This window comes from Rissa tridactyla, chromosome 11 (assembly GCF_028500815.1).
Source record: "Rissa tridactyla isolate bRisTri1 chromosome 11, bRisTri1.patW.cur.20221130, whole genome shotgun sequence".
In the NCBI taxonomy this organism is placed as follows: Eukaryota; Metazoa; Chordata; class Aves; order Charadriiformes; family Laridae; genus Rissa; species Rissa tridactyla.
In genome coordinates, this window is record NC_071476.1 from 6783961 (window position 1) to 6839532 (window position 55572).

Below are 55572 nucleotides of genomic sequence, written 5' to 3' on the forward strand. Positions count from 1 at the left end.
CCCTGTCTGCATCCCAGCTGTAGCCGCCTTCACATCCCCACGCGAGGAACAGGGAGGTGAATCCTACTCCCTTTGAAGAGCTCCTCGCCCCTGATGGGTGCCCAGGGCTGGGCAGGATTTCACCCCTAAGGCCTCCAGCCACCTATCGCCAAGAAGTGGTATCAAATATGAAACCCCTGAGGAGGACAAGGGCACACCTTGGGCAGGAGAGCTGCTGAAGGCAGCTTATTCGCAGGGGAACTCCAGGCAATTAGATGGCGTCCCACACTGAGACATCGTAAGAATGATCCTACCATCATCGTAAAGATGAGGTACCACATGATATAACACGATGAGAGGTTTTTATCATGTCTTTTTACTGGGGTTATTATTCACAAAAATCTTTGTTTTAGTCTTCTGCTTAGAAAAAACAAGAGTTCATTGAAGGGTTTAATGAACCTTTAAAGACATCACTGCAAGGACTGCCAAATTAACCTGCCAAAACAGCGTTATTGAGCTCCTGGAAATTCACGACAAGGAAATGCGTGTTTAATGTACCTCATTTAACTCCAATTATTCAGAGGAATCAGCAGGTGTATTTCTCTGGAGCACACGAGATGCTAATGGAGACAGCGTGCAGTCATTCAGCCTATGCCTTTCTAGAACTGAAGAAAAACAGTCAGAAAGAAAAATACTCTTTCCCCTCTCCCCAGAGCCCTCCAGAGGCAAAGAGGGGTTTTCAGTCTCTCTTTAACAATCCAGCATTTTTATTCTTTTCTGCTGCTTTGACCAGCATTTATCCCCCGCTTGCTGTGTGCTGCAGCACAGCTCAGGTGCCCCATTCCAGCAACCCCCCCCCCCCCCCCGCTTTATGCACCAATGCCTAAATACAGAGGTACTTATTTATGGACTACTCTTGCAGCGTCAAAGTGAATACTAATAAATAAGTGAGTTCCTGGAGCACAGCTCAAATATCTGCCCTAAACAGCTGATTATTGCTCTTGTGGCCTCCTGTAGCAGAGCAGTGCAGACTGGTTTGATTGAACAAATGTCCACAGAAACCAAAACGGGGGCAATGTCACTGGTGAGACAGGACAGATCTGTGTTTGAAGCATGGGCAGGACACTTGGCTGACTCTCCCAACATGCCAGCGGCATCCCTGAGCCCATCTGCCCTGTGCTCCACTCCCATTTTGTGCTCTTCAAACCCAGGCTACGACCCTGAAAACTCTTTCTGCTTGTTCACCAGGGGAAGGGCTTTAACACCTCAGTTGAAACATCACCAAACACTTAAACTTCTGGACGTGCCCCAGATTGTTGCAGTTCCCATGGTCCCAGCACAGCACCTCCCCGGTTTCCCCACACTCACACAGCAGACAGAGGTCCAGGCTGAATTCCGGGGGTTTTTTTGCATGAAGAAACTGAAAGCCACAACTTCCACTTCCTAAGAGATTGCCAGGGCTACCAAACTATTGGCGGTTATTTGTGAAGGTGTTGTTTTACCCTGCAGATAAAGGCGCACAGACAAATAACTGAAGCTCCGCTGATGCTGAGAGCAGAATGCTATCGCACGCTGCCTGGGTCCTGAGCTCAGGCAGGGTGGAAAAGGAACAAATCTGGTCTTTGCTTCCAAAACTGCTCCATCTGATGGCGAATTGATGTAAAACATATCCATAACCATAGAAGTGAGAGCCCAGGTCCGGCCAAGAAGCTGGCCCTTCACTCCCAGCTTCCACCTCGAGCACCAGCTCCTTTGGTAGCGTCGCAGCAGGGTGCAAATGCTCACACCCAGCACCAGTAACGCCTTCAACAACAGTGGGGATTCACCTAAATAAGTCCCCCTACGTTTAGCTCCCGGCATCTCTATGCCAACACTGCTTCTCTGTAGTGGAACATTTCTAACACTGTGGACTGCACATCCCTGCCATATTCTTCTCTGTAAAGACATGATCTTGGACAGAAATGGAGCAGAGAAATTGCCTCCGTCTCTCGCAGTAAAAATTGAATAGCTACAAGCGGCCTATCGATATATTTTCACTGGAACATAGAAAATTGCTCTGATTTTAGGAGGCTGTGGAATGCCTCCAGCAGACTGCAAAACCACCGCGATGCTCTTATCACAGCAGCTTGAGCACTTAGGAGAGGGACTGCATGAAACTGCCCATCGCAGCTGCATCTGGAAGGGGCCTTCCAGACCACTGACTCCAGTCCGACGTCCCCAGGGCAGCATCCCAGAACCTGGACAAGACATTTCAAGTGGGACAATCTCTGTTGCCTCCTCCCCAAGCCTGGCAGCGCTCCCACATGCAGTCTGTCACAGGATGATAGAATGATTTGGGTTGGAAGGGACCTTAAAGACCATCCAGTGCCACCCCCTGCCCTGGGCAGGGACACCTCCCACCACACCAGGTTGCTCCAAGCCCTGTCCAGCCTGGCCTTGAACCCCTCCAGGGATGGGGCAGCCACAGCTTCTCTGGGCAACCTGGGCCAGGGGCTCACTGTCCTCCCAACAGAAATGCTGTTGGTGAGCCTGCAAAAACCAGTATCACCCCAGGCTTTGCCAGAGGGACATCATCTGCAGAAATGCTTCTGGACACATAACAGCAAGAGAAGGGCGATAGGAGAGTAAGAAACAGATTGGCGTCACTTGGTTTCGCGTTCCCTATGGCAAGTGGCACTGAGGGGCTCTCCCAGCTGGCCAGGGCTCACCCTCCCACTTGCTGCTGGTGCCAGGCGTGTGGCAGCGAAGGTCAGGACTGCAAACAGAGCCTCGCTATTGGGCTGGGTAAATCCTAATATAAGATGAGAGAGGTAGCTGGGAGAGATAAAAAGGGGATTGTTCTGCTGTTTCCCATAATGTGACTCTAGATTGTGCTAACGAGAGACAAGGACACCTCCTGTAAGTAGAGCAGTTTGAAGCAATAGTGCTATTTCCCTTGTTTCATTAGACCTTCCTGTTTGACACTGAAGAGGACAATCCTTCCTGATGTCCTGGATCTCCATTCTTCACTATCCGGGTCCCTTTTTTCCCCCACTTATCCTCATTCCCACGCAGGTATTTGCAGAGCAGTGGAACCAGCAGCTGATGGGCACAAGCTCCCCGGCCCCTCTGCCCTCCATTTCCCTCAGTGCCGTGGGTTTCTGGAAAACAATGTTGGATTGCTCCCGCTTACTAAATCAGTCCCGGTTTTTACAGCACCATTTAAACTACTTCCTCAGGAAATTTCACAGGCGCACTGGCAAGCATTGATTTCAAGCAGAAAATATCCCGGCAGGAAACTTAAAAAGGAAAGATGGGCTGTAATTATATCTCTTCTGGGCTGGCAAGACGGACGAAGACAAGATATAAACTAACACATGCACCGAAGCTATAATGCACAGTGATGCTGTAATTAATACAATCCAAGCTTTCAGAGCACTTTTCTTGCAATCGGAGTTTTGAAGGGGAAGCGCCCAGCCTTCCGTTTGGTCGCACAACACCATCACAGCGGCGGCATAGCACAGGCCACCCCATCTCATCCCTCCGCCCCCCAGTTAAACAAGCGCAAGCAATTAAATACCTGTGACAGCTTCTGGTTCGCAGAAAGGGCCTGAGATGCAAGTCCAGGTTTTCAGTCAATTTCTAGAAATAATAAATGCTTTAATAGAAGAAAAACAACTGTGGATAAAGGCGCTGAGAGGGTCTGAAACTACTCCATGCTGCCACAACAACAGACATTAATTTTATTATTTCTTTGACACTGCCTTTTCTCAGCCAGTTTAGGATCTGCACACGCGCTCCCCCCTTTACCTAAATGAAGGTAGATCTGTGGTGTCTTTTTGCTGCAAAGCACCCGTGATTTACAAAGCGTGGACGGGTTTTAGGGTGATAATTATTTTCAAGTGAAATTCCCAGGTGGAGAAATGAGGGTTGGAGGGGGAGGACTAGATTCACAACAGCAGCATCCTACCTGTTTGGGACTGTGCTTTCTGCCTGTAGTACTGCTAAGAGGCTGCAGTCCTCTGGCTGCAGAGCAGACATAACACAGGTGGAAAGTCTCTTGGTGTTGGCTTCCTCCCTGCTTCCCCTTTGAAAGGAGAACACGGCGAATAAAAAGGGATATCCCACTCCTCCAGTGTCCCAAAGCCACCCCTTCATGTTGGGCAGCAATGGGGAAAGTCGGGATTAGGACAGTGTCACATAAAGATTTAGCGAGGGATTAACCCTTTTAGCCGAGGTCAGTGGGAATGTGGTTGCCACCACCGCAGACCATGCCAAATCGGCTGCAAGTCGGCACCAGGAGCCACTCAACAAGAGCTGTTTTCACTTTTAATGACCCAGGCTGTCCTCGGACTTGCACTGCAGGAGACAGTCACCCTGCAGAGCGCTCCCGGGCCCTGACGCAGCCTGTCCCTCTCTGAAATAACAAAACCAATACTTTCACCCAAAGGAAGAACACAATGAGGATCTGGGTTTTGCTAGGTTTCAACCATACTATCGAAAAAAAATCAAAATAATAAATCACTACCCAGTTTTTGCATCTGCAGATTTGTCAAGCAGAAACTTCAGTTTTACTATTCTAAACGTGATTTTGCAGAAGCATTAAAATATAAGTAGCTTTTTGTCTCCCACTTCTATAATTCAAAGCCCATTTTGGCTTTGCCACACACACTCAGGTACAAATGTCCCATTTATTTAGGAAAAGGGGAAAACACGCTTGCTATTTTACATCTCTCCTCAGAGCAGATTTACCTGTTGTGCTTTGACGGGGAAAAAAATATAATAATAATAAAAAAAATCTTCATTATTGGTACAAGCAGGAGATTCAGGCATAACTTTATAACCGCGTTTTATAGATCTGATCTGTGGGCGGGGAGATGCTCCTTTCTCGCTCTGCCGCTGCCACGTAACTTGTTCCACTTTCCTCACCTCAGAGCTAAAGAAGAAACGAAGCTTTTCTTTCAAGGCTCAGTTTTGCGTTATTACCAGCATGGCTATTTATAATCCCTGGAACAATAGCTGACCTTGGCCCAGCGCGAGCACTTGGATACCCTGTGCCTGCATTGTCCCGCAGCATTCCCACCCCGCTGCCTCCCCTCCCCAAGGCTGCCGAGCCCTTGGACGCAGGGTGGGGACATGGCAGGAATCATAAACAAAGCGAGGCGAGCCACCACGCTCAAGGCTTGACCAACAACGCGGCTGAAGCCGGGGAGAGGTGATTTCTCCCTCCCTCCCCCCCAGCAAGAGCAGGGGAAAACTTCCCCGCTGACCTCTGTAATGAGCTAGAAGCAATCGCTGATAGCACAGCAAACTTCAAAGTATAAAGCAGCCTCTTTTCCCTGGTGGTTTTCTTCCTGGAAAATCAGCCAGGTGTCCTGGTTTTCCTCCTGGGTTATTTTTGCAGTACAGAAAATGCGACTAGAGAGGGGCAGGGTATGCACTGCCGCCTTGACCCTGCGGAGTGCCGTCTGCCAGCGTGGTCCGTGGGTAGCCCAGCTATGGGTCAGTGGGGGGAATCCTGCTCTGCTGCAAGGGAGGGGGATGCTGCCAGCTCCCACCGCCTTCCTACAGCCAACAGAGCCTGGATCCCCTTGCGCAGTGCTTATCTGCCGGCCCTGGCAGGGCTCCTGGGCTGCTTGCTGGGCAAATCCCCCCGTGCCTCTGCAAAAGCAGAGCAATAAAGCCAAGGCCACTGGCCAGCGTGTGGCCAAGGGGCCAGGCAAGGAAGGGCTAGTGAAGGAGGGGCAGGGAGCAAAGAGGAGTGTCAGAAATCAGCCCCAGAGCAGGGGCTTCCCCTGCTTGCTGTGGGGTCAGATGGACAGACCTGTTGGTTTCCAACAGGCAGCAGGTCCAGGGGTGCAGGGAGCTGCCGGTCAGACCGGCCAGAGGTCCAAGTGCTGCTGCCTTGGGCTTGCTTTTGAGCAGAGATCCCCACCAGAGGGACCTCTTGCTCAGAGCTGGGGAAACCAGGCTCCAGCCAGGCTCCAGACATCCTTCTGGGCTGGCTCCTGCCCCGGTGCCCAGGCTCCTGCCCCGCGGAGAGGCATGGGCTGGCCGGATCAGCTCTCGGGCTGTGGTGCCTGTCTGCTTCTCCCTGGGTCAACACCTGGGTCCTGCTCTTTCGGAGAAGCAGCCTGGAGTTGCTGGGGAAGGGGTGGGAGGCTTATGCGGGCAGGACCCCATCTCCCGCAGGCACCAGGGAGAGAAGGGAGGGCAGCTCCCCGCTTGGCTGTGCCCCCTCAGTACGAGCCCATCCCGGGTACCATGAAATTTGGCTGTTGGCTGAAGTCAAACCCCTGCGCAGTGACAGCCAGGAGCAGCAGCCCTTGCTTTGAGCCCAGGCTCCAGTGAATATGTTGGGATACGGCTGCCGAGCTCCCAGGAGAGCAAAGCCCTGTTCTCGTTCTGAAGGAAACGGCACATCCTCCTCGTTCCGGCAGCAGCTGCCGCCGGTGCATGTGAGGAAGGAGGTGCACGAATGATGAGCTGCTTTTGGCCTCAGTTCTCAGCAGAGCTGCCGAGGAGCCACCGTGACCCCACCGCCGGGGTGTTGGCATGTCAACAGCTTCTACCTTTCTCCATCCATCCCAAATCAAACCTTGTCAAACAAACGCACACATGCACAGTCCTTGTGCCACACCATCAGACAGCCCGAGATCCGATAACCGTTCACCGGGAATCATGTTCCTTTTCCACCTCATTTAGACCAGATACTTGAGTTTGCAGCTTAAATGCAAGGAGGGAGGGAACTTTTCACTCCTCACACTAACGTTTGTGTGGGAATTTAATTTAATTTAATTCCTTCTGATTTCAGGATTTCCCAACCGGAGTGAAATTAAATCAGCACTTTTGCATAAAAGTGTTTGAATAACTGGATTTCTTGTCTCCCATTAAAAACCACTTCACCGCGGGATCTCCCCATCCACACCTGGAGGAGAGGCTGAGCACCCATCTGTGCCCACAGCCACGGAACCACGCACAATTAACCCTTCCGTGGGTAGATAGGAGGCTGCATGGACCAAGGGGACTTTTATCAGAACGGCTATTTCAGGCTGAACGATTTCCTCCTCCCTCTCCTAATAGGATCCTCAGCTGGCGCCGGGCCCGGGGGCAGGAGGAACCTGCCAAGGAAGCGGTTCTGAGCCCCGTCCGCTCTGCTGGGAGATTTTTATTTCTCTCTAGCATGACTCTGAGTATAAATAAGCTCTGACAACAATTGGATTAGAGGTTAGTTTGCCTCCCCAGATCCCCAGGAGAGCAGCAAAAACAACAAGGGGAGGATATGGAGTGCCTGAGAGGCAGTTTGTGCCAGCACGTACCTGTATGTAGCAAACCCCGACCAGCCTCACAAACAACCCAGCGGGTCACGTAACGGGGTGAGGACGGGTGGCCCAGCAGCGCCCACAGCAGCCATTGCCTCCCGTTAACACTGCATTGCTTTTTCACCTTAGCCTGCATTAGCATGAGCAACCTCAGAGCAGAAAGGCTGGGATGGGGTTTAATTGCTGATGCTGTTTGGAGAAGAGGTTCAGGGGCAAGTTAAACACACACACAAACATTTATGAGCAGAAGCTTGCGGTTAACCCTCCTTTCCAGATGGCTTCCTTGGAAATGCACCGGAATCACTGCTCTATTGCAGCGTGTATGATGCTATCAGGCAGCACCAGAACTGAATAACACCTTAAAACTCTTTCCCTGGAGCCAGTTATGCACAGAGGTTTCCTTCCAGCCCCGCTTCCCCATCATCACCCAGTGCCTCCATCCAGGCTGGAGCTCTGACCCACAGCCCCAGTTTTTACAGGATTCAGTTTAAAATGCTCCTCCCTCCCTCATGTCATTGCAAAAGCCACGTCGAGCAGCCAGCGGAGCGTGGCTGCGTGCTGGGCTCTGCCCGAAGGCGGCGATGCTGCCGGCACTCTGCCCGCGGGCTGCCGGGAGCTCCTGGGCTGCAGCTCAGGGGTACCCCGTTATCTGACATCTAGTCACCTGGCTCCGCACTCATCCAGAGGGACTACCCCTATGAAGTATAATAATACAATAATATATAATATATATAGGAAAAAATATTATAATTAGGTATAACTCAGTGTAACTACCCATATAATAAATATATAATTGCTATTGCAGCATCAGATGTTTTATTGGCATCCCAGGGAGCATCCTTTTCCCTCCTCCCACTGAGACCGGCCACAGGCTGCTCCTTCCTCTTTCCAAAAACCCCTTTTTTTCTGGGAGGGGAGTAAAAAAGACCCAAATATCTCAGGTCTTCCTTCAAGAGCAATGGTGGAAGCAGGGGATCCAGGGAACTTTCCCACCTCTGGGAAAACCTCAGAGAATTAATCCTATCCCTGCAGGATGGGGACGCTGCTCTCCAGCCTCTCCTAAGGCGCTCCAGGTGGAAACACCCATCATGGTTAGACAACAGCTCACTTGAGCCCTGGATGCAATATTCATTTATAGTTTGATAATAAGAATGTGGGCACAACCATTCACTTTTAAAAATATTTTTGGGCTTTATGGTTTATTTCATATCAAAGAAACTAAACCCTCGGGAATTAACCCACATGAAGAGTAAGAACTTCCCTGTTGCATAGGCACTGGAGGCAGATGGACTCAGCTCTTGACTTCGGTTGGTTCTGGAGGGCTTTTTGAACCACGAAGTCGTAGTTAGAGCCCACACCTGATTGCACCACACTTCAAACGTGCTCTGAATGCACCATGAATCATCTGTCAATTTATTTAATTTTTTAAATATATAAATAGTTGTGCTGCGGAGCAATTTTCAATTATAAAAATGGTAGTCCTAAATGGTGCCTCAAAAAAGTGGTAGACACCCACATACACGACTCCACCTGGTTACTAATAAACTTTGTGCTGAGAACTGAAACGCTTAATAATTATATGGTAAAATTCCAACCTCAGAATTGTCCCACAGCCTTTGCAAACAGCTTGTGCTTCCTTGCGTGAGTGGCGAGGCCCAAAGCGAGCCGCTTTTCCACGAGCGAGAAACAATGGCTGCAAGCTAAGTCTCACAAGTGCTCTGAATTATGTGCAGATTAATTCTCGTATTGATGTTAAGGGGGTTTCCTTTCTTGATATGATCATTTCCTTTAACTGCTGAACTTGGAAGGGAGCCGGCCCCTGTGCCATTGTGCAGGGCCGCGCCGCGCTGGCCGTGGGGCGGGTGTTTTTGGGAGGGCTGCATGTCCCTATCCCAGCTGTCCGGCTCCAAAGGAGCTGCCGTGTCCCGGGGTTTCATCGTGTGGCACGGGGAGTCATTCTGCAAACATCAGCAGCGAGCTGCCCCAGCCACGCTCTGCTGCCGGGCAGAGGAGGGAAGCCCCCGAGATCTCCCTTGGTTTTGCTGCTCACGCAAAGAGGGGTCACCTGTGACAGCCCCATGCCAATTCCCTGCCCTTCCGTTAGGAAACTCACATTTTGTGCTCTTTAGTCTTAGTTTTCTCCTTTCAGGCAAAGGGCAGCTCCTCCCCAGCTTTGCCTGGTGTCCTTGAAACACCCCATCCTTTCCTGACCCATCACTTGTTGCCTGTTCCAGCCTTTTGCCTTTCCGCCCCGGCACCCTCCGGGTCCCTCTCCAGCCCCACAGCTTTCACCCAGCAACACACATGTGCAGATGCTGTTTTGATGGGTGGTTAAGCAACATCTCCCTGCAGCAATCTCCAGGCAGCACCGCACCAACATCTGCTTTGAACCCCATTTTCCCAGTGTCCCAGACATGATTTCAGCTCAAAGCAGCGCTTCATCATGAACAGAAGCAACGATGCTCTAAGAATTACGTGCCTGGCTCATCACGCTGCTGCTGATTAACACTCCGCAGTCTTGGAAGAAACAATTCAACGAAAACCGACGAGCTACAAAGGGAAAAATATTCCCTATGGCCAAGTTGAACTCCCACTGAAATCCCTGTAAGTGTTTCCACTGGCTCCAGGGGGAACCGGGCCAGTCTCTATCCAGGAGACAACCTATAAATGGATGAGATTTCTGTGTGAGTCATCTCTACATACAGCCAAATTTAGCTCCTTTCTCCAGCGCGTCTTTTGTCTTGTCAGTGCTGTTTATGTGAGGAACTCTGTCCTTCTGTCACCTCAATACTTCAATGGGCAGACACCTGGCATCACCCACAGGGTGGTTACCGCAGGCTGCAGAGCACAAAGCATCACCTCCCGACTTTCTGCGTGAATGTGAATTCATTTGTTCCTTCACGTCAGCATTTGCTTATGAAAATCACCTTCCACACTACAAATCTTTTCCCCTCCATTTTGAATTAACACATCCCCATGAACAAGAAGCAGGGCTTCAGGAGACCACATCAATTTGTAAAGGCATTTTGTTAGATGGCACTAAAATAAAATACTGGCCCAGACTCACTTCCCAAGGAAAGCACCCAGGAGGAATGGGTGATGGAGCACTTGAGGATGACAAGTTTGTCAGGAGACTGGTAACTGTCTAACCAGCAACAAAAGAGCATGGAGTCTGGAAAAAGATGTCTGAGAATCATACTGGAAAATGGCTTTCAAAGCCTTTACACAGCACTCAGCCTTGACCTGACATCTGAACAGGCAGTGATGGAGAAGGAGCTACACCACCACCTTTGTAGATCCAGACATCAGAAAGTCATTAGCCAGGAAATTCTGTAGCTGGACATCTTCAAAATGTTTAAAAGAAATAAGCAGCCTTATCTGTTACAAGAGTTTAAGGAAACTGAGGCCAAGACAGTGCTTCAACACCCAGAAAAACAAGCAGATCCAAATCTACCTTTGTCTGCTTCACCAAATTACCACTCAAGTAAATTTAAAGGGATTTAGGAGCACCTGATGTGCTTTAAGAGGGGATTGCTGAAGACACTGGCAGAGACAAGAAATGCTGTAATGAGAGGGAAGCCCTTAAGAGGCGACGAAGACTCTGTCACACCACATGTTTGAGACAGAGGAACAAACAAAAGCTGTAATTACTAGAAGGAAGCATTTCCAGAGCCAACAATTATCTAATTAGAATAAAGGCGGCTATTACAGGACAGACCTTAGGACAAGCAGCAAGTCTGTGTCCCCAGGCTGGCCTTCTATAAATGCTTTCTGCCAGAAATCGGGCTTTCTGGCAAGATGCAGCCAGTCCCCACTTTGAGGGATTCTTCTGGGCAGACAGTTTGTGTTTGTTATTGTCATTCAGTGCCCTGAAAATAACATCATCTCATTTGCCTATCTGTGGACAACCCACCTCCACCTCAAGCACATCACACCAAAGCCAAGGTTTCTACCAAACACATCCCTCCCCTCTCCAGGGCTCCAAAAGGACTCATGGCCTCAAAGACTCACAGATCTGATGAAATCAAAATCCCGGGGACAGGACAAGAGGTAATGGGCACAAACTTGAGCATAGGAAGTTCCACCTAAACACGAGGAGGAACTTCTTTCCTTTGAGGGTGGCAGAGCCCTGGCACAGGCTGCCCAGAGAGGTGGGGGAGTCTCCGTCTCTGGAGACATTCCAAACCCACCTGGACGCGTTCCTGTGCCACCTGCTCTGGGTGACCCTGCTCTGGCAGGGAGTTGGACTGGGTGATCTCCAGAGGTCCCTTCCAACCCTGTGATTCTGTGAAAAACAGGATGCCACCAGGTGATGACCAGTGATACCTCTTCATCTGCTCAGTGGGTGTTTTTCCTTTAGGAGACTAGAGTTGGGTTCTGTTGGCTGCCTGCCATGCTTGAAACCCATACACTGTCCATTTGGACCTGTTCAGTCTTCATGGACTTTGTTACACTCCCATGTTAGTTGGCATGGTTGGCCAAGCGCAATCCTAGAAGGTGTTTAACTCTCAAATTTTCATAGCTACAGCCAGAGGCTCAGTGTTAGTGTCAGAGATGGTCATAAAGTCATTACCTCACGCTATGGAAACTGGGTGCATAATGGCTCACTGTCATCTTCCCCCCGCATCCCAGTGCTTTCACTCTACATTTCATTTCTTGGTATTATAAATTAAATTGTCCTCACTCTGAAAGATGAGAGAGCAGATTTTATGTTCTCTGCAGTTAGAAGGAAAACATATTAAAACATTAATGTAATATTACCTCTAAAAGCGTGGTTGAGTGACAGCTGAGTTTTTCCTAAGTGTAATTTTCAACTTTTCAAAAATCCATTTGATTAAATTCATTTATAGTGACAAAATTAGAATCCAGATAACTAGGGAAATTTCCTTTCATTTACAATTTTTTCCGCTTTTTTAATTGCTTGGCTCAGAAGCAAACAGAGCTTTTCTTATCAGTCTTCCATGCTTATTGTTGATTTTCTTCTATAAACTAAACTCCAGACGTCTTCCCTGTAAAGCCATGCCAGGATTTACAGTGGCACCAAGCTAAAGCAATAATTCCAGCAGAAACTAAGCAGATTTCATTACTGTCAGCATGTTTTTCACATCAGAGGAAAAGGTTGGACAATTCAAGTGTCACATAAAAGGTGGGATCATTTTACTAGGAGAGAGGGCTGGAGGATCTCAGTCCCCTTGGTTTTAGCAGCTATAATTCCTCCTACAAGGCAGAGGACTGAGCTGCCGAAATCTACAGTCAAAATACTGGAATAAAAGCTTTCTCTTGATTTCGGCAGAATTTGGACCAGCACAGGTATGCAGAAGTGAGCTCGTTTTGTATCTCCTTCAGCTTTTACAGAAGGTTTTGGCATCTTTTAGCTGGAGCAGACTATTGCCACATAAGGTAGGTCTGCTGAGGAAGGAGCAAATGGTCCTTCAAAAGAGAAACCCATCCTGGAGACCAACATCTAAATTTCTCATTAGTTCTCTAGCCGCCTTGTGCAGCCCTCAGGAATTCATCCAAGAGCTCAGGGGCATCGGGCATTTATCTTTAAATCAAACCATATCCTATCAGCAGCCCATTCATTTTATTTTTTAAGTTATTTTTTAAGCAAGTCTCCTTTCTCTCTCTGGCCTCATTTTCACCTCTTGTTTGAATGTTTGGGGACAACAAAACCGGGTCCAGCTGACCAACAGTTTCTCAGAATAGCAGATGGCAAGAGTCCTTCTTTCTTTAACCTTGAAATATGTTATTTGGAGGAACTGCAGGAAAAACAAACAAAAAACAAAACCCAAGACAATATAGGAGAAACCCAGCACACAGAGGGGAATAGAGAAATGTCTTTTTACCCTCACACAAGAATAGAGGCACTTTCAATCTGAAACCGCTAATGTGGACAGGCAAATTCAAGAAAACTCCTTAGAGCTAAGAGCCCATTATTAAAAGATAGAAGGGTTTCTTTCCCCAGGTAAGACCCAGAAGAAAGGCAGGCAGGCTCTCAAAAAAACCTTGAGGGGCTTCACACCTTTGGGCTGTTTTCTGGCAAGAACAGCCAGAGAGAGGTGCCTACAGACCTACATTTGCCCACACTGTAACTGAATTTGTTCCCCACAGTTTACGTATATGGTGCTGCTGAACCAGTGGCAGAAGAAGGACTTAGGAGATTTTTTTTTTTCCATTTACTAGTCCACACACGTGTTCTTCCATTTTTCAGTGGAGTAACAGGAAGTCTACCAAGTCCTGACACTGTTACGTAAGTGAAAGTCATCTTAATTACATGGTAACAGACACATATTTACGTTGATGTTTACAGCTGATGAAGAAATGAAACTTGAGATTAATAGTTGATTTTTGAAGGAATTCATGACTATTCCATCAGTACTGACTCTGGAGGAGGTTCAGTCCCAGAGAGACTAAGGCTCCAGTGTGCCATAACATCACACCAGTGATTGATTGCTAGAGACATTAAATTAGGAGCCAGCTGGTGCGTGCATGGCCCATGCCTGGCTCTTGGTCTACATTAGCATTCCACGTTACACAACTGATGGTGGAATAACGAAACCACATGGAGAGCCACAGCCATTGAAAACCATGGGACCCAGCCAAAGTCCTGGGCTTTTTGGTTACAATAGAAAGAAAAATATTTTCTGAGTAAAATCAGAGACAAATGCTTTCTTCAGGACCTTAGCGTCACACTTAGAATTTAACATGTTTGCTACAACTAAGGGAAAAAATTAAAAAAAGGTACATGGTAGAGCTACATTCAAGAATCCTAATGGTGGTACTACATTGCTTTTGGTTTTGAACATGAATGTTCCTCATTGCAACATAAAGTATTTCTCCATCAATTTTATTTTTTTCTAATTCAGAATTAGCTGGAAAAATTTCAAGTTAATATGCAAACTATCAGCCACATCTTTTTTCCGCTAAAACCACATTCAAAAGCTTTTGTCTGACATCACACCAACAACCTCACTGTTCACCATGCATTTCTGTTTGACATCCAGATGCACTAGACTCCAGTCCCTCCAGCTTCCAACAGCTAGCAAAAAACTGAGGGGCCTTTGCAAGAAGAGGGGAGTCCAGGACCCTTCCCAGGAGGTTGGGGAGACCTGCCCCGGTGTGGAGATCCACGGGGAGCAGAGGGAACAGGAGTGGAAAGAAAGATGGTGCTGACAGACCCATGCTCACAAGGTGCAGTGCTCCATTCAGGATGTTCCCCAAAGTGCACGGGAAAGGGAACTTCCAGCCATTGCCTGACCTTCAGGCCAGCCCTGCGGCCACCATCTCTGCAAAGCCAGGTGAGGTGCCCTGGATGTCACATCACAGCCTAAACCTGGGCCAGGCTGGTCTCTTCCCTTCTGAAAGGTGATCCTGTTCAGATCCCCAACACCTCTGCAGAAAGGACGAGGTGGCCTGGGACTGACAGGTGTTGGGTCGAGGTTCAGTGAAAATCAATCCCGATTCCGCAGGGCAGAGCGAAGGCACTTCTACTTAGTGTGAAACGTTGGTTATTGAGGAAAAGGATCAAGGTACAGTAGCACATTTAAAACTACTTTGCAGATGGTGAGTAGGCTGCAAAGGAAAACCCAGGACACACAATATTATAGACGAAATGAAAGCTTGAAACAGCAATAAATTTAAGGAAATGATTTCTGAAATCCCTAGACTGTCTGTGTACAGTCTGACTGTATTAAAATGACTGTGCTCTTTCCACAGCTAAAATACTTGACGTGCCTGAAGAAACCTTATGTAAACAGGCAAATATACTTGCTTACATTTTATCTAGCAAAACTGCCCTTTGTCGTGGCCCTGTGCTGCGAGCGTTGGCACAGCAAGTCGTTTTCTTTTTCAAAATGGAACGGAAAAGAGGAACGGGTAGTGGAAGAGACCCTCCCAGGAAAACCACACAAAAACCTGCAAAACACCCTGACAAGCAATGCTCTGCAACACCTACCTTCCCTGCTCTGCTTCTGTAGGAGAAACTTTGATGCCTGGAAAGAACAGCCAGTGCAAAGCAAAGGGCATTTCCAAAGAACAGTTCTAGTTTCTTTATCTAGGATTAAAATTTGCAGGTTTGTGTGAAACACCTTCATGGCCTCTCTTTCCAAGTGGTTCAAATGGATTTTCTTTTTCCATTAGCTGCTTACCGTTTGCAGGAGATGGTTGCTTTGGAGAAACCAGCGGTATGCCAGAAGCCTATCCAAAAGGCTACAGCTTGGACATGAATGCAAGAAGGGAATAGCTTTCAGTATTAAAAAAAGACATTTTCCATTAATATTTGGATGTCAAGTGAGTAATTTCAGCATGTGGAAGCTACTGCTGGGAAGGGATGTTCATGTATTAGTTAATGAGCAAAGATTGTCTAGCCCATGCAGCCTCTCTGGAATGGACTGGGTGCTGGAGACAGGACAAGTGGTGCTTGATTCAAAAATAATATGGCCTGAGCCCAGCCTCTGCTAATGAGTCATTTTGAACTGGGAACATTTCTTCAGTACAGCTGCCTTCAGATCTTAGCATTGACACGCATGGTTGAAGCCTTCAGAGACACAGGAGAGTCAGACAGAGTTTCCAACACCCCCTTCAAGAACAGGGTGTTCAAGTGCTCGAAGCATCAGGCTCCACGTACGGAACCTTCTTACTCAAGTGGCACAAGTGTTGGAAATGACCAGATCTTCTCAGTGCTTTCTCCTCAAAAAAAACCCCCCCACATCCGCAGACATTTCCCACACAGAAGTTGGAAGAAAAAAAAATGACTGTGAATATCCATTGTATAAGATACATATGAAAAATATGAGAGGAGGGACAACAAGTTGTGCCAAGAAGAAAAAAAAAAATTAAAGGTAGGCATTTCTGAGGTGAACACAAGGGGAAAGGAATGAATCTTACCAAAAAGGTGGCATGAGGGAACAGATGCATTGGTAGATGCTTCTTTGAAGGCAACGCTGCTCTGGCAACCCAGCAGGGAGGTTGCTCTTCTGAAGACTGTTTGCCAAGCCAGCTTAATGCAATGTTTAACATTCTTATAGCCCAGTTAGGCAAGATCAACAATGAGGAGACAGATGAAATGGAGGGAAGGCAGAAGGGCCAACATTTGTAAGTCACAGGTGAGGAAGCCAAAGCTGAACAACACAGACTCAGCAGCAACAGGAGGAAGAAAGCTGCATAGATGCTCCACGGGATCCCAAGGTTTGAATGTTTGGGCTGAAAGCCACTGGTGCCCACATTCTGTGTGCTGGTGGCTGCTGTGGGTAGCAGAACCACTTGAGGAAGCCACAGGATCCCAGAGCAGCCACCTCGGGACAGCAAGTCTGTCTGTAGGATATCTGGGAAGAGATGAATCCCACAGACACCTTTACTAGAGCCAGTTCTTTGCACCAGTGACAGAAAGAAGGCTGAGGACCTGCTCCCAAGCAGCAAGAGACCCCTGGAGACCAGAATGACCCATTTTAAGAAAGTTTTGCAGGTATAGAATAGTTCACAGCTGCCCTATGCAGACCAAGGCCTGCTCTACCGAGTGTGACTTAATCAAATAGTTCTACCTCTGTTCCCATGATTTAATGAATGTAGGAGTAGGAGGGAAAAACCCAAGTACCTCCTACATTCAGCCAAACCTTCCATTTGCTTCTGACATTCCTTCTTTCCCTTCTCCCCTTGGCCTCCCAGGGCCAATAACGTTTCCATGCCATAAGCTGGAAACAATTAATGCAGAGACAACAGAAAAACATCCTTTACAGATTAGTTCACATAAGTAATTGCATTAGCCTTCTCTGCAAAACTGTGTTGAAGCCAAAAGGCTCCTGGCTTCAGTGGCTGCAGGTGGTTCCAATTATAGTCACCCTCTTACAAGTAAAAACACAGGCTTGCTGCAAGTGACAGCGATTCTGTTCCTCCAGTAATGGTGTGACACAGGTACGGTATTTGACTGCCAGAGACATGGCTATCTAGTCCCCAGAACCAGAAGAACGTGGATGGAGTTTATAGTAAATATAATTATATTTACTACCTTACAGCAGTGGTATGTTTTCTACATAAGGCTCATAAAATGCAAAGCATCTGCATGTGCAAAATGTAGAGTGATGGAGAAAAAAAAAATACCCATTAAAATCCAACAGATGAAATGCAGAACAAATTCCAGAGTCTTTGCCAGTATTAAGCTAGCAGCAATTACAGCCACCGGAGACCAAAACTTTACAGACGTCTGCATCCCATCAGCACATAGTTGTGAAAGGACAGGTAATGGTTCACAAACAGGCCTCCTGCTGTGGTTTGAAAGGCCACACTAACCTGGACATACACTTTCTATCTGGATGGAGCTGCTGCTGCTGCTATAGATGTCGCAGTGGTGTTACAGTACGGCATTATATCTTTAAGTACATTAAGTACTTATCTATTTATTTAGGCAGTTTACTTAAATGGAGAGGCAAGTTTGCATGGCTGACAACACCAGCCACAGAACTTGCAGCTGAGCTTCAGCGTTGCCCCAAGCAAGATGCCAAGGTCTACGGCCGAGCTTGATGAAGGCAAGATGGGCTAGGGAGGGACCAAACCAGAAGCTGTCTCACACCTGCTCTAGGCAGGCAGGGCCAGTGCCATCAGGTGCACTGCTCACTAGCTCACATTTGCAAATTCTTCTTTGAATTCTGGCCCTGGTTAAAAATAACAAGAGAAACAGAAGGTAAGGACATCTTTCCACAAAGGAGTGGGCTGGAAGTGGGTAACTCAAGGGTACATCTATGAATAGATCCCTGGCGGGGGGGAGCTCTTTTGGAACAGCAGCACTAATACATGTCTTTGCTTTTGGGCCAATGTGTGGCACACACAAGTCACCAAAAGGCATTACTGTTGGGGCTAAGTCAGCCCAGTGAGTCACATATGGCACAAGCCATACAGTTAACAAGCCCAGAAATACCAGGACATGGGTGCTCAGGCACACTGAGTTGCACGCGAGTAGGTTCGACTGCAGCCTCCAGCTGCAGCAGAGCCTTGTTCCTCTGACAGGTCCAGTTCTAAGAGTCTGTCTAACGGGAACTTTGATTAATTGACAGGATAAACTATTTCACAGGGCTGTCCCACCTCCTGCAGGACAGCCTCTCTCAGCTAAGCCCCCAGCATGGAGCAGAAAAGACATTTTTTGCAGAGCAGTCTGAACTCCAGGAGTTAGTAGATCTTCCTCTTTTCCATCCCTCTCTAAACAGCTGCCATGCCTAGTGAACAGCTGATACAGTCCCAGAAGTCAGGGAAGAAAACAGTTTTGAGGTAAGAGTCATTGCTTTGGGGTTGAATTATTAGAAGCAGGGTGTAAACAGTCATGGTACATTTTAATGTATGTAGGGATTTAATCAAGCTTAATTTCCTCTTCCACTATTGCAACTGGGAAGCGTCTGTGGAACTGTAAGATGTCAAATGTTTAAACCTGACAAGTTAATTCCTGCATTGTGGAGCCAAGAACAGATGCGAACCCATTAACCTCCACCTGTTGTAAATCTCCAGCAAGTTCTGTGTGCTCAAGGGATACCTCATGACCATCGAGCATTGCATGGCTGGTCAGGGGAGATCCTCTCCTCTGGTCCCCAAGAGCCCCTTTGGGCTTTATAAGGAGCCAGCCATCTCTGATACTGCCTGACGTTCAGTTCATGGCACTACTTGCATCCATACAAGGAGCTGGGAGACCTCCAGAATCTCTTGGAGGGGAGGAGGGGGAAAGCACCAAGCTGCACCTGAGGTATGGGTGAGCTCCTTTCTAGCCTAAATCCAGCCTAAAATACCAACCTTAGTTTCTTAAGCCCGTGTGAGCTATGCTGTGATGGTCTCCATCTCTGTTACTGAAAAGCCCACCCAGGAGATAATGAAAAAGCTTTCTTATTATCATTATGCTAAGTTTTGGGTTCAGTGAATCAACATTTCCCAGCAAAGAAGAATTTTACTGGAAAACTCCTAAACCAGATCTAATTTGCTCCTGAATGTAATAAAAATTCCAGACCAGATCTTCAAGTGCTGCAGCGCCAGCACCCGAGGCAGGGTGGAGTGATGCCACCTCACCAGGGACCTGGCACACAGTGCTTTGGCCAGCTACTTTCCTCTCGCTCTTTATGGATGTTCCAGTTTGCCTTTACCTTAAACAACCCAATCTGCAGTGGACAACTGTAATATTAGACCTGTAGCTTGCTCCTTTTTTCACATCTTGTTATTCAAGCTATCATGGTGGTCTGTTGCTCTGAACTGTCTGTAATCTTGTTTAGCAGTGGATGGTGCAGGGCAACGCATTCATGACTCAATGTTCGTCTTGGTCTGGAGTGAGCCAGCTTTGCCTTTCAGGACAGAGTCATCTACTCCCATATGGTGTTCTCCCCCAAACCCTGCAAAAGGGCTCTCAGCATTGCTCTGTTCCTGTTATTCCCTGTTAATCGCATGGAGGTTGGGAGAAAAATATCAAAGTGGCACCTTAGTACTTATCTATGTTAAGATAAATCAAATGAAAAAAAAAAATAAATGAACTGGGTAGGAGTCAAGCAACGCCCATCCAAGCTGATGGGCAGAGACTTAGAAGCAAGCTACAGCCCAAAGATATACAGTACCACAGAAGAGTAAAGTTCCTTCAAAACCACCCTCTTATTTAGAGCTTAGTGGAAGGCAGCCAGAATTTTCTCATCAATTATGCAGAAAATGAGTTTAATTGCTGGCCTTTCAAAACTAGGCTTGTAAATGGACCTCCTTGTCACAGCAGTGGCATCTGACCGCAAGCTCAATTGCTTTGTCTTGCATCTGCATGTTTAAGATGTTGCTGTGGTCAGAGGAAGACGTTGACCGTGGAGACATCTGAATCTAAACAAGAGTCACAGGACAGCAAACAGCGAAGAGCTGAGGCTGTTCCAATGGTTCTGATGCACAAAGGCAGGGAAACACAGACCTTAGGTCATCTCCTTGTCTATGCATGCAAGATCCACATCAAGGCTTTGACCAACCATTGGCTAAAGCCATCACTAAGAATTTTGAAAAGCCATACCTCTGGATGGAAGGTATGTGTGAAAGAGCAAGCAGTTGAGTACCCCGGCCTCACACTATTAGATCTGTATCTTAGAGTGCATCAAAGAGCTCAGAGACTCACCCAGTGGCAGTGAAATGCCTTAACAGCATTTTCAAGCCTCACTTAGTGACACTTGGGCCTCTTAAGCATTAACTAAGAGCAAGACAAAACATTTCTCTCTGCTAAGATGTGCCCCTCCTGGCTGCCTACGCATCTGCAGAGGCTCAAAGGCACATTTCTTTCCCCACTAAGGGTCTGGCTTAAATTAGACTCAGAAACTTGTTCCAGATACCAGAACATGGAGAACTCGTGACTCATGCTCCGTCATGCCCATTGTGACCCAGGGGAGCCTGGTGCCTCCTATCAAGCAGGGAAAGGAAACCCCAGTGATGCTTTAAAGGGTACGGCAGGGAGCTGCCAAGGAGTCTGCACATCACATATCTCTTCAGCCAGGACTTGCAAGCAGAAGTCAAGCCTCTGACGCAGGTGACTTAAGGTTTAGGATAGAGATTCACTGTCCACAACAGGACAAACACACACTTCTGAGCAATTCCCAAGGGAAAAGTTGCTCAAGCAAAGCAGACTGTACCTTGGCAAACCTGTGCACTGAGGGAGATTCCACCTTAAAGGGAGCTGGAGGATTGATTATGTGGTGACAAACAACTAGTGAGATACCCTGTTCAAAACTCTTGTGGTCAAGAACATTTACGCAGATACTATCCAAAGGTCCCCACCTTTCTTTTCAGCTGCTATGGCATCTTTCCAACTGCTGAAAAATTTAACTTGGTTTTCCATATAGCATCTGCAGTGATAGCATAAAAAAAAAAAAGGAAAATTAATTACAAAGAGATGTTTTCTCTTATGCATGGAAAAATACAGGCAGGATTAATGCCAATACCAGCTGCCTGTGAAGGAAGGAGAGCGAACCCTTTCTTTTGCCCCACGTGCATCCTTCCAGGGTGCCTGAGGAAAGGAGAAAGACAACTGAGAAACAGTTGAGAAAGACCCAACCTAAAAGCCAAAAGTTTAGCAGCAACCTCAGCAGAACGGAAAGCAGGATTTTTAGGGATAAAACTTTTGCAGTTCTCATGTAATGAATTTCTGGATAGTGAGCTTCCTAAGGAAGCTGTCAGGGACCTCTGAGCACCATGGATGTCTCTGACCGTCCAGCCAGCAAGGCTCCCCTTCATCCCACACCAGGCTGAAACCCTCCTTCATCACAGTCTCATAATAAAATCAGGTGCTCACAGGGCTGCCCACCTGGGTGCTTTATCCCCACCACCACCCTCCTCCCCCAGAATTAAACCAGATAGAGTCATTCAAGTAGAAAAGCTATGAATAAATTTGCTGCTGAACTCCACATTTTATCTGGTAAAAAAGCCTTCCTGAGATCCTGCTGCTACTAGTTGCTAAAATTTACAGGAATCCTTAAAACTTCATTTCCTAATATGATCTTTTTACCTCTTGAAATGCATGCTGCTCACCAAAAACCAGCTGGATGGTGAAATGCAATTCAGCCTATGCACGCCTACAGCCGAGCTCACCGTACACCATTGACTCATTTCAAAGAAAATAAACTCATCTAAAAGAAGCGGATAAGGATTTGCTACCACTGGCCAGAAGTTAAAAAACAACAAAGAAAATTCTCAGCATCAGAAAACCCTTCTCTTTCCGTTAAGGTACCATAGTGAACAGAGTTTATTGGAAGAGGAGCTCAAAAATATCTGTATATGAAGATAATTGTGAGGATGGTAGAGGCTGAGTTATTTTGATAATTCATCCTTCAAAAGACTCAAGGTTTTAGATCTGTACTCCATTTTGAAGATGCTTGAACTGAAGAATACAATTTCAGAATTAATATGCACATTGAGGATATTTGCTTCATTTCATCTCTATTTCAATACCATTGACTATGAAATGAATCAGTTTTTTTAAAGCCTAGTAATGCCTTTTGCCTGAAAATGAATTTAGTGAATTCATACATAGCAGAAGTTGTTTAAAACAGCTAATTCCACAAAGATTTAGTGTTACATTTTTTCCATGTTTTAGTGCTCCAAAATATTGCCTCAATACCAAGTAATGAATGAGCAGAAACAAGAAAACCCTAGAAAAGAACTTGAGGGGAAAAAAAAGCCCAAAACGCGAAGTACAAGATGAAACAGGACTCCTTTCCCTCAGGTGGCCACTGCTCCCACCAGCCTCATCCCCAGCTCATTGCTCTCCATTCGAGTTCTGTATTTTTATTTTTCCCTTGAAATGACATTAACCAACAGTTAAGTGCCAGTGCCCTGAGATGGATAACTACCATGTCCCTTTACTGAAAGCTTCCCAATGGCCCTTCCCGCTGTGAGACAGCCGTAATGTAAAGGCTGTCCCATTGCGTGGGGCTGCCACGTCACACCACACAGCCGCCTGTGCCGAGGTATAATCCAATTTTCTTTTTTACAGCCACCTTCTATATTACCGCACAGACATAATGCTTACAGAAAATGGCCTGTCTGGGAGGGACCAAGACTTCTGAACTTCTCTCAGGATATGGAACAGTGGAAGCCTGTTGCTATTTAGACTTTTTTTTTTTTAAATAAATAAAAATACTGGTCTTAGCTACAGTTTACTTTTCCCACTTAGAAACGTGGAAAAGTTTGTTCAGCTTAAAATTTCCTGTTTGGCATTAGCAGCTGCTGGCTATGATATTTATAAATATTTCAGCAGACGTTTCTCGGGGAATCTGGTTACAATTAAGCAGCCAGCGACGCAGCGCTGCAGTCCCTCGCTCCCAGGCAGAATTGGTGCCGCCCGAGGTTACCCGCGGGAGAAGAGGGGCTGCTGCTCAGCCAGCGTCAGCAGCCAGCGGTGTCACTTTAGGGGGGGTCTGTTTTTAAACAGGAAAGTGAAATCACTTGCTCGTGGTATCCAAATATAGCAGCTCGGGAGGCACATTTGGTCAGCGGGCCTGGGACCACCTACTCCGAGCATTACTCGTGGCGCTTCCCTTGTTCCCCAAAGCCCCCGAGCATCCCCGGGTCGTGCAGTGCAGAAACGCGCTCCTTCAAGCTAAGCATCCCTCCCTGCCCATCAGCCCCACACATCCCAGCATTTCGTGCTCTCCTTGGGTACGCCCAGCCTCAGTTTCCCCCAATTCTTGTTAACATGACCTAAAGCTAAGCAAGTTGGAGTGAAGGGCAGAAGGAAGAGCCTAGATGAAGACAACCCAGGCAGGTCTGCCCATGGTTTTCTAAATCATTTACTTCCACTGAACCAAAGGCAGGTTATTTCTCCCCAGGCAGCCACTACATCACTTCAGGGCTTCCTGGGGCAAATTTCTTCCCATCCTGTTTAAATAGCCTCTGATATGATCTGGATTGTTCTGATCCTTAAAAAGAAAAAATGCTCCAAGCATCTCAGCATCTCCTTGGGCTTAGCAAGACTTTTGTACAGTTGATGCAAAGCATGCTGTGTGGACATGCTTTTGACCCTTGGTGCCATCACCCATTGATGGGCAGAGGAGGAATAGGAGAACGTGGCTTCCCAATGAGCCAGCTCACTCTGAGGAGCCAGGAAACCCAATAAACAGTGAGGCAATGGTATTGCCTCAGAAACCACTAACCTGAAACAGCAGCTGCCCTTTTTACTGTAAAGGTACTTAGCAGGGGAGGGATTACTCAGAGGAATGGCAGGTGGAGAGGACACGTGTGCCAGTGAGTTGCCTTCCCCCAGGCTATCTGGGTTTTACCTCCTCAACACTACATCTTGCTCTCTCCCTGTGTAAAGCCAGGGCAGCCCCGGAGACTCTACACTGTGCCCCAGTGACACCAGCCACGCCGTGGGACCTCACGGCAAGCACAGCTCCCGCACCCAAGCCTGAGCATGGGATGAGCATCGTTCTTCTGCACACCCCATGGAAAGCATCTCCCAGATCTGCATCAGGAGCTTTGTGGGCACAGCAGAGGACCACCTCTGAGCCTGCACAGCCCAACCAGCCCTACTGTGGCTCATGCTTCAGTGCTGATCCAGCTCACAGTGCCCCATCTTTTGGGACGTCAACTCAGAGGCCTCCGCAGCTTCACAGGCATTTCAGACAAGCTTGGAGCACAGGTCATTTTATTATTCTTTCCCTACATTTCAGGGTAACGCAGCAAGAATGTAAGGTAGAAGCAGCCCAAAAGAAGAAAGCCCATAAACAATTCTGCAGTCAAAAGCTTTTGACTGCAGAAGTGACTTTAAGTTCCTCATTTGCTGATTTTACGTAAAAAGAGGCAAAATATGCTGATCAAATAAAAGGCATAATTGCACAGCCTCACCCCCAGTTTCCGGCCGAATGCGATAGCACCGTGAACTTCTTAAAGAGCAGCATTTCCTGAACCTCAAGTGCTCGCAGATGGTGTTGTCCTGGAGCACTTTCTGCTGATGTTCTGTGCTTCCCTTTGCCTCGCGTGACTACTCTGCAGCTTTGGTTTGTTTATTCCACTTTTTCCTGCTCTGCAGTTATGAGCTAAGGAAGGGAACCAGCCACTTTTGCTAGTTTAATCACTTGCTGGTGCCAGTGCACGTCCGCGGGGGTGATTAACGGGGTGTGTCGCTACCATTCATGTGAGCGAAGATTGCAAAATTGGGTCCCTTTAGCTTGAGTGAGGGGATGGATGTCCCATTGTCAGGGACAAGTCTGTAAATATTTCTATCTGAGCACTTTGGGGTCTACATGATAGGAAGGGTGAGGGGACCTGTTCTCTGTCAAGCAACAGGACCAGACAGAGACAGACTTGGTAGGGCGCCCTGTCCGGCCAGACCCACAGGCTGAACTCTGAGATGCCCACCATAAGCCAGTTCCAAGCTGGAAGCCACATCACCACATGAGTCTGTCTGGTGTCCAAAGCCAGGAACACCACTGACAGCATCACTCGGAGAACACACACCATGCTGGCTATGGGGATGCCTACAGCTTACATCAAATGGATGTGTCTTCAGACTAGTGTTATAAAATCAGCCTTAACTATCAAGCCATGACTGCTGTCACTGGCATCATGACACTTCACCTTTCTTCAGAGCCACCCTCTGGCTCTTCATGGGGCTTGGTAACTCCACAAGTGCTGCATGTACAAAGATAGTGTTGTAATACTTGGGGGTTATATGGAATTGCCACCTAACGGCCACTGAAAAAGGTCACTTATCCCAGCTGCGTACTTTGAAACAAAAGCAGAGAGCTAGAAGACCTACACAGAAGCGCCGGTGGAAATCCTGAAATCTATGAATTCATCATCCCGCCTCCACAAAACCACAAATTCAACAAATGCCCTCAGAAGGCCTCCAGGTTTTACACAACTGTTTTCCAGACAGGAGACGTCTGTTCTTCCTCCAGAAGTAACAGTTAAAATATAGCCGGTTTTGCATAATAGGGCTTGACACACAAGCTGCACGTGGAAAAAAAAAAAAAAAAAAAAAAAAAAAGATGTGACTTCAGAAGTCAGATGAAGTCCCATGGGAAAGACTGACCAAACAGGCAAAGAAGAGACAGGTTGCAAGTGAAAAGGCTAAGGGGCAGCCGAGCTCTCTGAAAAGCTGCAGAAAAGTCAAGGCTAAGCCTACCAGGAAAGAGACATGCCCAACTCATGACAATTCTGTAAAGAATTTTTCAGCATACCACAAATGGCAGCATCCAACAAATCCTCCCTGTCACCTTCCTTTCCAGGAGGTGATAACCGATCCTCAGGAAGGTTATTCTACCTTAGCAGGGGGATGCCTTCCTACGCCATTGTGTGCTGCGTGGCTCACCGCTCACTTGATACCCCTCCGCTCTTGCGCCAAATGACTTCTAGGAAAAGCGCTGAGCTTTTGCAAAGTTTTTACTCGTAAAAATGTTACAAAACAGTAAGGCATCATTTGTTGTTGGAAAGAAAACTGCCCTAAATATTCTTCTTTGGGGAATTCGCAGATTTCTGAAAAACTTCTCAAATGTCTCACCAAAAAGAACTCTGAAGAAAGGAATGCAAGAGTTGCCTGAGCCGCAGCTGGATGCTTCTAGTGCCGATTGCTCCTTCGAGCCCGTCTTTCACCAGAGCTGTGTTACCCTTAGTTTTCCTTTTTGCTCCTCCTGAGACAAGATCTAACAGGTGCAATGATTTTCCAATAAATCACACATAGAAGCAAGAATTTATGTACAGCGGAAAAGCAGGGAGTACAATTTCTTCCAGTGATGGCATGTGGGTGGCTTCACCCCTGCCTTCAGCTTTGGCTTTCAGGGGTCATCCTTTTGCAGCGCATCTGGCTGTGCTGCCTTGGCTTCGTCCAAGCCTCTGCCTGGCCTTTGACACCCGCAAAGGCTTTTGCCTGTCCTCCTTTCACATAACGAGGCGCAGGGAGCTGCCATCACAGCCCTCCCAGCCTGATTCCCCCCCACCCAAACCCCAGCACATGAGGCAGGTCAACTCCAAACCTCCTTCATAAGCCAAGCAAACAGTGCTCCGACATTTCCATGATGCTGGAAGAGCACGTGTTTTCCACTACGGCGCTGCATGCGAGATCTCTCCTGGGACAAAGCACAGCGCTGCGTTTTCTCTTGCTTTAACTATATTTGCAGAAGGCCATGGGAAAGCAAAAGAATTTTCTAGAAGAAAAGCGTCTCTGGCTCTTGTCTCAAATGTAAATGAGCAAAACCACCACATGAAGCTTCCTGAAACGCAGCATTTCACATTCAACATTTGCTTTCCTGGCCCTTCAGAGGTGCTGCTTTCTTTTCATTCCTCCAACCCAGGAGAGCGCTGGTGCTGAGCCGGCACAGGAGCCACCCACCCGCGATCGCTAGGCATCAGCGGGATTTCGGGCCTTAGCAGAGCACACACTTAAAAGCTGTATTTTTCCTAAATGGATTTCTGCATACATTTAATTATTTTGTTGAACTGGAGCCACTGCGAGTGAAGGAATCATTATTCTAAAAAAGTAAACAAGGGCGGCTGCGCATTCCGGCAAATTTTCAATAGAAAACCACTCTTGACTCCAGAGGAGGAAAAAAAGCAAGATTCTCCTCCAAAAGCCTCATATTTGGTCTCAGTTTGGCTCTTTTTGCCCTAGCCCTGCAGGGAGTTCCTGCAGGGGACAGCCCTGATTCGAGCTTGCGGTGGCGCGTCCCCACACGCTCTGGGTTTCAGGTGGAAAATACCCTGACAACACGAGAAACCAAAACCCACTGGCGCGCTTCGGTTTTGTGCCAAACACCCCTGTGGTGTTTGCCGCGAGAAGGCCAATCCTAAACGCTGTTTGTCACACGGCTGCCCCAGGGACTCTGCAGCCGCCGCAGCCCGGACCCTCACCCAGCAGCACCTTAACCGGGCTTTGTTTCTTCCCCCCTGCAAAATATTGCTGCCTGGAGACTCCTGGAGCTGTGGGGTGGGACGGGGTGGCTCCCCAGCTCCTCCATCCCACCACAGCCCCCAGTTGGGACATCCCCCAGGTTCCCACACCCAGCCAGGCTGGCAGGAGCTCTCTGCCCCTCGGCCAGCACTTCCCTGGGAGGCTTATGTTTCGCTTCAGCACCAGCAACTTCCTTCTTCCTTTCACTTCCACCTTTTGCCACATCAAAAAAAAATAGTTAAAAAAAAAGTCTTTAGAAAATGACAGATAAGTTTTATATTCCCATCATCTCAGCACTCCTCATTTCCCCATCTTTCAGCTGCTTTCCTCTCGCTTCCTCCCTTTGCTCCCCTCGAAGGCTGAAGCAATGACGTCTTGCTCCCCTTGGTGGGGTGACTGCCAGCACCCACTGCTCCACAGGGATAAACATCCATGGGGCAAAACACCCCCAAAGAGTCCCTGAATGAAAGCAAGAGGTGCAGTCCTTGCTGATCAACTAAAGCAACCCAACCACTGCTGTTGATATAAGCCATCTGGGTAACCCTCCCGGAGCACAGTGGGGCAAGAAACCAACTTGGAGCAGGGAATGGGAGGGAATTAAGTCATCTCAAGAGTTTCCACCAACATGAACTGTCATCCAGAGACACCAAAGCCCTGGGGGGATTCCAAGCACAGAGCCCATGGGAAGGCACCCTGGAATGGCTTCCCAGGATGTGGGATCCCGGGGAAATTATAGAGGCAACACAATGGGGACACCAGCCCTGCATCCATGGCGCTGCGGGGAGCTGCTGCTGGCACCCACAGCAGCTATGGGGACAGAACAGGCAGCAGGAGGAGCAAGGGAGGGAGCACTGCCAGAGGGCCAGGGAGGATTAGCAATGGGAGAGAGCAAAAAGGGAACTGTATTGAAAGGATAATGCACCTCCACCTGCTGTAAGCTCTGCTGGGAGTTGTAAACCTGGTGTCCCCCTCAAAGCAAGGCTAGCAACATCAGGCCATACACAAAACACAAAGGAGATCATCACTGCATCACCACCAGCCCCAACGCCTGCCCATAAACCAGGCAGGGGAAAGCCAGGGCTGTATTCCCAAGAGATGAAAACTGCTCCCTCAGCAGATGAGACTTCTTGCAGTTTCTAAGAACATCTAAGTAAATTTTCTCCTACTCCCGTCTACTCAAGTGGGTTCATTTTGCAAAGAAACTCTTAATTAGTCACTAGGCCAGACACCAAGAAGGTACAAGCAAGGGGCACTCACCTAGAGGAGGATCAGATCTGCTTTCCACCTTCCCAAGTTGTGAAGAACTCCATATCACTAAGTCACGAAGCATCACAGAGGACAAAAAAGCAAAGCAACGCAAAACAAAACAAAAAAAGGCAAGAGTCTGCCCTCACAATTACACATGCTACTACTGAGCAAGATGCAAAGTTTTCCCCCTCTCTCAGGCTTTTGTAGGAGTTAGTAATTAATTATTCTCATTGCAAAAAGCTGAGCCTCCCCCAGGAGCCAGTCCCCTGATAGGACTCCTCTTCCTTGGCCTCCTGGGAATAGGTGGCTTAAAGGGTTCTCCATCACCACTCCAGCCTTAAATAACAGGACTGCATCATGCCAGAAAAATAAAAAGATGAGATGGGAAGTTGGGGAAGGGAAATAAAAGAAGAGCTTGATTATTTTTCCCCACATTTGAGTTACGCAGATGGCTCACAGCATATGGGATTTCACTTTGGGCTTTTAATAAAAGAAAAACTACCATCCTGGTTCTCAGCCAGAGAGACCAAAACAATCTGGATTTTTTGTATTCTGCACTTGATACCCCTTTTGGTTTTTTTTTTTGCTTCATAATCCTGGGTTTTACCAAGGTAATAACTGCCGGGGAGTGAATATAAAGCCCTGATGGGGTGAATCGGTGCTGTTAGCATCGTGCCGTGGAGCGCTGAGCTCCAGCTGTTGGTGAAGGTGGCTGAGCATCAGCGGGAGGATGCACACGGCTGCCCTGGGCTCCTTGAAATGTGTGACAGCGACTGCTCATGAAAATACCACCGAAAAATGGTGACAGGCCAGGATCAGAGAGGAGAAATGCTTTGCCATTCCTCGCTAGTAACCATTAGACCTGTAAATACTGATCCAACCAAATCTGACCCCCCTCTCCTCACTAGTCATCAGATGGTCAAACTGGGCCATCAGGCAATTCAAACCAAACAAAAAAAACCAAACAAGCAGCATCAATCCCTTGTCATATTTATATTTTTGATTTTATTTTTAATTTTTTTATTAAAAAAACAACCATTATTAAAAACGAATCATTTACTGGAAGGCTTAAGCCAGGGAGAACTCTCATTTCGATCTCGTGAACAAAACGCAGCACAGTTAAAACCCATAGGCATAAACAAAACCCAATAAAAAAAAAGAAAAAGAGAACAGCTCAAACCATAGCTTATAATTATGCAGTTTCCTCAATGTCAATAGAGAGGCTTTTGTTAAAAGCCTTCAATTCAGAATTTCATGGAAGACTTTTAAAACACAGGGGAAGAAGGAAACATGTGCTTGTTTAAAAGAAAAAACAACAAAATAAACAAAAAAAAGCCCCCCAAAACAGGAAAAAAATTGCTTGGGTAATGGTTAATTAATTCAACAAATTTACTTCCTCCAAAGGAATCGCTGTTTGCCCAGCCATAAAGTTGGCGCCCAGTGACGTATTTGCTCAGAAAGCTGAACATACGCGATACCCGCCAAGTCATTCTGGCCAAAATTTCCCAATTCTGGCACTGCTTTGGAGGGGGGTTTCAGTGAGATCATACCTGGCTTCCCGCGTGGGGAGCCTGGAGTTTGCAGTGCCAGTAGGTACCACTGGGAGCCTGGAAAAGGGGCTTTAATTCAGCCCCTTTGGGTCTCCCCCAGTGAGACAGCACCAAGGTGAGCCCTGAGCTTCTCTCTGAGCTCCTGAACCAGGGTGCAATTAAGCACCTGCCCTTGTATGAACGTATCAAGCCCAAAACTGGGTGTGTTAAAAATTGCAAATTAGTGACTACTTTGTAAAAAAAAAAAAAAAAAAAAAAAACCCAACCAAAAAAACCCAAAAAAGCAAACCCCAAACCTGTCCTCAGTGTGGGAACTTTAAGGTCGAAACCAAATAAAAATGGTCTTAAAATATATACATATATATATGGCTTTTCATTTTTCCTATCCATTTCATTGGAAGCAAAAATAAATTTAAGGGTGATATTTGGTTTTTAAAAACGATTCTGTCCTTCTCTTTAGCTGTCAGCCGGAGCGGATGGGATGGAGGCGCTGCCTGCGGTTGCTCACAACGCGGCTCAGAATCCACCCGAGTTCTCCTTCATCCTCGCGAGTAACCGGGAGTAGACGGGTGCTGCAAGGAGAAGACAGAGTTGGGTGGGACAAATACACAGCATCTCCGTGTCCCCTCCCCTCCCGGTTGGGCTACATCTTTGCTTGGAGCAAGAAAACAGAATAAACTTCTCTTTAAGGGACAGGGACGCGCAACGGAAGTTAGAAACAAGCTAGAGAAGATGTTTTACCTAGTCGAGGATTCCTCTGAGAAACCTGCACGGGAGGAAAATACAAGGTTTGCATAAATACAACAAATCTCTGACAGCTATAAGAACAGTTTGCATGTCAATATATTTACCCCTAGTCTGCAAAAACTATGGATGAATGACTCTTCATTATTGGAAGATGACATATGTAGTACCGTGCCAAGGTTACATTCACAGTAGGCTTCATGTTGCAAAATGTATTATTTCTTATATAATTAAATCATGTAAGAAGAGAGGATTGGTCATTCCGTGAAACACATGCACTCACTCTCTTTGGAAGTCAAAATCTGAATGCAACATTATCTTCCAATCGTTGTTACCAAGATGTAATTTCAGTAGTTCTACAGTGAGAGATTTTTTTGTCTTTTACCTTGGATAATGCAGATGCCTGTTTGAAGATTTCTAATGCGGGATCCGCAGGCTCGTCACCTCTCTCTTGCGGCCTTGAAGCTACGGGTGGGACACAGATAGTATTGAAATACTCTTCAAAGCACACAGACTGCTTCCTTCTGATATTTTGGAGGGTGTGTTGAAAATCCCAGAACAGATTAATCCTCAATAAACTGAAGCAATTGCCACGTGTCACCTCTCCCTCCCAAAGCAGCTCTGCCGTAACGGTGTAGCTCTAGATATTTCTAACCAAGGACCTACCCTGAGGCTGTAAAACAGAGTTCACAGCGTAAATCACACCATTCGTGGCCATGATATCACTTTCAGCAACCGGCTCCTTGTTGATATGTATTACGTTGTTTTTCTGTTCAGAAAAAGAAAAAAAAAAAAAGTAAAAAATGAGAAACTTTTGTCATCAGTGGTTTCTAATTTTATTAAAAAAGCCCTCATTTTGCATTCATTCATTTACTGGATGGCTGTAGGCGTTTTCATTCCTCTTGCCAATTAAGGAGAATATAAAAACAAATCACAGCCTGAGCAGCTTGTCCTGGAGTGGCTGGTGGGCTTCGGAGCACGGACTTTCTCGATGCCCTGGCTGGGAATGCTGTCCCGTGGCATCGGAGCACAGCCACCAGCTCCCTGGCGGCAGCGGGCGCTGCTGCTCGTGCCAAGCAGGATGGCTGTGGGGACAGCATCAGGAGAGGGCAGAGCAGGACTGGACACGGGAAGAGCCTAGCACACAACTTGTCCAACTCAATGCCCTTGGAAACACTGGCCTTTCCATTTTCATTACGCATTTTCTTCCTTACGCACAGAGTGGGTCTTGAGTTATTTATTTTCTGAATTTTTTTTTTCCCCTCAGTAGAGGATCCTGTATTTTCTTAATGTAGTGCAGAATTTGTGAAATGAAATTATACATCTAAATAAATCCCGCTGTGTTAAAGGAGCCCATGCCGAGATCATTTACGTTACACTAAAAAAGATGTGCTAGCTGAACAAGCCATTCGTTTAATTTATTTATGCTTTTTCCCTCATGACTCAGGTTTAAATTTATAACAGCTCCTGGAAATCATTTGCAATTGGCCTTCTGGGGAGAAAGCTGAAGCAAACCACATTTCAAGACTGCCAGCTTGTTGAATTGAACACATGGCAACAGTCCCTCTGCTACAGCCCAGAAAACCCTGTTTGGTGGGTCTGTGCGCACATTTAGAAGAGGTTCCCACACCGTCCAAGTGCGCGCAGACATACTTTGGTCCTCGAGGTGGACAGCTAAACACAGCCCACAGCCCCGCTGACCGCGAAACCCCATCCCAGGTGACTCACCATGCTGACTTCCAGTTTATCTCCCTGCATGGACTTCAGCCTCACAAGGGCATTGACTGCGCCGCTCACCAGGATCTCATCAGCCACGTGGAACTTGAGGAGGTTGGCAAGCTCCTTGGCATTACCTGAGGGAAGAAAACATTTACATTTGCAAAACAGCATCAGCCCTTGCTTCCCGTATTTCATGTGCTGGAATGACTTTGCATGGAAAATACCATAACTTCCTGAAAGTGCAAGGCAGGACCTTGGTTGGAGCTGGTTAGGACATTGAGGCCATCAGGATCCCAGCAATTCCAGAAGGAAACTCTTCCAATGTCCCACCTTGGTACATACCAAACCTGCCCTGTATATGAAATCCCTCTCTCGTTTTTTCAGTCCCTCATTCTCTCACTGTGCACAGCATGAACCTGCTTCTGTTGCTGCTTTCACTTCCCAAAGAAGTCTAGGAGGGCAAAAAAAAGGCCTATGTGAAATAAGGAAGCAGATAGAGCACACTGGGTATTTGCAAACGTCAATCCTTTGCCAGCGCCAGTGTCACTTGGCAATATTCCTCACGGCTGAAACTGCAGGATTCCCAGGTAGGAAGGGGAAAAGCGCAGGAGAAATGTCACTAATGTCTCACAGATTGCTGGCCTGCTCCCCACCCCACTGAGTGTCTACTCATCTAGCTGCGCTTTGAAACAGACCTTAGGAAGATAAGATGCTTCCCCTTCGCCACCTATTTTCCAGAAGAGGCAACGATGTGCACAGCACGGGCCAGCAGCCCTCCTCCATCTTCTCCGTTAGAGGATGCAGTGTCACTGACAAAACCCACAAGCAGACGATGGGGAACAGCTAGTGCAAAGATGGCCTCCATCTACAGAACCAGAGCAGCTCCTTCAGCAAGGGGGACTTTTTGTTTCACTGCCCATAACTAAATACGCTGTCAGCTTTTTTTTTTCCATTGCAGTTTTTCTAGGGTGGCCCCAGTTCACACTGCACATCCCCACCAACATGATTCACTTCTTCATCAGGAGCGTAAGCTAAATATTTGTGTGAAAAAAGAAGAACATCTGAAGTGGCCGCATCTGGGATACTTCACTCCTGCAGCCGTTTACAATAGCGGCAAAACAGTTCTGAAATATTTATATATTAAGCACTAGTCTGGATGTACAGCCTGATACTACCAGTTCCTCCATCCCTGCACTTAAAAGGATAACCAGCTACCATGGGCAGATGCTTCCCAAATTATGATGTCAATGTTTGGTTGGGGTTTAATGACGAGAAGACATTACACTCAAATACCTGACATTGTTTCCAACCACAGCCAGTTTTCAACATGAACAAAATAAAAGATCGTGCTGCTTATCCAGAAGAGCTCTATTAAACTTTCCCATGCATTTTTCCACACCCAGCCTGCACGCCTGTGCTTTTCAGGATACTGATCTTCGTCTGTGCTAGACTGGGGTATTTGTTGTCCTCTCAGGATCAGACTGGACTTCCTGCTTTGTCCACGTACACATAGATGGAGCAACAGCTCCATCCTTTAATACTTAAATTTCATGCAGTATAACTTGAAGTGGAATCTGGACCATGTTTTCTATTTGCAAAACTTCCTTTAGACACCCTGATCCCATGTGGTTGACTGCCACATTCTCACTTCTTTCACCCCCTGCCTTGCAAGGCAGAGATCTCACTGGTTCCTCTAGAAACACCTGAGGGTTATCTTGCTTACACCAGCCAGCACAGCCAAATTTAAGTCATAGTGAGTTTGCAGCACAAACACGTGTTCCAACCACAAGAAAAGTATAAGCCCATGCCCACGCTTTGTGTGAGAGTTCAGTGCCATCCTCAGCTTTTGGCTGGATAGGACTTATCCAAATCAGTTGTGTAGGAAGCCCATGCTTCCAACACACTGGGTCAAAGAATGAGATACGTCAGAGAAACTTAGCCATTCCTCCCACACCATGCCAATAACTCACAGCAGCTGTTCATCTAAACACTCTGAAAATGCTCACCCATTAGTTTGTTCAGTTCCCCCTGGGGCATGGCTCGGAAAGCTTCATTTGTTGGAGCAAACACTGTGAAGGTACCTGGCCTGTTCAAGTTCTCCGTTAGGCCTGCAGACTGGATTGCAGCCACCAACGTACTGCAAGACAAACACACAAAAAATGCTTCACTATAAATTACTTTTGTTGGTCTTTGCGCAATTGCGTGTTGTGTTCAAAAGAGAGCTGTGAAGTTACAATTGCAAAATCCTGCTGGGGTCCAGCAAATCACAGAATGATAGGATGGTTTGGGTTGGGAGGGACCTTAAAGATCATCTTGTTCCAACCTCCCTGCCATGGGAAGGGACAATTACCCAAATCAATTAACCAAAAAGTTGATTAGGTAGGAAATGAGCCTGTGAGGTCCAACCAGAACATCTGAGAAATAGCAAAGCAAGCTGGGAATGCTGAATCCTCGGGGACCAAATGGTAGTGAGGAGACAGAGAGGGCTGGCCACGGTGGCTGTGATGGGCAGAGAAGGCTTTGGAGCCAGCTTCTGACTGTATTAAGCGGGACCACACACTTGGCTCATAGCTCATTGAAGGGTTATTTGAAGTCTCGCTCCCTATAATTTAGGCATGAGACCATGGTTTTGGATGCTCTTTCTATCTTAAAAAAAATATAAATATATATAGTCATGACTACAACCCATAATAAATGGAAACTGCTTTGCCAGCTTTTCTGCTCCTAGCACTTAGGAAGAGCAGAAAGGTCACCTGAAGCGATGGTCTGCCTTGAGAACATCCATCACTGTGCCAGACGGTGGAGTCAACATTTTGTCCACACTAAACAGGGTTCCAAACCTTCCTCTCTTGTCATGGGCAGCAATGCAGGCGTTTTCAATGCAAAGATTCTGCAAACAAAATTCCACCAAAAAAAGACTTTATTCGCATATGCTTCAAAAGAGAGATTTTTATACTTTCCACAATGCTCAATTACACTTTTTACATGACAGCCATAACATTACAGACATCAAGCATCATTCAAGCAGTGCACGCTGCAGGAACTTACATTGCGGTACACAAAAACTCTCAGTTCCCTGTCACCCAGAGTCTGCAGTTTCTGCCCATGGTAAAGATATTTAGAGGAGAGCTGGTCTCTAACAATGTGGTTCAGAAGCAAGTTTTTCATGTTGCTGTCAACGACGGGGAGTCTATCTGCAGCAAAAAGTATGGAAGGAACCAGTGATTCACTTAAAATGACCATTGGGATGCTAAAAAAGTGCAAATAGAGAGTATTATCTGCATCAGGTTTTAATTTTAAAGCTAGATGCCACTGCCTATAGCTGAGGCATTTGAGTGAGGGTTTTCATGCTCCTGCACTGAAACATGGCTGAAGACTGTTTGAAGCAGATCTGTGGCCCAAACTGACGAAGAAAGGGATTTACTCCCCGGTTTACCTTTGAACACATCGTTCACTGGGGCAAGGAGGGTCACTTGCTCACTGCCAGTTAGATGAGAACTGAGACCAGCTTGTCTGAAAAGGTCCGTGGACTTGGAAACTTCAGATTCTTGTGCCAACTCAAACAGGGTCTTAGCTGAAAAGAAAAGCAAGATATAGCAACTTTGCGTTAAAGGCAATGCCCCCATCACTACAAAATATCTACACCCTCTAAATCCAGTATTTCCTTGGCAAAATAGACAAAAGGAAGGCAACAGAAAGAAAGATGCAGAGAGGCACCAGTACCTGAGTCTGGGATCAGCAGCTCATTAACAAAATGTACGACACCGTTGGTAGCCAGGACGTCCTTGTTGGCAATGATGGGCTTCCCGTTGAGGGTCAGCTCTTCCCCACTGCAGCCCACATCCAAGGTGGTTCCCTCCAGAGTCTCCATCGTCAGGCCAGCGATGATGGCCTCAGCACACATGGCTGACTTCAGGATGTGATGGTTCAGCAGGTCTGGAAGAGAAGCAAGTGTCTTAGGGAGCTGGAAAAATCATCTACGAAATTATTGCATCTTTTAGGGGTCCTGTTCAACAGCAAGGGCCTCCTGTACAGCACTGCATGGGGCTCCACTCCAAAAGATGTGAGTCATTTTAAATTAGACTGGTTTTAATTCAGTAGCCTGGGAAATTAAGTGCTTAAAAAGAGTGATTTTTACACACCTTTGTCAACTTCAACAGGTTTTGTGTGGTTATTTGACTCGTTTGTTAGGGGGAGTTACATTGAATAGATGCTAGTTTTCTTGCATGTTGCTGGATTGATAGCACATGTAGGAGTGCTACAAGAAAACTTGGAAAAGGGACTGCTTCAGCCCCCTCCTCCATGTCTAGATAACACTCTCCCTGCCACGTCTACATGTCTACCATGTCTACATCCAAAGAAGTCTTGGCTGTCCAGTTTCAAAAGCTGGAGTCTGTCAAATGTGTTTACTGCAGCTGTTGTCAGAGTGTATCAAGGAGCTGTTCAGATGTCCTTGAGAAGGAATTCAGAAGAAATGAATACTCTTCAGTCTCTCAGTGGGCTCAGTAAACAAGCACTTACCCCTCAGGGCTTCTGGGTCCCCCAAGATCCTGTTCAGTGTTTCTCGTGGGATCTTCTCAAAGGCTTCGTTGGTTGGAGCCAGGAGCGTGTACTGGCCTTCGCTTTCCAGCAGGCTGTTGAGGTCAGAAGCAGCCACAGCAGCCTTCAGAGCAACAAGAATAGAGGGTAAAAAGCATTCAGCCAGAATACAAAGGTCAGCAGCTTTGTCCAGGCGTGCACACTAAGGGACAGATTTATTACGGCTTTTATAATTTCAGAGGACTTACAAAAAATCATGAATAGCTTCTTTCAGCCCTTTGGTGCCTTTATAAATTTGACCTGGCCCTGTGGTTCTCTTGTGCTCCAGAAATTTGAGTACAAGCGCCCTTTTTGGCAAGACCGAGTGCTAGTTCGAATACCGTGATATGCCTGGAAAGGGTCACAGGACTTCCAGTGAAGAATTCAGATCAGAACCCACAGCTGGCTAACTGCAAAACCCCCGTGCTTTTTAAGTTATTCCTTAACTTGGCAGATACCGAGGCAAATAAATTGGTACTCATAAAATCTGAACAGCTAATATCTCCTGAGGCTAAGATTCCTGTAGAAGAGTGAGAAGCCAGACTCAGTCTACATCTCTACTGACAGCGATAGCAGGGGGGCAATTATTCTCATAAAACCCTACTTGCGCTGATATCAAACACTTCTCTTCCTAAAGCAAAATAAATTATATTGGTGCAAGGATTTTTATCAGCAGCTTTAGGGTCACAGCACCTAGGCATTAGCAAGCTCTTCATGACGATCCACTGGGAGTGGGATGACTGACCATCTTCAAGGAGCCCTGGAGCACGCGTGGGGTGGACTCACCCGAAGAGTTTCCAGGCTTTCCTCAGTCTCAATGATCTGCTGGATGCTGTTTGTCGTGGTGGCGATGACTTTGTCGATGACATGAACCACTCCGTTGGTGGCATGGTGGTCAGCTTTCAACAGCCTGGCACAGTTCACGGTCACAATCTGCAGAGGGAAAGAGCCACGGGGTGTTACGGGCACTAAACCAAGAAGGTAAAGCAGCCTCCGCTGGTTTTCTATTTCAAACGCAGCGAGCGCTGTAATATTGAATCAGCAGGAGCCGAAATGTGGTTTCCTAAAAAAACACACAAAGAATGAGAATGCTCTATCAAGAATGTTTGAAACAGTTCATGTTTAAAGAGCTTTGAAAATAATCAGTGGTTTTGTCTACCCTGCATCATCAAGACTAAGAAAATATGCAAAAGCCAATACTTAGGCAAGCTTAGGCAAGTTATATAGCAATGGGGGCAACTTCCCTGCAACAGCATCGATGAAACTATCCGCTTATAAATGTTATTTTTGAGCTCCTTCTAAATACGTATTCTAAATCAATAGCTGTCAACCTAAGCATTACAGAGTCCTGGAGATCCAAGGACAGTGTGGGAGGTGCAAGGCAGCAGAAAAGCAAGTCCGCTGGGGGTAGGTTTAACACAAATGCCTTACCCCGTTGGGATAGTGGTGAATCTGGATAGGCAGGTCCTGGTACATTGAGTTTAGTGTTGTCCCGTGTTTCAGATCATCCGTGAGGACCCGTTTGTTCACCATGTGGTAGCGAAGGGCATTGAGCAGCTCAATGTTAACATTACTGACTAAGGAATCCAGAGTTTCCTGAAAAATCAGAAAAATTCATTTTTCAGTGCTGAGTGCAATTAAGCCAGTTGTTAGAGAGAGACAAGAGCTCTGGCTGCATCCGAGGTACTTCCGAGGCGGGTGTGTGTATGTGTGCATATGTGTTAAGTGATGTGTTCAGCCTTAAGCCGTCTGTGCAAATTAAGAGCTCTGACTTTCATAACTCTTTAGCTTTTCCCTTACAACAGCAGGAAGTAGGTCTGGCACCCCCATCCCTGGCAGACAAAGGGATGATGGCAGCAAGCTCCAGCGTGGGAATCACTGCATCGAAATAAGCAGCAAGGCAACAAAAGGCATCGCTCAGGGCCAAGGACAAATACACCGCGAGACCTTCCCCAACAGCATTGTCCTTGCAAGAGGCTCAGCTGGTGCAGGTTTGGGGTAGAGGCTTGGTAGTGGGGATAGCCAAAAAGATGCTCCCTCCCTCCCCCAGTAGTTGTTCTTACGTCTTTACGGACAAGGGATTTAAATGAGGGATGTAACTGGGTAGGGCTTGTACAATCTGGACTCTCCCCTGTTCACAGAGATGCTCTGCTAGGGTCGGAGCACCAGCAGGACAGCGGTGACGATTTCAGGAGTGGAAACTTCACAAGTCACAGAGTGAGAAAATAAAAACCAATATGAAGGAAATTTATATGTAATTGAGCATAGGAACACTCTGCTGCAGAAAGGCATCAGTGGCAACAGAGGCTCCAGCTGGGACTGGCTGCTTGTGCAAATTAGTCAGAACAACCAGAGTGGTAAAGCAAGGGTCAACATGAAAAATCAAAAGGGATGGAAAGTCTCTTGCTGTGGGTCTTATTGCAATCCCTCATGGTAAGAAGGCGGGGAAAACTGAATTAGGTGATTTTTACGTCCACCCACTGCAGAGTATCCACATCTCTCTAGGGTTAGGTCTTTCAGAAACAAAGCTCTGGAGCTGATGGACCCGTACAGTGATTCCCATCCTAGAAATTCAGTCTTTCCCACATCAGGACTGTGCCTGTTCTACTAGACAGGAGTAGATCCAGACCCCTGCAGAGCTGGATCTCCACTAGAGAAAGCCAAAGGAAGAGGAGGAATTTTATCTTACAGCAGACAAGGATGCCCAGGCCTCATTACTCGGGGCAAAAATTGTAAAACTTCCAGGTCCTTCGATTTCTGGCCTTAGGTTAGACCGGTCGGAGTAGAGCTGCGTGGTGGCGGACCCAACAACTCCCAGGGTTTCATAGATGTTTGAAAGCGGCAGCGCTGAAAGAAGAGAAGGTTATGCTCCCAACACATCATTCATCCTTCCCGCACTGCGCTGAATTAAAGGAGAGCTGCGGGTGAGAACACTTGGGGAAATGAAGCACGTCAGGGAACTCGTATCTGTTCATTAATTAGGTAATAAATAATCATAGCCTGACAGCTCCGGCCTCCATTACAGCAGCGTAATCCAGGGTCTACTGCATCTCTGCAGGTTTAAATGGAGTTACTCTGGATTTATATGGATGTGAATTGAGGCAAGGAAAGGTGTTCATTGCTTTCACCTAATCCTTGTTTGTACTCAGGCTTTCGGTGTTTGGAGCCGGCAGCTCGCCGCAGGTCTCGGTCTCCACTGGCCCATCCACACCAGCCCACATGGTTAACTGGGCGGCATCAAACTTTTGTGGAAGGAAGTGTTCAGAAAGCAAAAGCAGAATATGTCTTTCTTCAATAAACCCAGTTAATTCCCTCCCAACCCCCACCGGTGGCTGAACTGTATTTTCTCCTAAATGCAGTTTTGCTAACCTCATGCTTGCCAAAATAAAAATGAGCAGAGATTGGCAGAGCTGTCTGCTACTCTATCATTCCTTTGTATCACATTTCCAATACTGCTATATTACTTGTTGGAATAAGTAGTTCCCCATGGCCCTCCTCTGCTTGATTAAGTTTAATTATAACCAAGGCTTTAAGTTGTCTGGACCATTTTGCATGCTTTGGAGCTGATCTGGCACTCAGCTCGTGCTCTGCTGAGTCCGTTTTTGACTTGTTCATGGCAATATTGTGCACAAATTGCAAAAATCAAATCCACTTTGAGTAATTTTCTAACATATCCCTTTACTAGGCAGCTGTATAATTTTAAGAAGTCTAAAAAACGTCAAGCGTATTTTTACCAGCTGGGCAGCCTTTTTCTCCAGGAACTTTTTCATATCCAGGACAGCACTCGTAACTGATTACCCTGGAATAAGAGATGGATATGGCAGATTAACTGACGGCGTCTCACTGCTTTTCCCCCTATTTGCTATAGTTGTGTTTCCATCCATATTTGGTGATGGCTCTAAGCAGACTCTTCATTAGAAATATAGACTTGAATAAAAGACAAACCACAAATTTTATCTCCTTCAGGGCTGCATGTTGCCAATTTCTCCCCAGAAAAAAAAGCAGACACGACTTCTTTTCAAAAACCACACTTTCCAGGAGACTTTGTACAAACAGTGGATGGAAACCGAGGCCACGGTCCCAACAGATAACCTACGTGAGACAATGCAAGTGCTGGTTCCTTTGGGCACATTTCCCGCGGGATTTGGGGATCTCCCCGGCTGACTGCTGCTGTCACGTCTGATCACTGTTTGGGCAACACACTACAACTCCGGTACGGCTGCTTGACCAAACCAGCCAAGCGTTTCCCCTTCATTTCCCCCCATTCCTGTCCACCACCAGAAATTATTCGCTTACTTATGGCAAAATCCACAAGACAGCCCTGGAGGGTAAGGAGCATCCTTAGTCTTGGGTGTTGTGGCAGAAAGGCTTGCGATAAACCCTGCAAGGACAAGCCTCACTGGTGGTGGAATGCGCATCCATGGGCATCCCTAGGCAGTACCACAGCACATCCATCTTCGCTAACACCGGATACATCCGTATACCCTCAGCACAGCTTTTCCTTCTGGCTGGCAGCAAACTGCTGCTCTGACCAAGCACTGATCCCCCAGTAAAACCACAGGGGCTGCAGACCCCATCCTGGGGACTCGGGGCCATCCTGCAGATTTGCAGACCCAAAATAAGCAAGAGCCACCTGAATGCTGCATCCATCGTCTGCAGCTCAATGGGAGATAAAAGTCCTCTGATTCTCAGAGCTGGCCATTTGAGAGAATATGTTTTGATATTAACAGGGGGGGAAAAAAAGAAAAAGGAAAAAGAGAATCGATCCAGAAGTCGCCCATTTATTTCTCACAGGGGATTCTTTCACCTATTGCTCTTATGCTTGGTGTGACAGGAGCGAGGCCATCCGATCGATGGGCTAGGACAGGGAGGGAATAGGTGTTCCTCCCAAAGACAAGCGTTTCCTCTGTGCTCCCGGTTGGATTCAAGACAAGTAGGATGCTGTAGCGCCGAGCCTCAGCGCACTCACTCAAAGAGAAAGGAAAATCCTCAAGCTTCAGATATTTGTCATCATTTTACCACTGTTAACAAACAGTGGAAATGCCTGGGGTTTAAGAGGGAATTCTTCGGGGTAATTAAGAGCCAGTAAGTGAAACAAATACCTGCTTTTCTGTGACAGAAGCAAATAAATTCTGTGTCACGGTTTCCTAAGAGAATTACAAAGCAAACCCAGACTGATTGTCTAGACATTATATATTCCATGTGGGAAAGAGTTTGCCTAAAGCAATCCCTTCCTTTGACTACTGGAGATCTTAACACCCTGCTGCTCTGCTTTCCCCAGCCCCCCCCGTCTCATGTTCATTAGAAACACACACTTTCTCCCCCCCGCCACTTCCCTCCCCTACCTCTGATTTTTCTTTTTTTCACCCTAGAAACTAAATCCAGTCTAGACAGTTCCCTTGGTTCAGACCTGTAATCAAAGACGAGGAGCTGATTAAAGAGAAATCATTCCAAAGTTCAGCGTAAGTAATTCCTGAGTGCTGACGTAGGCTTTAAAAGGCTTATTTATAGATCGATTGGAGATTAATGAGCTGTGACAAAGGGGCAGGACGCTGATGCTCGCCAGCTCGGGGCTGCCCCAGCAGCCAGGCGTCTGCCGGGAGGGGAGAGCACAGGAAGGGATGGAGGAAGGGCACCGGGAAGGGATGGAGGGACCGCACCGCTTGCTTCTCAGCAGGTTCATGGGCATCTCCAGCACCACCCCACAAGGGAAGCTAATGGCAAGGAGCACCGAGGCCAGTAATGGGGCCAGCTCCACCCGTGCAGGGGCTTATTCAAGCCCCAAGTCTCACTCACCCACTGGAGTTGACAAGCCAGCATCATCTGGTGCGCGTTTTGCATGCCAGCATTTTGAGTTGAGCACCAGGAATCTTCTGCAAAGGTCTAGGTGAACACAGAGGTGCTCAGCCAAGTGTTTGCACCTACAAGGAGCAAGGGTACTTGGCTTTCTTGCGCCCACAAGGATGGGGTTTGTAAAAACAGCTTCAGCCATTTTCCCTCCCATGGCTTGTGGTCTTGGTGGAAACACAAGACCACCCAGTCCACCCAAAGGCACATGAGCAGCATTTAAGGGGTTGTTCAGGGCTGGGCAAAGGGCATCCTCCCAGCTAGTCCCACAGCCATCTCCAGCCCTTGGGGAGGAGGAGCATGGCCATGTTTGAAGGCTGCTCTGCCCCACTTGCAGGACTCTGCATCCCGATGCTACAGGACCCTACACATCCATATGGGAGGAAGGCTGCTCCTTTGACATGTCCTCCTCCAGTTGGGTAGGAACCACAGTCTGGTGACCGGGGAGGAGTATTTCTCTTGCACCGCTGGGGGCAAACAGCTCACAGGAGAGAACATGGAGCACTCGCAACCACTGCACCATGCACCGGGTTCTGCACAGAAGCCTTTGGAGTTGCCAAGTCCATCCCTGTTTCTGGTGCCTGCTCAGCGGCTACAGACTGCTACACCAGGACACGGCGGGTGCCAGTGATGTGGGTTAAATAAGCAATGCCCTCGTACAAAGAGCATTTGTCATCCACTCTGCAACGCCTCTGCCCACAATTTCCTGACCTCCTCATTGAGTAATTTTGAGTCACATCTCTAGTTTTTCAGCCGCTGGTTTTGAAACACTGTATTTCTTAAATGTCTATCTGTGCCTGACTGCAGAAGCAAGCTCCCTGGCTTTTATTAGTCATTGTTTCACTGCTGTTGCAGTCTTAGAATCTGAAATTAAATTTTAAGTGCATTTTTCAAGGTAATAAAAATAAGCTTAGGCATATATTAGTGCATAAAGATCCATTTGTAATAATTTCCTGTAATAAAACCCATATGTTTTGTTTTTGTAAAAGAAGTGCCAGAGAGTAATTTTTTTTCCTGAACTGAGGAAAGTACATCAGACAAGAAAAGGAAAGTTAATTTAAAAGGAAAAAAAAAGGAACATATTTAGGGGAAACTTACTACCACTAGTTATTCCTCAAATAATAATCAAACCCCAAATTTCTGTAAGTTGCCTTTTCATTCTCGAGATAAAAAAGTGTTTAGGGACACGTTCAATTGCAACACCAATTCTGGAAGAATGAGTCCAGTGCATAGGGAGGTAGAAAAATATAAAAGAAACACAAGCACAACGATGAGAATATACTCTAAATAAACTATTTCTTTGGCTTTGGAATAACCAACAGTGGAAAATTACCTAATTACCAAAACAATCTTGTTTCAGTGCTCATTAAAATCAAAGCAGTGTCAGACGTGTTGCCAACTGCCTTATCTCACTTCATCAGCAAGTAATGCAATGATAAAAAATGTACATAAATTCTCTATCTAATTTCTCCCTAACTCTGCGAGCCAATATTTCTCAAAGAGAAGAAAAACAAAGAAAAAAAAGCAGATAAAGAGCTAAGACTCCTCTTCTGATGCATGAGTTGAAATTTCCACTGAGCACATCCAGCCCCAGTAGAGCACTCCACCTCCACGGACCAAAAGCTGCTGCTCAAGAGGAAAGCCTGCAGAGCCTACCAGCCTCTGCCTTACAGCCGTAACCTATTTGTTTCTGGTTAGAGCTATGGAGCAACTCAGCATGGCGCCTGCTGCACCCCAGGGTGACTGAGCGCTCTCAGACGTGAGCCTGGAGCAGCGACCGAAAGCTGATGTACCCGGAGACAAGACCAGGCACATCCAGGTCTTTTGAGCTGGCTCTTCCTTGCTGCTCCAGTCGCTCTGCAGGAGCTCAGCTTTGCTTCTCTGCAGTACCTGGTCTCTCACTGATCTCCCTCCCTCCTACCTTTTGAAACAGCGCTCAGGGCAGGAAAAGAAAATAGATCAAAGCAGTCAAAACTGTCTTCCTAGAGCCAGGTATTTGTACCTGCAACACACATCCAACTTACGGCACCACTGACCCTTTCAGCAACTGAGGAGGATAACAGCCAGGTCAAATGTGAAGTAGGTGAGATGGGTCAAGCATCCTCTATCCCAGGACTCCTCACAGGTCAGAAAAACCTTTTAGGAGGAGGAGGGCAATGACCATGCTCATCCAGCTCCACCATCTTGCCTGGGCTGAACCCAGCACACAGCTTCAGGAGAGGACTTCTGACTACGGATCCCAAACAAAGGCTGGATCCACCCGGTTATGGTGATGAACATGCCAAATACTGACTCTTTCTGGGATTTAAAGACAGCTGGTATTCTCAAAACCTCTCGCGGACCAGCTCAGTCCCACACAATGGGCCAGTTTCGAGGGTTCATGCTGAGCACCGTTAACTGTGCCCACGTACTCTCTTGGGTGCTGATGCACTGAGCGTGGCACAGCATCAGGCCTCTGACACTGGTTTAAGAATTTGACTGCTGCAGCATAACGCATCATGTCCTTTATGGCCCAAATGTCTCCTGATTGTTTCCATACACCAGGAACGCCACGTCCAGTGGGAGCCATCATCAGCAAACATTTGTAATCAGAGCTGTCCCAGGGTCCTCCAGAAAATGTGAGTCAAGGCACGTGTCTTTTGTTCTGCACAAGCACTGCTAACGGGCAAAGGAGGGCCCAGGCTCAAAAATTACTAGGAAGAGAGAAAAAGACAATAACACCCATTGTGGAGATGATGCAAAGCGAAGAATAGTGAGCAAATTCCATGTATAATGGGAACATTAGCTCATAGGTTAACAGGCAGGTTAACGCTGTGTGTGCTTTTCTCTCAACGATGCACCATTGGATTAGACACTTGGGTAAAAGCAGAGAAAATGAGGTTAGAAGAGATCACCCCATCTCCTCAAATGAAATCATGAAATATTGCCAGATGCCAGTTGTTCCACCTCTTTCTGGAGATAAGCAGATGAGTTTGTCTCTGCCAAATACAGCTGCACACTTGGGTTACTTGAGTTTAGTTTCTCATTTGCTTCAGAGCTCAAGAAATCCGTGGCTGGATTGCTTTGCCTTTCAGTGACTCTAAGAGCAAAGCCGTCCCACATCTGCCGCTGAGTCATGTTTTCTTTGGAGACCTACTAAGCTACTCTGTTATCAGAAGGGGCAATGATGATTCCATATTGCCATTCCATAATCTTGTCCATTTTACGTCAAAAAAGCCACCATTCAGCCAATGGGAGACCCTGAACTCTAATCACCCGAGTGAAGTCTTCCCAGATTTGGTGATTTTGTAAAATTAAAGGGAGGGACTTGGGTTTTTTTGGTTGGTTGGGTTTTTTTACAATATTGCCTCTCCTTGGTTTTTGGTTTTTTTTTTCCTGTAAGGACAATTGGACATAAGGGAAACCGCTATACGTGTTTGCTATACGGTACCTCCTGCAATATATCCTCCTGAAGTACAGAATTTTCCTCTTTCAGATGAATTAATGGGTAGCATGATGAAAGGCTGAAAGCCATGCACAGTGACCACCCTTGTTTGGCGCTCCTCCTCACAATACCAACATCAGACACATGAAACAAATCCTGACGCCCAAACGAATCCCATCACAGCCAAACCCGTAAAGGCAATGAAAATAAAAGCCATATAGGTCATGACAGTTCAAGATCTCAATGTCTGCTGTTTACTACAGAAACAGAATTTATTTAATGTGCAATAAAGAACAGCATGTTGCTATAGATCTAATTACATTTTACATTGGACTATACCAGAAACACATGAGATGATTTTCTGCTGTTTGGTCTTCTTGACCGTGCAGCTCCAGGACCAGACCTGGCCCACAGCTCTGCTCCCCACGGCCAGCGCTTCCCAGGGCATCTTCGCGCTGACGTTGGGTAACGTGGTGGTGCGTGCTAAAGTGTGGGCCAGCAAACGTGTCTGAAAGCCCAGTTTGGCCTACTCCAAGGAAAAAGATTCTCTGCTCCTGATCTACAGCCTGGCAGATCGTCAAGCATGCAGATCCTTAATTATCTGCTGACTACATCTTTCAAAAGAATGTCCCGAGGCTGCTTACACAGATACTTTATGCAACAGCTACTTGAATATTATTGTTTGCACTTTTAGTCGGGGAATTGGCCTGCAAGTCTAATTAACTTTCCTGGTGGAGTCATCAGAGAGTGTTGGCTAAAACCGACACCTCTTTCCCCTTATTTCTGTTTTCCCTTCCAAAGCAAACATGTCTAGATGAATTTTATGTTCCCTCCAATATCCATCAGCTCTGGGTTGCCTTTTCCCCTGCCCCTTTTGTTTTTTTTTTAATCTAGGCAGCATGGAGAGAGACACAGCGAAGTACTAGAAAACATCTGGTACGCACTTCATTACAGCACTGAGAGCTATAGAAGTACACATAGAAATGCAACTAGAATAAACCATCAGGGTTTGTATTTACATGGTACTTTCCATTCTTAACATCTAAGCATTTTAGGATCACGTTTGCCATTTGAGAAAACAAACAAGGCACAAGTATTTCTTCGAGAGTAGACGGCTAAAACAATTCTTAACGCCTATACGCATTAAGCCCATGCCGCGGGCTCTGACGTCCCACATCTGTCACATCATCTGCTTCTCCCACCCAGCACCCACCTCCGCAATGGGGTCTCTGGGGAGACCCTGGCCGGCACTCGGGTACTTACGTTGACTTCCCGCAGATCTTCCTCTGGTACCACTGCTTGCAGTTGGTGAAGTATTTCCTGTTCGTGCCGATCAGCTTCTGCACCGCGCACACATTGGGGCTACAGGGGATGAGAAAGCAGAAGAGGGTCTGGTAAGCCTCCCTCCTTTCGGTGCTGACCCCCAGGACGGAGCCAGACCCCACCTGACAGCACCCGAAAAGCCCTGCTGGGGTTGCAAAGGAGGAAACTTAGTGCTGCAAGACAACTTGCTAGATCCGGCTGTATAATGACTATCATGACGTGGAGGAAGCAGTGAAAGGGATCTCTCTTCACTCTGCTGGGGTATCTTTTTCTTCACTAAGTGCAAAAATCTTGACTTCTTTCCGTGTTCCACCTCTCACCAAAATAGCAAGAAATTAAGTTAAAAATAATACTTTGGTCAGTATTTCTACGGCGAACAGCTACTTACAATTTGGGATCCCAGCTAAAACCTGATAAATTTATGCAATAATTCAAATCCTTCCAAAAAAAAAACCCCATTATTTTATTGTTTGGGACATAAAGAAGGACAGATATTTATCAGCCTCTGGACCAACCTGCACCAAAACTGGAACGGGTACTTTTGCTGTATCAAAACGGACTCGGCCCATTCTGGACATGGATGCTGAGCTGCTGATGGGGAAAACAAGAAAGTGGCACTGCCCACTCCAGTTTTGACACACCAGGTATGACAGCACAGATTGACAGTGGCTATCATAAGGTACCAAGAGCTGCTTCTCAACCAGAAAAGTAGATGCTTGGCATTACGTGTGTGACTAACCTCACTGAGAGCTGACTGCAGCCTTTCAGCTTTCTAAGAAGTGGTATCACAGTGAGCAAAGACGTGGTCAAACAGGAGTTGGGAGTTTACTTGCCGCTGGTTTGGCCAGCACAGCATTTCCCTGCTCAGCCTGGCTCACCATCTCCATGGTTTGTGGCCAGCAGCCCTGGCCATGGATGTGGGCAACACATGGCCAGCGCATGAGATATGATTTATGGATCCGGGTTGTGAGGCCACCGACTGCCCCTGGGCTTGAGCCAGAGGTGCAGCAAGCACCCAAGCAAGCTGGGGATGCTCAGGTCAACTGAGACTGGATTCCCAACAACAACACCATGTCCCAGTTGCGTCAGCGGCACCAAAAGTATGCGCAGTGTTGGCTGCCAGGCAGATGGAGGGAAAACAAATAATTAAGCAAATTACATAAATCATCACTTCAGCCCATCAGAAGCGCTCTGCACTGTCCAGGACAGAGTTTTCATTTGCACAAATGAAACTCCGGATGGGGTCTGGAGATGCTGTTGTAAAGGTCTTGTTGGTCTGTTTAGAAAAAACAGACAGCAGCCTGTTTCCCGCTGGGTTTGACCGAGACGCTGCCCGCTTGCCTACCAAAATTAACAAAAGCAGAATTTGCAGCCTGATCACCAAGTCTTCCTGCGGCCGTGCTTGTTTTTCACCGGCATCCCAAATTCGACTCTCCCCAAAATGGGCCAGCCCGCCCATCATTAGCATGAATTAACACGAGGGTCTCCTATATGTTGGCTAAGTCCAGCAGGAGTCTCAGCGGGAGCTTGGCTTGCCTTCAATGAGCCTTTGTTGATGTGGCTGCTGCAGGGCCCTGCGGAGGCAGGATCCAGCCCTGGCACCTTCGTCCTGCCCCGAGGGGAAGGCGAGGGCCCATGGGACCCCGGGGGGAATTAGGCTCACCGTTTCCCTCGTTACTGCCATATACAGTAATGGTGGCTTGTTTCTGCATGAAAGCATTTATTTGCCCCTTTCTATATATGAGGTGAGGGACACGGGGAAAGAATCAACTGAAAAAAAAAGTTAGAAATCACAAAGCCAAACTTTCAGCTGGTGCAAACTGGCCCAGGCTCAGTAATTTCCATGCCAAATCATCACTTAGAGAGACGTCTGTGCTCTCTGACTCAGCCCACCTCGGCTACCCCGGCCCCGCCGTGCCGAAATATGGTTCCAATTACATCGAAATTCCAAACCGTGCCTCGACTTCAGCGTCTGGCTGACGGCAGTGGACAATCCCTCTAATATTCATCTTGACAAGCCTGGCTACCGAAGGACTTGTTTGATCATTTCCCCCGTATCCCCAGGAGCAGCCTGCCAAGAAAACCCTTGCGCCTTCAGGACAGTATTGAACCCGGCGCTGCCTTGCTCCCTCCTCCCTGCCCGGGACCGCAGATCCGTGGGACTGCTGCTCCCTCACCGACTAATCGGGGAAAACGTCTTCCCAGTTTTCCCTCAGTGTGGAAAAATTCCCCCCCCCCCGGGGCCGTGTTATCAATGATTCCCACAGGCAGGCTGTAGTAGCGGCTCCCCGCAGTGCCTGTTCTGGTCCTTTGCCCAGTCTGGCTTAAAATGAATTTGTCAACACTCTCCCCTCTCCTCGTTGGAGTTCATCACCTCTGCCATGCCGTTCCCAGCCAGCCGCGCTGACTCGAGGATAAAACTGCCTATTGTTCCCTTTCAGCTGAAGCCTTCCACTTGGCAGGCAGCAGCTGGGAGCTGCTGGGACAGGGGCTGCCCTTCGGGAAGGGGCAGAGAAGAGCAGGATCTACCATACAGCCCCAGCTACCTGCCATAAACATGTCCACGAAGCTCCCCGGCATCACGTAGTGCCCACAAAACCAAGTGAGTTTGGGGAGAGCGCGCCTAGGTTTTCGCCTTCAAATATTAACGTTCCTTATATACTTCTCAGCTCCTCTCCCGGACTTGACCTGATTCACTTGTTAAAAAAAAGTTAATTAAGATGTACAAGTTTTGCTGCAGAGCCAAGCTCTGCCACCCAACTTGCTCTCGGCTCAATAGGAGCATTGATGGTGGGGGGGATGCTCACAGCAGAAAGGGTGGCAACTCTGGTTGCACATCCCTCCGGAGCTCCCTCCTGCAAGCAAAACAACCCGCCTCACATCCAAGAACTTTTTGGCTGGTTTTGCGTCTCTCTATCTTTTTGGCACATCATTAATCGATGTTCAAAATTCAGTTGATGTTTAAAAATTAGCTGGGTATAAATTGCTCTCTCTGTCAGAAAGGGACCAATGAGCAAAGTGCTGTGGCTGGATTTATCTCAGCGTAACTTCACTTCATCTGGAAACCCCGGCATACTAATTCCTTGCATCTCCCAAAGATTTCATGCACCAGCATGGACCGCCATCACATCTTACCCTGTGTTTCTATTGATTGTACCGCCAACAACAGGCTTCTCTCTGCAGAGATGAGTGCACTGATTTACACCGGGACTGCACTAACTTGCCAAGTCCCAGCAAATTTCTGCCTCAGGGCTATCAGCAGAACTGGATATTTACCTCGTTTCAGATCACGCAGAGATGAAGAACAAGACTGACTATATTTGTACACAAATCACTGTAATTCTTTCATTATAGAGATTTTACAAATAGACATTAGCCCAGAATTTGTCTGCTGGGTTCTTTACCCAATTAGACACATACACAGCATACCCCTTTTCATAAATACTGACCTGGATCCCTGCCAGGTAATGTATCAAATTGCAATATTTCAGTCTTGGGGGTTTTTAAAAGCGTTCCATGACCCTGCCTTCAGCAATCCATTTAAATGGAAGCTACAGTTCAATCAATGTCACCATGGTGAGAGACAAAAACCATCTGAAAGGTCTGTAGTCCTTTCACCCTTCCTAATTCCCAATAAATTTTAAAAACAGTGGGAACAACTATTAACCTTGAGTTAGTTTTCTATCAATGAAGACTCAAACTACTCAATCCATAACACATTGTCCATCTAGAGAGGTCTACAAGCTCTTTTTTGGATATTCCTTATCTCAGAATGTTTATGAGTAAATAAGTGATTACTCATGTCAAGAAAACTTTCAAGACTTACTGGGGGTTCCAATCAAGAGTAAGCTGGTGCCCACTCCACAGAGACACTCCTCTGACATTGAACCAATTTTCTTTCTTTTTCTATAAATTCATGAAAACGATAATTCCTTCCACAAAATGTTTAACTGCTCAAAATCTGAGGTTTCCCCACTCCACCCTCCCCCGCCTTTTTCCTTAATGGGGATAGACCGATAAAGAATCATTGTGGAGTCTGAAACGACATCTGGGATATTAAGCATCCTGAGAGAGAGGAAGGAAGTTATCCAAAGAAGAAAGAAAAAAGTGATTCCAGGATGAAAGAAAAAGTCGTTATCGGAGGAAAAAAGAGAAAGTCGTTGCGGAGGAAGAAAGAAAAAGCCGTTTTCGGAGGAAGAAAGCCCCCAGCCAGAGCTCCCCCGCGGCAGGGCCGAGCTGCGGGATGCCCCGCACCGACCCCGGCCTCGGCGACGCCTCCGCACCCGCGCAGCGGCCGGAGCCCGGCGGTGCAGGGAGCCGCCACCCCCCGCGGGACCGCTTCCCACCGGGATTTGTGCAAATATAGGGGAGAAAACCGTTTCCCCCCCACTCTCATTCTACTTTTCCCCGGGGGGGTGGCGGGGGGCCGCCGGCCGGCCGCGCTTACCCGTGCTGGCGGCCGCGGAGCCGGCTGTGCTGCAGGACCTGCTGGTAGGGGGACTTGGCGGCGACGGCGAGGCCCAGCGCCAGGGCTAGCAGCAGCAGCGGCCGGTTCGCCATGGCCGGGAGGCGACGGGACGGGCCGGGACGGGCCGGCGGCGGCCGCGCTCCCCGTTAAATGCGGCGGCGGGGCGGGGGCGGGGAGCGGCGGAGCGGCCCCGCGGGGGGAGCGGAGCCGCCGCCCGGCCCGGCGGGAGGGGAGGGAAGGGGAGGGGAGAGGGGGCCGCCCCCCGGGAAGGGCATCCATCCATCCATCCATCCGCCCACCCACCCATCCGTCTGTCCGTCCGTGCCCCGCCGCTGCGGGAGCCAGGGGCGTCCTCCGTCCTCCCTTCCAGCTCAGCGTTTCATCCACAATCGCTTCTTCTTCTGGACTTTTTTCCTCCATCCTCCCCCCGCCCCAGTCGGGACTCAGAGCGGGGCGATTGGACTGACACGCTCCGGGGGTCCCATCCATCCCAGCCCCTCTGTGACCCCCCACCCCCCGCCCCAGGGAGCTTTCCTGGCTGACCTGCCCCACAGCCTGGTGTTAATGCCACCCCATGCTGCCTCGCCTGGCACCCTCTCAGCGCCTGCTGGCATCACAGCCCCCTCCCAGCATCATCCAGCGCCATCAGGGGTCACACGTATTGAGAAGTTTCTGGTTCTTTTGAAACCAAAGCAGGAGCAATAAGGCTGCCATCGGCATTCCCCTTGGCCAGGTTGCTTGTGTTACATACGGCCCAGGGGTGAGTTTTGCAGCGAGCCACATGCCACCCCATTGCTCTGACGTGTCACAGACACCAAGGTGCTGGTCCGCCGTGGCCGGAGGGACAGGTGCCCAGGAGCCAGCCCTGGCATCGCAGCCATCCTAACAGCTCACGTAGGAAACCTCCGTTCCAACCAGAGGGGTGTTTGGTGCATCTCCGCTAATGGCAGCAGAGAAGCCAAACCTCACTTGATGCTGTCACTGTGCTCGTCACCATGGTCTTCCCAGGAGAATTCCCAAAGGGGCCAAAATGTGGGCGAAGCACAAACTGAGGTTCCTTGTGCAACGCCATGTGCAAAGGGGCAGGGAAGACTGAAGTCACCTAGCTGCCAGTTAATCCAACCTGACTCACCACGGCATCCCAGTGTTTGCAATGGATTTGCTCTGACTGGACTGACACCAGAATTGAAGGGTTCTTTCCTCCCTAAATCCTCCTGGGAAGAAGGAGGGGTCCTTTGTGGCCACTTGCCCTCAGGGACAGACTTTTGCAAAACCCTCATGTGGCTTTGCAGACTGGGCAGTGACCAGAAAGGGCAGCTGCTCGGCAAAGGATGAGGATGGGAATTGAAACGTATCCAACGAACAGCCACCAAGCCAAACAGAAGAAGTCTTTAGCAATAATAAACACTTCGAATTTACACAGATTTTTTTCCCCACAGTAAATAAATCTGATTAGTGTAAACAGCATTAACGCTTCTTGGATAAAATACACAAAACCATTCCTCAGTCGGGTTTCCTCTCCCCGGGGAGTGCCTCATTGCTGCCTCCATCTAAGTGGGTAAATCATGAAGTCTTACCTGCAAAGGCTCATGACTCCTGCCTAAAAGACAAGAAATAGAGGTTTTGGGTCTTCCTGAGAAAAAGGTGAGGTTTTGAACCCTCTCAGGTATAACCCAAGCCTTTCTCAGCGGCACCTCTGTAAAATGGAAGTATTTTATGAGTGCCTCCAGTGCTCTCTCTAAAAGGGAGGAGTGATCTGCATTTTCCCCAGAAAGGGGTGACTTGGTTCCCTGGCTCTGGGAAAGATTTAGGGCTGTGAAGCCTGATCTGATGGATGTGCATTTTTCCGGGTCAGAGTTAGACCCCTTGGCCCCAGAAGGGAACAAGCCTTAAAATTCACTCCTCCGCCAGCTATCATAATTTATTGCCAGGGAAAGGCTTAAAGCACCTAAAAAGTGAAACAAAAAAAGGAGGGAGATCACAGCAAAGGCATTGCCAACTGCTGAGTGCTTCAAAAGCAGCAGCCGCTTGCAATTTCTCTGCGAAGAACAGTGAAGCTCCCACATGGTGGCAGGACCAAGCACCTGGACATCGGCTCCTGCCTTGTCTTCCCCATGCTAGACTGCTGTTTTGGGAATGGCAACGTCCCTCTCATTCATGCAGCTGGTTTATAGACCCATGAACTTCTTTCCTGGACACCCCCAAGGAGCAGGAACCCCAGATCCTGGGAAGAGCATCTTCCCCCAGAAGCTGCCTGTCCTAGGATGAGCTCACCAGGATCACCATGTTCCATCATGACCTTCCAAAACGAGGGCTGATGTCCTCAAGACACCAAACCCCACGCCCTAGTCCACAGAAGTTTGTTGAACCTAAAATGTGGGAAATGAACTTGGCAAAGATGTTTCCCAGCAAAGTGTTTTCCTGGGGATGGAGCAAACGGTGGCGGAGGAGGGACGAGCAGCTGCGAGGGGTCAGGGCTGGGAGGGCTGGGGCAGCCCTGCTGCCTTCCTGCGCCCAGCGCTGGCACGCGTCCTGGCTCCCCTGAGTGACACGCTGCTTTTCCTGCCCCAGAAAGTCTGGATCGCTTGTGCTGAGACACACAGAGCAAGGCAAAGGCAGGGCTGGAAAACACTCAGCGCGCAGGGAGGTGGGCAGAGCTGGTGCATTTGCCATTTGGGCAGCAGAGAGCTCACGTGGAAAAGCATCTCCCGCAAACCCTGCGGGCAAATTCACTGTTTTTTCTACCACTGCTGGTTTCCTTCCTTCACATCCCTCCCTCCCGGTCCTGCTGCCTCCTCGTTCTTCTCCAGTGCGTCCTTATTCATTGTTCCTCTCCAGCAGGACTCTCTGTACTGCCTGAGCCTTCAATTAGCTTCTGCGGATCTGCTTGAGAGCAGTTCAACTGTTGCAAAGAAATATTCAAATATACTAAGGCTATCAGACTGTGACAAGCTTATTTGTGAATGACCATTGCTTTGGTTTGCACTTGTTTTAACCTCTGCTTTCAGACGGATGTTTAGTTT

The 55572-nt window shown here is 47.6% G+C and overlaps 1 protein-coding gene across 1 annotated transcript; it reads right to left on the bottom strand.

Annotated features, from left to right (window-relative positions):
• Positions 1-29886: 29886 nt before the first annotated feature.
• Positions 29887-52709, bottom strand: TGFBI (transforming growth factor beta induced). Its single transcript, XM_054217709.1, has 17 exons — positions 52529-52709; positions 48022-48120; positions 41222-41286; positions 40177-40334; positions 38919-39083; positions 38274-38420; positions 37431-37572; positions 36633-36845; positions 36346-36483; positions 35958-36103; positions 35663-35799; positions 34916-35046; positions 32919-33043; positions 31857-31959; positions 31576-31655; positions 31188-31212; positions 29887-31018 (listed from the first exon to the last, which is right to left on the bottom strand). The coding sequence occupies exons 1-17, from the start codon at positions 52639-52641 to the stop codon at positions 30963-30965; spliced, it is 2043 nt and encodes a 680-aa protein (XP_054073684.1). The 5' UTR covers positions 52642-52709; the 3' UTR covers positions 29887-30962.
• Between the last annotated feature and the right edge of the window lie 2863 nt (positions 52710-55572).

Excerpts from the sequence above, each read along its gene's own strand:
- TGFBI (XM_054217709.1), bottom strand. The coding sequence starts at position 52,641 with ATGGCGAACCGGCCGCTGCTGCTGCTAGCCCTGGCGCTGGGCCTCGCC. Across the intron at positions 37,573-38,273 it reads AAAGCCTGGAAACTCTTCGG|GCTGCTGTGGCTGCTTCTGA; the intron begins GTGAGTCCACCC and ends GTTGCTCTGAAG. Across the intron at positions 31,213-31,575 it reads AGGCATCTGCATTATCCAAG|GTTTCTCAGAGGAATCCTCG; the intron begins GTAAAAGACAAA and ends CCTCCCGTGCAG.